The following is a 65,233-nucleotide window of genomic DNA, read 5'->3' on the forward strand; positions in this document are numbered from 1 at the left end:
CACATGAAACGTCCCATATATAGATATCAAAAGTGACATTCTAAGTATAAAATTCCACAATTTGACAAGTGATAAAAATAAATCAATATATATATGTATATATACCTGCAATTTTTCAGGTCCATCACGAATGATATTATTTATTTTTTTAATTACGGCATCTTTATCTCTATATCTCACATTTGATATTCTACTTAAAATCGGGAACTGAAAAAAATTAAACATGAGCGATTTTTGTTGTTGTTTTCGTTTTGTTTTTTTTTTTTTTTAATTAACAAATCGACACACGTCAAGATTCGAATACGCGCAAACTACTTACATCCTCCAAGGTCAATTTATTTGGCATTTTGCTAAAAAAATTGACTAATTTATAGATGATAGTGTATATATATATATATGAATATGAAAATAATGAGATCTTTATATATATATATTCTTAAAAAGAAATCAGAAAGGAACTGGATTTTTATAAGTTGGCTGGATGATGAACGAAAAAAAAATTATTTTTTTTTTACTTATTTAATACGAAAACGAAATCACGATATTTTGTTTGAGGGGTAAATGACAAACCGGTCCTTCTAGCAAGAATACATGAGAACGTATGTCTACATGTATATTTTTCACGATTGGCTTTTCATCTAATTCCAAAAGACTTGAAAGCAAATCCTTCTCTTTTTTTTTACACTAACTTTTTTTCTAACATGATTGAGAATATCGAATTGAAGATAATTGAATCTCGAAATACAAAGTTAGATTAAAAACAAGGTTGAAGAAGAATGAATTGCTTAGGAACGTTCGAATTGTGACACATGTAATTAAGGGTGTTTTCGAGATCCGTGCTGTCAGCACGCTGTGAGAACGAAGGGGTTCTCAACTGATTTTTAACGAATTTTTTTGAAAACTTCTTATGATTGGTCAATTACATATTAAAAGCGCGTGTATATGAAACAGGCTTTAATTTCTGGTGTTATTGAGAAAAAAGTTCTAGGAATTTTGTGAAAAATGTTGTGCCTACACTACGCTTGTGTGCTGATAGCACGCTTTGTCTTTTTACTCGCAGCATCGCAGCAGTAACACGTGACAGACAGTCCAGTATTTGAAATATGGAAGGCGACGAAGATTTTGCGGTTCCAAGGCATTAATCCTCAATTTAAAATTTTTAAAAACGTTAACAAATGTTTTATAATTGAGAGAAATAAAATACTCATTTGCAAAAATAACATATTTAAGAAATAATCATTTTTTCGCCTCCAAACTATTTTCACTTCTCCTGAATTATGAGAATATGAAAAAATTTCAAATAATATTATTTTAATTTAATGCAATTATAATTGAAACTTTAATTCATACACGACAATAATTACAAAAATTATTGAAAAAATTGTTTTAACTGTAAAACAGCGGTTGCCTCCAAAATATTTTCGTGAAATATTTTGGAGGGAAAAGCTGAAACTATAATTTATTGAAATAAAGTTTAATTAAAATATTGTTTAAAACTTATTTTTTCACATGTACATATTGAACAATTTTTATTTAAGAACAATATGGCCCAAATTCTTTTGCAAAAATAAAAAATTTAAGAAATAATCATTTTGTCGCCTCCAAAATATTTTCTCTTCTCCTGAATTATAAAAATATCGAAAAATTATGAATTATATTATTTTAATTTAATGCAATTATAATTAAAACTGTATTTCTTACACGATAATAATTACAAAATTTATTTAAAAAATTATTTGAACTGGAAAACAGCGGTTGCCTCCAAATTATTTTCGCGAAATATTTTGGAGGGATGTGCTAAAACTATAATTTATTGAAATAAAGTTTAGTTAAAAAATTATTTTCTTACATGTACATATTAAACAAATATTTTTTAAGAACAATATGGTTGAATATTAATTTGCAAGAATAACATTTTTAAGAAATAATCATTTTTTCGCCTCCAAACTATTTTCTCTTCTCCTGAATTGTGAGAATATCAAAAAATTTCAAATTATATTATTTTAATTTAATGCAATTATAATTGAAACTGTATTTCATACACGACAATAATTACAAAATTTATTTAAATAATTGTTTTAACTGGAAAACAGCGGTTGCCTCCAAATTATTTTCGAAAAATATTTTGGAGGGAAATGCTAAAACTATAATTTATTGAAATAAAAGTTTAATTAAAATATTGTTTAAAACTTATTTTTTCACATGTACATATTGAACAATTTTTATTTAAGAACAATATGGCCCAATATTTATTTGCAAAAATAACAAATTTAAGAAATAATCATTTTGTCGCCTCCAAAATATTTTCTCTTCTCCTGAATTATAAAAATATCAAAGAATTTCAAATTATATTATTTTAATTTAATGCAATTATAATTGAAACTATATTTCTTACACGATAATAATTACAAAATTTATTTAAAAAATTGTTTGAACTGGAAAACAGCGGTTGCCTCCAAAATATTTTCGTGAAATATTTTGGAGAGGGTAAAGCTGAAACTATAATTTAGTGAAATAAAAGTTTAATTAAAATATTGTTTAAAACTTATTTTTTCACATGTACATATTGAACAATTTTTATTTAAGAACAATATGGCCCAATATTCATTTGCAAAAATAACAAATTTAAGAAATACTCATTTTGTCGCCTCCAAAATATTTTCTCTTCTCCTGAATTATAAAAATATCGAAAAATGGCCGTCGAGGTTTGGTTAGGTGCATATTTTAAAGTGACATTCATAGGTGCGATTACAAAACTCAGTCAGAAAGTGGTTGAGAACCGTTTCATACTATCAGCACGCTGAGGCTGCAGTCCCATGGCAGCGTTTTGTCACTAGACCATGAGTGTAAAAGAGATGCAGATATATGTTTGCTATGTTTACACTCAGGGTCTAGTGACAAAACGTAACGCAAAACTACGGAAGCGCCTACAAGTCACCAGCGAACTATCTTGTTCGCGTCCCATTTTTTGCTGTGAAACCGAGGAACGCGTTCGATGGTTTCGCTGTTTCCTTGTTTTTGAGTGACGATAAAACACACTATACGGTTCGATGGTTCTCTGGTTTTACTTAGTTCTATCGTTATCGAAGTCTAAATTTTGTATTAAAAAAATAAATTTAAATTTAAAAACCGAAATATAATAATATATTTAAATTATATATTTGAGATATATCAGATATCTTATAATGTGTGCCTAAAAAATTATTTTATTTAAAAATAATAGTACAAAATATTATTTTGAAGTAAGTTGATTTGTTTGCATTTTATATTTGTACTATACTATTAATATTTTGTACTATTATTTTTAAATAAAATAATTTTTTAGGCACACATTATAAGATATCTGATATATCTCAAATATATAATTTAAATATATTATTATATTTCGGTTTTTAAATTTAAATTTATTTTTTTAATACAAAATTTAGACTTCGATAACGATAGAACTAAGTAAAACCAGAGAACCATCGAACCGTATAGTGTGTTTTATCGTCACTCAAAAACAAGGAAACAGCGAAACCATCGAACGCGTTCCTCGGTTTCACAGCTAAAAATGTGACGCGAACAAGATAGTTCGCTGGTGACTCGTAGGCGCTTCCGTACAAAACGCTGCCATGGGACTGCAGCCTGACAGCACGGATCTCGAAAACACCCTAAGGTTGTGTCAACAATTCATGGGCCGTTTCCGAATTGGGATTTGTAGAGCACTTTTGATAAAGAATATACTGCGCTAAAAATCTCAATTCGGAAACGGCCATGGAGTTCGGAGAAGCATTATGGAGCGGTCACACCTCGCCTGCAGGAGCAGTTGCCAATGGCAACCGTGTAAGAGTAAGAGAGATGGCAAATCTTCTATCTCTCTTACTCTTACACGGTTGCCATGGGCAACTGCTCCTGCAGCCGAGGTGTGACCGCTCCATTAGTATGTTGTCCAATTTTATAAAAAGTGTCCATTATGTTTCGAGAAAAGTGTATACTCGTGAAATATGCAGTGTCCTTGTTTTTCCGCGCGACAAAAATCCCAATTTGGAAACGGCCATTGTTTGCGCAGCATTGTGACGTCAGCACGTTCACGTTCGCCTTTTTGTAGCCAATGTAGATTCAGCTTTAGTGCGAAAAGTTCATCTTCGATTACCAATCTATATAGATTTCTTTAGTTCATTACATTTAAATGGATTTTAAGAATTCTTGATATCTAATATTTTTTTATTATTACAAAAATAAAAATTCAATTTACCCAACAAATTTGTGAATTATTTTTTTTTTTCGACAATTTAGTGAATGAAAAAATTTAAATTATTCATGGGTAAGTTCGTTAGTTTTGTTTTATAAATTGAAAATTTTCTTTTTATCATAAATAAAAATAATGTCAGATAATTTAAAAACTGAAGTGCGGTCTTTAAAACTATACAAAATAAAAAAGGTTAGGTTCTTCAATTTAAAAATAGTTTTAATTGGGTTAATGACAGAAGGTAGGTCAAAGGCCGTAAGAAAATTGTTTATATATTAAATCTACATCAGGTAAACATTTATAAATGTCATTTTTGTTTACAAAAACAATAGCAAATGTATTAATTATTGAAAAAAAAATTGTTTTCATTGAAATAGTAAGTTTTAAAAATTGATATTTAAAAAAAAGTTATTTTTAAAAATCATTTTAATTTAAATAGGATTTGCACTTTTAAGAAAAAAAAGAGTTTATATTTATAAATTTTTTATTTATTTTAATAAAATTTGTTTTTTTTTAATCAAATTAAAAAATTGTTATTAATATATTTAATTTATATTTTATAATTTTTTTTAAAATGTCATTTCTATTTTTCTGCGCTTAAATTAAATTATTTAATATTGGATTAAACTATTTTGAATATTTGATTATAATAATTGTATTTTTCTGTGTTGCTCTTTTATAATTTTGTTCATTTTTTATTTTTTTATTCATTTTTTGCGCCGTAATTGAGGAGCAATTTTTCAAAATCTGATAAATTTAAAAAAAAAATTTTTATTTATTAATATTAATAAATAATATGTTGAATTATGTATAAAAATTATGTTTGCAAAAAAATAGCAAGTTTTGAAAAATTGCACCTCTATTAAAGTGTAATAAAAATGAGAAAAAAAAATTTTTGTATAAAATTATTTCGAAAGTTTTTTTATAATTAAAAATTTTATTGTAAAAAAAAAGCAGAATATTAAAAATTTACAATGGGCCAAACTTTGAGTGAACCAGTGACGACAAAGAAGACGGCTTGTTGTAGAAATGATAATTTTCGAGTGGGAAGTTCAAGTATGCAAGGATGGCGTGTGAGCATGGAAGATAGTCACGTTCATATTCTTTCTCTACCTGATGATCCAGGAACTGCATTCTTTGGTGTTTACGATGGGCATGGGGGTAAAAATTTATTTATACAAACATTAAAATCAAAATATTTAATACCGTAAAATGGGGTAAAGTCGACGTTTGCGGGTAAAGTCGGCCGGCGCTTTAAACACTTAAATATTGTATTTTATTTATTAATTTACATTAATTCTAACTACATTTTTAATAAAACTCGGATTTCTTCTGGAAAAAAGTAATAGTTAAACTTTAAAATGATTTAAAGCGCCGGCCGACTTTACCCCCAAACGCCGACTTTACCCCATTTTACGGTATTGCTTAAAAATTTTCAATTTAACAGAATTTATTTAAGGAAATTTCTATTTAAAAGAAATTATACAAAAAAAAAAAAAAAAACAGTTTTTTTTTAAAGAAAATTTTTATTCCAACTACATTTTATTTAACAGACAATTTCTATTTAACCAAATCACTTAAACTAAATTTTTGTATTTAATCTAATTATATTAAAGATAAATTCAAGTCAACTAAATTTTTATAAGTAAGAAACTTTTACCGAAATTTCACTTGTCTGAATTTTTATTTTTTTAAAACTTTTAAAAAGACGAATTTTTATTTATCCGAATAAAAAAAAACTCGGCCGAAATATTTTAAGTGGAAATTTTTTAAATTAACCAATCAAACATTGTTAAAAAAAAAAAATTATGATTCGTTGATTTTAAAATTTCCACTTAAATTATTTCGGTCGAGTTTTTATTCGGATAAAAAAAATTCTGTCAAATAAAAAATAAAAATTCGGAAAAGTGAAAGTTCGGTCAAAATACAGTTTCGGTGAAATAGAAATTCTTTTACTTAAAAGGCATTTTTAGGTAAAAAAAAAAATGTTTATTTGACCGAATTTCTCTTTAACAAAATTTTTATTTTAAATTATCTTATTTAACTGAATATTATTTTATCAAGAATACCGATTTAGGAGAATGCCGGGCGTTTTTAAATTCATGAATTTTATTTTCATGTTTTTGTGTCTCATTTTTAGGAGCAGCAATTTCACAACACATAAGTAAACATCTTCACGAGTATATAACAAACAGAATTGAGTATCAAAATGGAAATATAAGTTTAGCGATACAAAAAGCTTTTTTGGAATTGGACAAAGATATGCAGCATGAGTCAATTTTAAGAGAGAAACAAGCCGGTTCAACTGCCATCACTTTACTTATTAAAGATAACATTCTTTACAGTGTAAGTTGATTTTTAATAGTTTTTTTTTTTTTTTAGATTACTGTTAAAAAATTTAATAAATATCCTGAGGACCAATTGGAATTTAACGACCAAAATTTCTCAAAATTCTTTGTACATTTTCAAGAATAAAAATTGTATACTTTCTGAAAACGTAAATCAGAATTAAAAATTTTAAGATGGCGGACACAAAATAGCATCAAATCCATTGTAAAATTTTAAAATTTTGGTATATATTGTTTAACCCTCTCCCTGTACTGGGTTATCCCCACTCCAGCGCTATAGAATGTATTTTCCATAGTCCCCACCTGGCGACCGAATTGTCGTTTTTTGTCGATAACGATCACTAGGACAGAGAGAGGGTTAAATTGCCAAAATTACGAATTCGATGTCAGTTTTTCAAAATTCAAAATGGCGGACAAGAAATTAAAAAACGCATTCAATTGGCATGAATTTTGTTACCCGGAGATTTTCGGGGTCGATAATTGCGAATTGGATGATTGTTTTCAAAAATTCATAATGACAGATCCAATATGGCGGACACAACAATTTAAAGTCATTAAATTGGCCTAAATCTTGTCTCTCGGGGCCTTTTGGGGTCACTGATGACAAATATGCAGTTACTTCTTCAGATGGAATAAAAGACAACTGCTAAACGACGCCGATTACTAAAAAAGTACCTATTTCAACTTTCTTTTTAGTAATCAACTCCGCTTAGCAGTTGTCTTTTATTCACAACTAAAGAAGTAACTGTATATTTGTCATCAGTGACCTCAAAAACCTTCGAGAGACAAGATTTAGGGCATTTAATGACTTTTAAAATTTTTCGTTCAAAATATTTGATACGCCATTTTGAATTTTTTAAAACGGACTTCAAATTCGTAATCAGCGACCCCGAAAACCCTCGGGTAACAAAATTTCAGACCAATTGAATGAATTTTTAAATTTATTCTCCGCCATATTGGATCCTCCATTTTGAATTTTAAAAAACTGACATCGAATTCGTAATCAGCGACCCTGAAAACATACAAGTTCTGATATTTTGGCAATTTGAAGGGGCGCATGATTATTCCATAATGTGAATCATTTAGAAATTTCATTTTATAGAATTTAATTTAATTAATTAAATTAAATTTAATTTAATTTTAATTTAATTTTTTTTTATTTAATTTTTAATTTAATTTTATTTAATTTTTATTCGAATTTAATGTTTAATAGAGCTGAAGTAGAATAGTAGAATTTAAACTCAACAGAATTTTTATATAATCAAATTTTTATTTAACATTTTCTGTTTGGTCAATTTTAAAATTGGCGCCGAAATATTTCTGCCGTTTGAATATTCGATCATTTGGAATGTAGAATAAATGAAAATTCTAAGTTTTCAGTTTTCTACTAAATTCTGGCATTTAAAAATTCGACTCAGGCGAAATTCTGTTTAATAACAATTCTGATAAATAAAAATTCATGTTAAGAAAAATTCTTTTAAAAAAAAGTGAGCTAAATGGAAATTATGTTGAAAGAATATTTTGTTAAGTATAAATTCTAGTTAATTTAAATTCTATTAAACATTAATTCGAAAAACACAAATTTGAATAAAGTAAAATTATATATAATAATAATAATAATAATAAAATGCTTGGTCTGTCCTTCTGTCCTAACTTGAAGTTGACCTTTTTTGATTTCACGTGTTTTTTTGAATAGTAATCTTATGACGTGTCAAATTTTGACAATTCTTTTTCTTATTTTTGCCAAAGTTGTATAATTGTGTTTCCAAATTTCGGAATAAGTTTCTTTAAAATTCCAAATTCGAAAATTCAATTCACGAAGCTGAAGTACACAACGTTTACCAACGAAAATTTTTTTAAAGTTGTATATTCATTCAAAAATTGTATACAAATACAAAAAATTTATGATGAGAAAAAAGATGCGCCAGGAAATTTCGTACAAGATAGTAATTTGAAAAAAATTAATTTTTAAAAATTAATTTTTAAGGTACCAGGGGCCAACAAATACCTATTAAATATTAATTATAAAAACACAGGCCACGAATCAACTTAAAGACACAAAAAAGTCGTTTTAGTCGATTTATATTCCAAAAAAAAGTGGATTTGTTTTTTATTTTAACAAAAATATTTTACAGATTTTTAAATAAAAATTTTTTTTTAAAATAATAATCCTTTTCGAAGGGTTAAAGTTGAAATTTTTAGAAATAATTAAATTTCAAAAGATATTGTTAATTTTCAAACAATTATTAAATTTTACAGAACTAAAAATAATTTATCAAATAATTTTTGGAAAACATTTTTTAAATTTAATTGAATTTTCAAAGATTTAAAATTGAGATTTTTGAAATTAATTGAAACTTTAAGTGATTTTTTTTAATTAAAATTTTAGATGATTTCACTAAAAATTTATTAGAAAATGCGGAAAAAATACAATAATTTGAAAATCATTTTTAATTGAAAAATGGTTTCAGATAGTTGAATTTTCAAAGAATATTATTAAAATAGTTAAAAATAATTAAATTTCCTTAGAGTTATAATTGAAATTATTAAATTTCAAAAAAAAAATTTCGATGGACAATTTTAGAAATAGGTAATTAAATTTTAGATGCTTTTAAATTCAAATTATTGAAAATTCAATTAATTTTGAATTCAAATTTTTGAGAATAATTAAATTTAATTTGATTTTAAATTAAACATTTTTGGAAAATAATTGAATTTTAATTGAAATTTTGGATAATAATTTAATTGAAGTTCATTTTTCATTGAAAATTTGGATAATTAATTTTGAATAGAAATTTTAGAAAATAATTGAATTTTATTTCATTTTAAATTGAAAACTTGGTAAATCATTCAATTTTAAATTGAAAATTTTTGATAATTATTGGTTTTTTAATTGATTTTGTATTAAAATTTCGGGTAATAATTGAATTTTAGTTTATTTTGAATTAAAATTTTTAAAAAATAATTCAATTTTATTGTGATAGATTTTTTTTTAAATTATAAACAATTGTTAAATTTCATAAAAATTTTAATTTAAAAATAATTTTGATATAATTGAATTTGTGATGTATTTAATTAAAATTATTAAAAATAATTAATTTAGTGAAGAATCATTTTAGTTCAAAATTTGTTAATTAATTGAATTGTAGAAGATCTGAAGAAGATCTACATTTTATACTAAAAAAATGTATTTTATTTACATTTTTTTTCAAATGTAAAAAAAAATGTCGCATTTTATTAAAATAAGTCGATAAAAGTCGTATTTTTGAAAAAAGTCGGAAAAAGTCGTATAATCCGAGGCTTGTAAACATATCATTTTCATTATTATTATTTAATATGTAATAATATTCTAATAAATTAAATTATTATTGATAATATTAATCTTTAATTTCTTTATAACAAATAATGAAGTATTCAATTTGGCGCGCTTGCGCGCGTTTAATTTTGCTAGTTCTATCTTATAAAATTCTATAAAATGAAATTTCTATATGATTCACATTATGAAATATAATCATGCGCTCCAATTTAAACAATATATACCAAACTTTTAAAATTTTACAATGGATTTGATGCCATATTGGGTCCGCCATCTGGAAATTTTTAATTCTGCTTTACGTTTCCAGAAAGTATACAATTTTTATGCATTCATAGTTGAAAGAAGAATTTTATTCTTACACTTTTTCTGAGTGAAAAAAAAATCTTGAATAAATGAAATTTTTTTTGTGTTTTTTGTTATTAAAACCGCCATATTTAGTTTTGGCTTTCTCGAAATTTATTTTTGACGCCGAAATCGAAAAAACACTCATACCTATAGAAAACGTAGAATAATAACCTTTTATTCATAATAACACAGCTTAAAAATGTACAAAGAATTTTAAGATTTCGGGCATTAATGGGTTTACAAAAATTTAAATTGGTAAAAAAAAAATTGTTTTTTTTTTCCTTTAAATAATTTAGGCGAACGCAGGCGATAGTAGAGCGGTCGCTTGTGTTCGTGGACATTCTGTTCCTTTGAGTCTAGATCACAAGCCAAATTTGGTACTTGAAAAAAAGCGTATCGAAGCTGCAGGTGGTTGGGTCGAATTGGGAAGAGTCAATCGACATTTGGCATTGTCACGTGCATTTGGGGATTTTATGTTTAAACAAAATAATCGTAAAACTCAAGAGGAACAAATAGTCACTGGTAATTGAATAAAATTTCAATAATAATAATAATTAATAAATAATTTAATGATTTTTCAAAATTTATTTTCTCGCATTTTAGTGCTTCCTGATGTAAAAGAATTTGAATTAACAGAAGATTGGGAATTTTTAATATTGGCTTGCGATGGAATTTGGGATGTAATGAAAAATCAAGATGTAGTGAAATTTGTGAGAAGTAGATTAGCTGCATGTCAGCAAAAAATTGATGGCGATCAAGAACAAAAATTTGTTGATCCCGAAGAAATATGTGAGGAATTATTGAAACATTGTTTAGCGCCTGATGTATTAATGGAAATTGGTTGCGACAATATGACCGTTGTTCTTGTATGTTTACTTCATGGAAAACCATATTCACATCTAGTCACTAAATGCCAACAACCACCAGCTGAATCAGTTTTCAATTCGATAGGCGATGCCTCAACAATTCTCGAGAGTTGCATATAACAATAAAAAAAAATAATTCGCGCGCTATTTACACATTATATTTATAGAAATTTTTTTTTTTTTAATTGCTCGTTGTTAACTAACTTGTTATTGTCCTATATATATTTTTTAAATCTCTATATCCTGTTTTTTTTTCTCTTTTACAAATCAAAAGATTCGATTATACATTGTTAAATCCGTCGTGCAAAATCTAGATACACGAGTAAAATTTGTGATATGTACTATATATATATAGTTAAGATAATCGAAAAGCTATGATCCAAGGAAAAATATTTCCAAAAAAAAAAATTCCTGTTAAATTATTCCTCGTTGATTTTAATAAAAAAAAAAGGTAAATTTTAATTAGATCTAAATTCATTTTTTTTGGAAAAAATAAAAAAATATAAATTTACAATTTTACAGAACTCTTTATTTATTATAACCCTAAAAACAGTTGAGAGATTTTTGTTTTCCTCTCGGAAGCTTTTATTTACAGTTCAATAGAATAACACGTATAAGAAATTTTTTTTTTTTTTTTTTAATTAACAATATTTTATGACAATTTTATTTTATTTTTATTTTTAAATATGTTTAGAGTCCATAACGGTCCTGAATTGAAGAAACTGCTGCATTAGCGAGAGAGCTTAATTTACCCGCTACTTTATTTACACCTTGTCGTACACTTTCGCGTACATCTTCAAGATCAACGCGACCTTCAAAATTCATTGACAATGATGATGATGACGATGTGGGCGATGTGGGATTCGATTGACCAGTGCCAAAATAATCTGCCGATGAAATACTTGACGATCCTTCGAAACGGCGTAAATTATTTTTTCTCTCCCACTATAATTGACAAATTTTGTTATTAACATCTCAACATAGCACCATTTCTTGCTGTGAGGTTACTGTAAGGATATCTGTAGGGTTTGTAAGGTTACCGTGTAAGCCTACAGTAAACTTGAGGTCATCTTAAAATTTCCGCCATTACAGAAGAGGGATTCCACGGGTAAAACGAACAGTTGTCGGTGACAAGTTATCGATTTGGCTCAAATTTTTTAGGCGTATTCTACCTCTAAAAATACTCAACTAGCCAAAATTTCAAGCCCCTATCTCATAAAGAACACTCACAATCGTAAATTTCGTGAAAAGTGACATCTTTCAAAATGAAGATTGAAAAATCCATTTCTTCTCGAAAAAATGTTAATTTTGGTCAAAAAAAAAATTGGAAAGATACTAGTCGATGGGAAATTTTCCAAAGAATCCAATGCCGTTGGAATTTTTGACCTATCTCTAAACGCATGCGCAGTAGATTAAAAAAACTGATTTTTTAAAAAAAATTCATAACTCAAAATGACCTATTTCGATTTGGCTCTAATTTTCAGGAAAGACAGCTGAAAAGCTATACTTTAAAATGGTTATACCTAAAATTTGCATATTTTGAGTTTTTAACCATTTTTATGCAAAATAGTGAGCTAATTCAAATTTTTTCAAGGTTTCCTTACAGTATTTGCTTTTTTGTGCGCGTGCGCAGTTATATAGACAAAAACTAAGCCCAAATTAAAAATCCTCGAAAAATTTCCAATCAGTTATCTATATTAACACTTCATTTTTATTTATTCTAAACAAATTTTAACAGAAAAAACAAATACAAGTTATAATTAAGAGCATTACAAATATGAGAGTATTTAAAAAAAATTTATTTTTTACGTTTGTTTTTTTAACTTAACATTTTTTTCAGTTTGGGAAATTATTAATTTTTGATGAACGATATTTTGTACAAAGAATTATAAACAAAGTACAAAATATCGTTCTTAATTATAACTTGTATTTGTTTTTTCTGTTAAAATTTGTTTAGAATAAATAAAAATGAAGTGTTAATATAGATAACTGATTGGAAATTTTTCGAGGATTTTTAATTTGAGCTTAGTTTTTGTCTATATAACTGCGCACGCGCACAAAAAAGCAAATACTGTAAGGAAACCTTGAAAAAATTTGAATTAGCTCACTATTTTGCATAAAAATGGTTAAAAACTCAAAATATGCAAATTTTAGGTATAACCATTTTAAAGTATAGCTTTTCAGCTGTCTTTCCTGAAAATTAGAGCCAAATCGAAATAGGTCATTTTGAGTTATGAATTTTTTTAAAAAAATCAGTTTTTTTAATCTACTGCGCATGCGTTTAGAGATAGGTCAAAAATTCCAACGGCATTGGATTCTTTGGAAAATTTCCCATCGACTAGTATCTTTCCAATTTTTTTTTTGACCAAAATTAACATTTTTTCGAGAAGAAATGGATTTTTCAATCTTCATTTTGAAAGATGTCACTTTTCACGAAATTTACGATTGTGAGTGTTCTTTATGAGATAGGGGCTTGAAATTTTGGCTAGTTGAGTATTTTTAGAGGTAGAATACGCCTAAAAAATTTGAGCCAAATCGATAACTTTTCACCGACAACTGTTCGTTTTACCCGTGGAATCCCTCAGAAACTTACACAGAAAAAGTAAATGTAAGCTTACACAGTAAGGTCGTGGTAAGTTTACATGGTAAGGTTGTAGTAAGCTTAAACGGTAAGGTTGTTGTAAGCTTCCCGTAAGGTTACTGTAAGATTGCTGTAAGGTTACTGTAAACATAGAATATTATTAATAAATAAATTTTATTAATATTTATGCGCAGTAGTTTTCTATGGCACATACGGCTGCGCAGTAAATTTCATTTAACAAATTCTATTGGGGTTCATGAAGTATTTTACCAAATATATAATTTTTTATAAAAAAAATTTATAATATAATTATTTTTAATATATTTTCATATTACTCTATGTTTACAGTAACCTTACAGCAACCTTACAGTAACCTTACGGGAAGCTTACAACAACCTTACCGTGTAAGCTTACCTTAGCTTTACTGTGTAAGCTTACTGTAATGGCGGAAGTTTTAAGATGACCTCAAGTTTACTGTAGGCTTACACGGTAACCTTACAAACCCTACAGATATCCTTACAATAACCTCACAGCAAGAAGTTGTGCTATGTGGGATGATTTAATACGGCAGTATTAAAAGCACTTATATAATACAGTAGAACCTTGATAATTCGAATTTCAAGGGAAATTAAAATTTCAATTTAACTTCGAGTTAACGAGTTTTCAACTTAACAAAGATTTCGAGATATTAAGGATTTATTGACCTTAACTATAGGGTTCATTTGTTTAGCAAATTACTCAGAATTTTATGCACTTTCTTTTTTATAATAACTATTTTTATGCTAAAATGTCATGAAAGGCCGCAATTCGCAAAGAAACTGATTTAATGCACCTATTTCTTAAAAAATTCTTAAATTCTGGTACGAGTTCGAAGTACTAAATTTAGGTACTTTATTTTTACCCCAAAATAAAGGGTTTAAGCCAAAAAAAAAAATTGAGCTCTTAAGTTAAAACATTAATTTGAAAATTAATTTGATACTTCTTAAAAGCTTACTTTAAAAGATCATATAGATTATATAGCCAAAAATTGAATTTAAGTATACTGAAAAATGTGTATAGCACTAAATTAAAATTACTGAGGACAATTTTTACAACAAAAAATTATTATTGAAAAATATTGATATAAAAAGATTTCCCTCACGTTTATAGATATTTAAAATTAAAACAAACAGACTGAGGTGTAATGTTGCAATTAAAGGGTTAAATAAAATTTTTTTTTAAATCTTTAGGAGGAATGGTACACGTTAATATAACCTCAAAACTGGAAATTGATTTTTAACCATTTAAAGCAAACGAAATAAATTATAATTAAAATTAATTGCAATAAAATTTAAAAGATCTTGTTGCAGAAAAACGATGTTAATTCAAAATCTTTTGTTAAATAATTATTTTTTAAACGCATTTAGTCCTAAATGTCCGTTTTTTTTTTGGCTCAAATTCGAGCTTTCCGTTGTACGAGTTGGGCTTTTTAAAAAATACGGCATCCAGTTTTTTTTTGTTTTTGAGTGTCCTCTTTCAGAATCTGTAAGAAAATTTCAATTTGGTATTCATGAAAAAAAGTTATAATTGTTTATACAAAAAAACAACCCGGTTTTTGAAGTGATTAAATAATTTTTTGTTTTTGTTATCATGCCTATCTGATTGTCCCAACACTGAAAAAAGGGTTTGGTATTGACAACCAAACGTTTGGTTGGTATTTAAGCTACCAAAATTTTTTTTGTTAAATCAACAAAATTTTAATTGTCTCAATCAAAATTTGTTTGACACAACCAAAATTAGAAAAAAAGTATTTTTGTTGTCCTAACTAAAATTTGATTGGGACAACTAAAATTTTTTTGATTCAACAAAAAAAATGTTGGTTGCTTAAATACCAACCAAATATTTGGTTGCTGATACCAAACCTTTTTTTCAGTGAACATTTTAGACGCGATTTTTTGGTGTTTTGGATTTCATCCGATTTCGATTAGAAAATCTAATTTTAAATTAAAAAAAAAACTGTTTTTTGAGTGTTTAAATAATTATAACTTTTTATCATGAAGACCAAAATGAAATTTTCTTACAGATTTTGAAAGAAGACACTCAAAAGCATAAAAAAAACTGAATGCCGAATTTTTTAAAAAGCCCATCTCGTAGAACCGAAAGTTCGAATTTGAATTTAAAAAATGGACATTTGGAACTAATTGAGTTAACATTTTAATATTTTCTAACAGCTATCAACCTAACACTTAATTGGCCTAAAAGTCGTATGGACTAATTATTACTTGACCTAATCTGTATATGACCTAATCTTCATTCAATCTAATACTTATTTGTACTAATCGTCATTTGGCCTAATCTTAATATAATCTAATTCTTATTTAACGTAATATTTATCTGCCCTAAATCTCACTTGACCTAAATTTTCTGTAACTGAATACTTTTTTAGCCTCATTTTTATCTGACCTAATTATTACTTAGCCTAAACACCGTTTACCATAATAATCATGTGAAATAATTTTCATTTGGTCTAATTATCATATGGAATAAACTCTGCTTAAACTAATTTTCATTTCATCCAATCTTTATAAAACCTAATTCTCATTTGGCCTAATCATACTATAACCTAATTATTATTTGTTCTTATATTTATATGACCTAATTCTCATTTTGCCTAATTTTACTATATTGTTAATTGTTCTACTATTAATCTAATCTAATTCTCAATTCGCCTAATCTTAATGTAATCTTATTTTTATTTGGCCTAATCCTCACTTGGTCTAATTCTTACGTGGACTAAATTTTATTTTGTTATGGTAAATGTTTTTAGTGTATAGTTCAGGCCAAGTGAGATTTAGGGCTGATAAATATTACGTTAAATAAGAATTAGGTTATATTTAGATTAGGATAAATGACGATTAGATTGAATGAAGATTAGGCCAAATAAGAATTAGGTCATATACAGAATAGGCCAAGTAATAATTAGTTCATACGAATTTTAGGCCAATTAAATTTAGATTAATTAAGTGTTAGACAATTTGAAATTTGTAGAAAATTCATGCGCCTCATTCTATCCCCGCATTTAACTCCCACTATCAAAACTCTCAAATTGCGGTCTGTAGTCGACTTTTATTAGAAGTACTCGCATTTTCCTGACCCTTTCTTGATCAGAGTAGAGGAAATCTACGGAAAATTTCTACTGAATACAGACGGTTTATTGACTGTCAAGTCATGAATATATATTTAGTCATCCAAAAGCACAAACATATCCGAACATTTCTTATGTATGTTGTTTGTAAATTTTATTGACATTATCATAGCCTTTGATTACTGTAATTTTGAATAACGTCTTCCATTCTTTAATAGCGGCCAGTACTTAATTATATTTTTTTTTCTGTGTTTCGAATTTATAATTTTGTATTCAACAGCCAAATTGTCAATTGTCTGTTAAATATTGTGAAATTGTTTTTTTTATTGTCTTTACGAATAATTTAGAATCATAATAGTTAAGAATTTAGAATGAATGACTTTTACTTTTGACACAAGAATTTTGACTGATGGTCTTGACAATATTTCTTTATAAATAAACAATTGAGTAACAGTCTTTTGTTCGAGTTCGAATTAAAAATTCTAAGTTTTTTTCTGCGTCTTACTGAAAAATTCGTCTTAACGAATTTCGAGTTATCGAGGTTCGACTGTATTAATAATAAATATTCAAAATCGTACATTATCATCTCCAATACTGTCGCGAAAATATTGATCGCTACTTATTGCTTTGGCGCAGCCAAATTTCTTTTGAGCATCACCCTCAGCAGTGACTTTATTCTCCTTTTGAGAATTATGACGTGGCGTCATTCTCTTGGGCGGTTCAGGTTCAGCAATAATAGTGACCTCATCATTTTGTGAACGTGCATTTAATGAAGGCGGTTTGAAAATGTGTTCAAATGCAAAATCATCAATATCTTTGAATGAAGCAAGTGTCGCAAGTGTTTCATCGAGTGATCGTAATTCTCTTTTTGGCTCTGAGGCAGTGAAAACTTTCGATGATGACTCTTGGGCAATTGTACTCATATCGCCAAAAGCCGAATGACTTGCACCTCTGGAAAAAGAAGAAGAAGAGAAACATTTTTTGTGTTGTTTTTTTTTCTACATGTAATAGTTTTAAAAATTGCAACTCACCTGCGATTATTGAATCCCATGCCAAGTCTCTCGGCCTGTCCGGCTTTAGATGGACTTAATTGTTTTATTGTTTCCTCAACTTTTTTTGCTTGTATACTTAAATTTTGTTCATATTGATAAGCCAAACGTGTTGCAATTTCTTCCTGTTCCTCTTTAGATTTTTCTTCAGTTTCTTTTTTCACAATTTCTCGTGATGCTTCGAGCATACTTTTTTCCAATTCATCGAAATTTGTTTTCACACGTTGAGCGCCAAAACCACTTTTCTTGCCCAACTTGAAAATAAATAAAATTTCATCATTTTTTTTTTTTTGTATAAATTAAAATATTTAAATAAATAAATAAATTTTTTACCCCAGTTTTTTTTGGTTGAACTTTTCTGGTTCCAATTGTTGATTTCCTTTCAGTGGTTAAAGCACCGGTATCTGATAATTTAACGGACGGACCTAAAGTATTATCAATTAATTCTGTTTTTGTTGATATTTTTGGTGTTGATTCGCTAGTAATAGTGTTTAGCGTGATTAGCGGCTTTTCCACTTTAGGCACTGTGAATTCGTTGTTACTTTCTAAATTCTCATGTTCTTTAAAAAAATCTATCTCATTTGATTCTTCTACTTCTGGTTGTGCTGGATTCTCTAAATGTAACTGTTAATAAAGTAAATAAATACTATTAAATTTTGTAAAATTTCTTTTTGCATAAATTTTTGCTCACATTTTTATTTTATTTTTTGAGACGTAATATTTGTCTTTTTAAAATCAATCAAAGCGGTGTTAATTATAATAATAATAATAATAATAATAATAATAATGTGTTACACGGGATTGATTTTTAAGCATAAAAAATTAATTTCTTAGAATATTTATTTCACACAATTTTTGTAGATATAATTTTTTAAAGCCAAATTTTTTATTAAATTATTTTTTTGACAGAATTTCACGATTTTCTATATTTGAGAATTTTTACTCAATCGAAAATTCATTTCACAGAATTTCTATTTGTTCGAATTTTTATTTTGACAGAACTTTAATATCGTTTGAATAAACATTTTGGCGCGAATTTTAGAATTAACCAATCAGAAATTATCCAGAATGTTTTGATTGGTTAATTCTAAAATTCGCGACAAAATATTTATTCCAACGAAATTAAAGTTCTGTCAAAATAAAAATTCGAACAAATAGAAATTTTGTTAAATGAATTTTCGATAGAGTAAAAATTCCCTAATATAGAAAATCGGGAAATTCTGTTGAAAAATAATTCGTAATAAAAAATTTGTCTTTAAAAAAATTATATGAAAAATTCTAAAAAATAAAAATTCTAATTTTTGCATTATTTATGCGTTTCGACTTTTTTTTTTATCATTGAGTGAGAAAGAAAAATTTATTACAATAATCATACTGTTAATGAGTTGAAATTTTTTCAAAAAATACACACAAACGGAGAGATGTGATAGCTCACCGACTTATATGAAAGTGGAGGAACAAACACCTATAAATTATACATTAAAATATTTGTACTACAAATAAATTGAATTAGAATATATTTTTTGGGGGGGGGGGCAAAAAGGAATAGTGAATAATCACCTTTGTTCCATAAAGACGCATTGCTTTTGATGAAGCTTGAGATAATTTTTCCTTATAAAGAAGTGCCGTTCTTGATGTGTATTTTTGTTGTGCATCATTACTCATACAATTGTGTTGAGCAAAAAATTTTCTCTAAAATTTACATTTTATTGTTAATTAAAAATTATTTGGTAATGTAATTTATTTTATTTTTTTTTGAATAATTTGTTATTCTCACAGCGTTTGCATTTCCACCTAGTTGCATGTTTCTTAGTTGAAGCCATGTCCAATTTGTGTCAAGTTGAGTTGAGCGCACAAATGTCAAGTGAACTCCTAAATTTCTGTGAACAGCTGAACAATCGATGCAAAGAAAAACTCCATATGTGACGCTGGACCACACTGGATTTTTTGCATTGCAATCGAAACATGTCTGGAAAATTTTAATTATTTTTCTTAAAGACATTTTTGTTATTAAGACGGTTCAAACTTTTGACATTGAAATTAAATTTGTTCTGACGTTTTTTAGGGGAGGCTTGATTATTCCATAATGTGAATCATTTAGAAATTTCATTTTATAGAATTTTATATAAGATAGAATTTTATTTTATTCGAATTTGTGTTTTTTGAATTAATATTTAATAGAATTCAAATTAAATTAAATTAATATTAAATTAAATTTATACTTAACAGAATTTCTTAGTAATCAAATTTTTATTTAACAAAATAATCTTTCAACATAATTTCCATTTAGCACACTTTTTATTTAAAAGAATTTTTATTTATCAGAATTCTTATTAAACTGAATTTCGCCAGAATTTGCATTAAAGAAAATCTTCATTTGTCCGAATTTTTATTAACACAAAATGTTATTTAGTAGAAAACTTAAAACTCAGAATTTTCATTTATTCTACATTGAAAATGGTCGAATAAACAAACGGCAGAAATATTTTGGCGCCAATTTTAAAATTGATCAATCACAATTTTGACAGTTTCTGATTGGTCAATTTTAAAATTGGCGCTAAAATATTTCTGCCGTTTGTTTATTCGATCAATTTCAATGTAGGATAAATGAAAATTCTGAGTTTTAAGATTTCTATTAAATGACATTTTTGTGTTAATAAAAATTCGGACAAATGTTAGATTTGATTTAATGCAAATTCTGGCGAAATTCAGTTTAATAAGAATTCTGATAAATAAAAATTCGTGTTAAGAAAAATTCTTTTGAATAAAAAATGTGCTAAATGGAAATTATGTTGAAAGATTATTTTGTTAATTAAAATTTTGATTACTTAGAAATTCTGTTAAGTATAAATTCTGGTTAATTTAAATTCTATTAAATATTAATTCGAAAAATACAAATTCGAATAAAGTAAAATTCTATCTTATAAAATTCTATAAAATGAAATTTCTAAATGATTCACATTATGGAATAATCATGCCCCCGCAGACGGTTCAATCTCTTGACATTAAAATTAAATTTGTGTGGCGTTTTTTTTTTCATTTGTATAGGGTTCTTAAATGCAGTAAAGAAAGTAGTTTTTTGGGTTTTTTTTTTAAAATAAGTTTTTAACTCTTGTTTGGGGCCTTCTAAAAATTAGATTTATTACCCCCCAAAAAAACTAATAATTGTGAATTATCAAAGTTAAAATTTTTAATTTTTATAACAATAATAATAAAAAATTTTAAATAGTTTAACGTCCGAGAAATATATGTATTAATTAGAAGGTTTCGTATGAATAAAACGATAACATTCGGACCATTGTTGTTTTAATAAAGGTTTACTCCAACGTTTCGAAATCTAAATGATTTCCTCTTCAGGGAGTCAAATAAGAAACATATGTCAAGTCATAGAAATAATGGTCAATTGAGCGTCTACATGCAATAATCGGTCGAGCACTCGGCTGAACGCTGTAATGCCAGTCAGACGGGTCAAAAAGTAAAAAAAAAAAAGAAAATGAAAATTTTGATTTTTAAAAAATAGTACCATGCAGAAAATGAAGAAACGCATCTTTTTTTCCTTTTGAGATTTTTTTATAGGACGAAAATTTAATTTAATAAATCCAAAAAACTGAAAATTTTTTTTTCACTATTTTCATTATATTTTTAAACATAAATCGTCGTAACTTCCACAAATATTAATGAAATCGATTAAAATTCGGTATACAAACGCATTAGGGTCTAGAGAACATTGCCGGACATGCTTGCTTATATACGAAAATAAATAAAAAATATGTACGAAAACAAAACACTATCGCCTATTATTCTAGCAGATGAAACTCTCCACGTGGCGACTCGCTAGCGCGCCACCCGCTTTTTCAAAAAACACTTATATTTTTGAAAGTTGTGAATGAATTGACTCGAAAATTTCCAAAAAACTTCTTTATATATTAATAAACAAATGTCTCACTGGAAGTTCTTTCAACTCGAAAGTTCCTCACAGACTTTTTCTCGGCGAAGGTAAGAAATCGTGATTATCGACACGTCATTAATAATAATAATAATTTATTGAATAATTAATGATTAAAAATTTTTTTATTAATTTATCGTATTCTCTAGACCCTAATGCGTTTGTATACCGAATTTTAATCGATTTCATTAATATTTGTGGAAGTTACGACGATTTATGTTTAAAAATATAATGAAAATAGTGAAAAAAAAATTTTCAGTTTTTTGGATTTATTAAATTAAATTTTCGTCCTATAAAAAAATCTCAAAAGAAAAAAAGATGCGTCTCTTCATTTTCTGCATGGTATTATTTTTTAAAAATCAAAATTTTCATTTTTTTTTTTTTACTTTTTGACCCGTCTGACTGGCATTACAGCGTTCAGCTGAGCGCTCGACCGATTATTGCATGTAGACGCTCAATTGCGGTGTCAAATTAATAAAAACAAAACCACCCTAACGTTGGAGAAAACATAGAGTTTGGAGTTCAAATCAATCAATCCATTTTTTAAAAACAAGTAATAACTGAACAGACACATTATAAATAAAACATATGATAAATAAATAAATAATAATATTAATTTTTCAAAATTTGATGAAAATTTATTGAAGAAAATAGTTTTTTCGGAAAAAAGGCCAGAGAATGTCGTTAAAAATGTTGAAAAATTTTAAGACTTATAAAAATTTTTTAAAATAAATAAGTTAAATAAATAAAACGCAAAAATCTAGTTTGTCATTTGTTTAGGTACTTTATTAACTAAAAAAAAAATTTATTAAAACAATAGATCCTTAATTTTTTTTTATCCGATTAATTAATTTAGGCCTCGAAATACCATCGGCACTAAAAATTACATACTTTACAGACCAAAAAATAAAACATTAAGGATCAATTTACGGAACAAAATTGATTGTTTTTTTTAATTTAAAATTTTCATTTTTAATATAAAAATGGAATGTTATAGCTATAAACAATGATTAATTTTGTTTTCTTTTGGGCCGTGAGCTTAATGATCGAGTTTTAGTCAAAAGTACATATTTTACGTGCCTTTAGTAAAAATTACGTACTTTATGTACTTTTAAATATTTACTTAATTTTTCTTTCACAATAAAAAAAATGAGTCTTTAGTTTTAATGAATTTTTATTTGCCAAAAAAAAAAATTTCGGTAAAGTTCACAATGTTTTTGATTAACATTTACGAACATCGATTTCAAAAAAAAATTAAATATTTTTCACACGAAAAATAATAAAAATTTTTTTTGCCTACAAATTATTTTTTTTTTTAAATTGTTGATCAAAAAACGTGGAAAAAAAGTTTTTTGTCAAAAAATTATAATTTATATAAAATAATATATTTTTTTTCTTCTAAATCGTTAATCATCGAAAAATTAATCCTTATTTTTTAAATTTGATCCATTTCGTCATTTTAAGGAAATTCTTTCTTTACTATCAGTCAAAAGCTGAGAATTTTTTCAATAAAATATATAAAAATAAATAAATTAAAATAAATTACATAAAAAAAAAACTTCCAAAAAAAAACCTATTTGAAAATTAAAATCCATAAAGTTTTATCGTAATTATACGTATTTAAAACTGATTGTCACCTGAAACGTCAAAACTTCAACCCCCACCACATTTTATATATTTTTTTTTTAAATTTGTCAATATTTAAGAGATTTTTTTATAATCCTATAGGACAAAAATTAACAAAAGTATCAAGTCAATCCAAAATCTTTTAATTGCTTACTGTGACAGTTGAGAAATAATTATACCAATATGTACATATTATATATATACATATGATGTTAAATATTGACAATTAGTTCGAAACATAACCTCCAAAATTGTAATTAAAAAAAAAAAAATTTCAATCTTTTCATATATAGTTAAAAATAATTTTCATTTACACTTGTATATATAATAAAATTAAAAAAATATTTTATATGGAAAGTTTTTCAATTAGCAAATTATGTGTCATTGAAAGGAAAAATTAGGTCTTATTCGAGGAAAGGTGGAAGCAATTTTTGAAAATAATAAAAAGAATTTTTTAAAAAACAATTGTTTTAGAAAATTATTTACATTGAATGAAAGTGATTAATTTAAAAATTTACTAACCTTATTCGTTGGAATTGAACGTAATCTTTTAAAAACTTCTTCAATATCACTTCTGCTCAAACCTGAATCTGCCATTTTTGACGTGTTGTCAACTAACTGGCGCACGAAACTATATATAAAGGCCTAAGCAGAATAGATTCTTGAACGGGAACGCAATCGTAAACGGAAACGTAAGAATGTGTAAGAGAAGGATAGCAAATATCTTTATTCTTCTCTCACCCATTCTTACGTTTCCGTTCACGATTGCGTTCCCGTTCAAGAATCTATTCTGCTTAGGCCTTAACGAATTTCCAAAACTTGTTCTTTATGCTGAATCCACAATTATCAATAGTAAAACATCTGAAATGTGACAGAAATGTGTTTGGCTGTTTCCGAATTAGAATTTTTAGCGCACTTTCAATAAAGTGTATGGCCGTTTACGAATTGGGATTTTTAGCGCACTTTTGATAAATTGTATACTCGGGAAGTATGTAGTGTCCTTTTTTACCCACTTAAAAACAAGGTGACTGCATACTTCCCGAGTATGAGACGCTTGCTATTTATCGAACGGTCAATACGTCGAACAGACGAAATGTCGAAAAGCCAAGACGTCGAACGGTCAAAATGTCGAAAAGCCAAGAAGTCGAACAGTCAATACATCGAATTGACAAAATGTCGAAAAATTTTATTGAAGTAACTATAATTATACTTAAGTCAATAAAATTTTTCGACATTTTGTCAGTTCGACGTATTGGCTTTTCGACATTTTGCCTGTTCGACGTATTGACCGTTCGGTGAATAGAAAGCGTCTCCCGAGTATACACTTTATCAAAGGTGCGACAAAAATCCCAATTCAGAAACAGCCCAAGAGCTTCATCCTTTTTGGTGCATAAATTCTTGCAACCTGCGTTTTGGCCAAGCCTGCCCTCCCTTTCCAACCATCGATATCGGTCAAAACCATAGAGTTATTATAAATAGAGTGGGGAAGGTATAGGAGCCACAGTAAGTGGCGATGAGACGCCCGAAGAGAGAGAAAGAAAACCGAAACCGTAGTTCTGTCCTTCTCTAAAAATGCTTCACTGCGCAAGCGCGGGCGAGTGACTGAAGGGGGCAGAAGAGGACAGATATACGGTTTCGGTTGTCTTTCTCTTTCTATGCAGCGGACGCTTAGGTACAGTCCTTCCCCACTCTATTTATAATAACTCTATGGTCAAAACGCAGGTTGCAAAGAATTTATGCACCAAAACGGATGAAGCCACAAAGTAATAATAAGGAGACACAACTCTGTATTTGCCATCTGTCAAGGTCACTGTACCATAAGTGACATGTTCGCTAAAGGGAATTAACTTTCGAATGAGAGCGCATGTGCAGTGTAATATACGTGTCTCTCTCTAACTAATAGGAAAAGTGCGACTGAGAAAGTTGCCAGCATTATGGAGCGGTCACACCTCGCCTGCAGGAGCAGTTGCCAATGGCAACCATGTAAGAGTAAGAGAGATGGAAAATCTTCTATCTCTCTTACTCTTACAACTGCTCTTGCAGCCGAGGTGTGACCGCTCCATTAGACTGATGACGGCGACTTTTTCACTCGCACTTTATACATTAGTTGGAGAGAGACACATATATGACACTGCACATGCGCTCTCGTTCGAGAGTCAATTCCATTTAGCGAACAGGTCACTTATGGCCCAGTCACCCTAGCCAGATTCCGATAATATAAATCATTATAGTTGGAGTCTCCTTATTATTACTTCGTGGATGAAGCTCTTGCTGTTTTAAGGCCAGGTCCAAGTGAGGCAGCGCCATCTACATTGAAACTAAAATTTTGAAAAATTTTCAACAGCCTTTTCTTGAAAACAAGAAGATAAAATGCTTCTTCCTTTATGGATAATTGATTATTATTGGCAAGATATACACCAGCTAAAACTTTTTTTGAGTTAAAATAATAAAAAAAATTTTATGTCAATTGGGATCGGCTAAACTGCAATACGCCATCTGGTGGGGACCCATTCTCTCCCTCCATTTTCTTTCTTTGTCTCTCTTCAATTAATAGGTTAGAAAGAGTAGAAAAAACAAAATGGAGGGTAGAGAATGGGTCAAAGTTACTAGATTGTTACTAGACCACCGTTCCCAATAAATTAAATATGAGCACTTTTTTCACAAAAACTGTAACAGTACTTTCTCAGAAATTACAATCAAAAATGCAATTTCTATTTGGAAAATTAATAAACGCTAAAAAATACACGACCTAAGATTTACCAATCACGAAAATAACAAAAAAAAGTATTTTAACATAACATATTTTACTCATTATGACAGCGGTTTAGCAGGTTATATATGTCACCAGACGTTTCGCAGTTTTGCCGAAAGGAGGAGATTGGCGCTGTTGCTAACCACCTGAAATACATAATCTACCAAAGGGCTGTTACAATCAGTAAAGCAGTATCAATATGTTAAATATTTAGTAAAATTTTTTTTTGTTATTTTCGTGATTAGTAAATCTTAGGTCGTGTATTTTTTAGCGTTTATTAATTTTCCAAATGGAAATTGCATTTTTGATTGTAATTTCTGAGAAAGTACTGTTACAGGTTTTGTGAAAAAAGTGCTCATATTTAATTTATCGACATGGAAATTTTTTTCATTATTTTAACTCAAAAAAAGTTTTAGCTGTTATATATCTTGCCAATAATCAATTATCCATAAAGGAAAAAGCATTTTACCATCTTGTTTTCAAGAAATGGCTGTTGAAAATTTTCCAAAATTTTAGTATCAATGTAGATGGCGCTGCCTCACTTGGAGCGTCTCCAATAGGAACCTAAGAGCATTCGTAAACGTAGACGTATGACGTCACCAACGCTAAACTACATGGGAACCAATGCGACGTGTCCTAACGCAAATATTTAGGAACCTATTGGAGAAAGGCCTTCAATAGGTTCCTAAATGTTTGCGTTGCGTGACTGATGCGTTGGTTCGCAAGCGCAGTGACAACATCAAAGCATTGATACCAATTGCGAACAAAAAAAATAAAATTTTGTTTGATTTTGCGTATTTCTCACCGTTTTTGTGATATTCATAAATTTTATTTTTAAAATTTCGACCCCATATGGGAACCTATATGGAATCATGTATGGACACTGATGAGATTCTTCTTACGAGGTGTCCTTATAAGATTTCGTATAAAATTTCATATACCTATATAAGAAACCATAAGCGATCTTATAAAAGATCTCATATGGGAATTAACATAGAAAGGAGTTCAACTTTAATTTTTTCGAAACCTCTCTGGGGAATTAAATATAATGGACAAAAAAGGAATTCACAGGAATTGAATAAATTTCAAAACTTTTTAATTCATGCCTTCTTACTAGGGAGATATGGAAAAAAACCATACCATCTAGCGGCTTAAGGAAGTTCTCCCCCTCCAACGTCAGTCAAATCAATGCCCATTTAAGTTTTCATTTGTATCACGTAGTACTAGCTCAACGCTTGGCAACGTTGGATTATATTTCCCCCGTTACGTTTCGTGTCGTCTGCTATTGTTTGATTTATTTTCGTTAAATAATAATAATAATAATTTATTATTTTAAAAATCTTAATTTTATAAGCAAATTCAAATTATTATTCATTATTATAAATCTTTGAAGAATATACTATTATATGTATATACTACTTATATTACTTTCAAATTTCGCGCTTTTTCTATACCTAACCTACAAGACGCAACGTTGCCAAGCGTTGTGCTAAGTAATTTCTGATTGTCAAAATACGGTGTTTTTTTAGACAAAATAATTAATTGTGAGTCTCCTAAGCCAGGTCTGATCAATTTTATTAAAAGTAAGTTAACATTGGCTATTAAACTTTATGTATATAAAGTTCCAGTAATATCTTTTCGTCAGATTTTTCACAATTTGAGATTTCAGACCAAAAAATTCAATTTCCCATAAGAACCCGTGTTAAATGTGAAAAGAGAAAATTATTTATATCTTTTGTCAAAATCCACCTAGACCCCTAAAAATTTAACTACATCTTCTTTAAACCATTATCTATCAGTTTATCAAGTTTGATAATTAACTCTTCGTCATTTCTGTTTGCGAGAGAACTTCCTTAAGTATGAAACTATAAAAATTTTTTGTAAAAATTATTAAAAAAATTTTAAACTCGTAAAAAAATATTATGTTTCAACACAATTTACGTTAAAATAAAAAAAATTTGTTTAACATAACAGTAAAATTATCAGTTTCTTCTTTCCTTTAATATCTATAAATTTAATGTCATGTTTTACGATGAACTCAAAAACGATAAAAATAAGAATACAATTTACATTCCAAGTCATTTCATTTGCTCCTCTGAACTTGTCTCCTTTTTCCTCAACAATTTGTTAAAAAGTTATAAAAATTATTATAAAATTATTAAATAATATATATATATATAAATATATATTTATTTCAGTTCGTTTAAAAATGAGTCGAAACATGTTATACCTATTGATTATAAAAATATTGTAAGTAACTTTTTGTATATATATTTTTAATTAATTATTAAAAGTTACCCTCACAACAAAAGGATATCCTGAGGATATCCTCAAGATATCCTAAACTAATGTAGGATATCCTGAAAATGTCCATAGGATATCCTAGGATATCCTCAGAACATCCAAACCGCCGTTACGTAGGGGATCGTTCACATATTACGTCACACGCTTAGAGGGGGGAGGGGTCTGTTGAATGTGTGACGACCTGTAGAAAAAATGGCGCTAATGTATAGAATAATGTGTGACGTGGGGAAGGGGGGGGTTAAAAAATAATGAAAAATAGCGTGACGTAATATGTGAACGATCCCTAGGATATTTTTGGGATATCCTGGGGATATCCTGAGGATATTTTAGGGATATCCTGAGGATATTCTAGGGATATCCCTGGGATATTCCAGGGATATCCTAGTGATTTCGTGGGGATATTCTTGGGATAAACTTGGTATATCGTTAAAATATTTTAGAAATATCGCTAAGATCTCCCTAGGATATCATTATGATTCAAGTTTTGACTATTTGAGATAGCGATTTTTTGATACAAATATAGTTAGCGCTTAAGTTGGTTTCAAGAGATTTTTTAAAGAAAAAGTAGAAAAAAGAATTCTTGTAGACAAGGTAAATCATTTTAGATATCTTGGAAATACATTATAAATACATCCAAAAAATATGTTTTCCATTTTTATTTAATCAATTTGTATGTTAGGATCGTTTTATGGATACCTTAGGGACATTTTTAGAACGACTCAAGGATATTCTAACCTATAAGATAATATAGACATACTGTGGATATCCTTAGGACGTCCTAAGGACATCCTTAATTATTCCAGGGATATCCATAGGATATCCTCAGGATGTTCTAAGGATACCCGGGGAAATGATTAGGATATCCCTGGGACGTCCTAGGGTTATCCTTAGAGATCCCTGGGATATCCTTAGGATATCCTAACCGCCGCTACTTTGGATATTCTTAAAGTATCCTTAGGATATCCCTAGGATATCCCTAGGATATCCAAGGGATGTTTTTGGAATATCCTAGGATATCTGGTGCTGTGAGGGTATATCTTATGAATATTTTAAATTTACATATATTTCTAGATATGCATTGACATTAGTTAATTGTATGTACGATGATATCGAAGAGATTTGTAAGTATAAATATAATATAGGAATCCGAAAATAGCATAACATATATGGCCACAATATTGTGTCAATATTGCATGCATTGCCAATATTTTCTGGCAATGTTAAGTCAACATTGATTATGCCCGCCCTAAGAGAATATTTAGGTATATTATTGTAACGTAATATTTAGGCAATATTCCCTCAAGACGCACGGAAAAAAAGAAAAAGTAATTTTTACTACTTTCATAGTAAAATGGGATCTGTCCGAAGTTTCTGCGCATCTATGGCAACTTTTACTCCAAAAATAGTAAAATTTGCTCCAGAAATAGTAAAATTTACTCCAGAAATAGTAAAAATTATTACAAAAATAGTAAATTTTACTATTTTTTGAGTAAAAGTTGCCAGAGATGCGCAGAAACTTCGGACAGGTCCAATTTTACTATGAAAGTAGTAAAAATTACTTTTTCTTTTTTTTCCGTGCGGACATAATCAATATTGCCAGGCAATTAATATTTAACCCTTTCCGTTGGGTCGTGAACATCTTATCAAAAAACATATGCAATTGTTATATAAATTGCAAAATTATATTTTTTACATCATCTTTGGCACACTACAGATATCACTGCGACTCTGTAGTTTTTACAAAATTCAAAATAGCGGATCCAATATTGGCGACGAGTTCTTTAAAACTCAATTCAAATGGCTTGAAATTTGTTACTCGGGGGTTTTTGAAGTCGCTGATTACGAATCTGAGCTTAGTTTTTCAAAATTAAAAATGGCGCATCCAATATGGCGGACGACTTTTTTAAAAATTGAATCCAAATGTCTTAAAACTTATTACTCGAGGGTTTTTGGATTTTAAATTTTGATATCAGATTTGAATTAAGCGACCCTAAAAACCCCCGAGTAATAAATTTTAAGCAAAATCCGGTTGATTTTTTTCATTTTTGTCCGCCATTTTGAATTCTTGAAAACTAACATCGAATTCGTAATCAGTGACCCCAAAATTCCCAAGAAACATAAATTTCAAGCAAATCCGGTTGATTTTCAATTTTTTTTGTCCGCCATCTTAAATCCGCCATTTTGAATTTTTTTTTAATGTCTATTGTACATTTTATTTCTTTTTTTTTATAAAAATAATTAGAAATTAGAAATAAAATTTTTCCCTATTTAAAAATGACTAACTTTCCCTATGGGAACCCATATTGGCGATTCCAACAGCTACACTAGCGCCACAGTTGAACTAATTTAGGTGTGACTCGCTCTAAAGCAGTCTCTGTTTTGACATTTTATTTCAAATTATTTAATTATTCTGATATTTTTATTGCGTTTGTAAAATTATTTTTAAGCGTTAAATAAAAAAAAATAATTTAAAACACATGGAGTGCTACAGAGCGAGTCACACCTAAATTAGTTCAACTGTGGCGCTAGTGTAGCTGTTTGAATCGCCAATATTGATGTTCATTAATCCGTATAAGTTCTGACAGGAACCTAAATAGGATTTTTCAATAGAGTGTATGATGGTTATTAAAATATTTAACATGTATATAGGATATATTTTTATTTTATCAGTAAATTTTTTTTTTTGCATATATATGTAGCCAATCTTGTAAAAAGCGGTTTAGATCGCAACCAACAACCTTGTAATAATTTTTATAAATATACTTGTGGTAATTGGGCTCAAAACAATCCTAGACCTGCGAATATTACAATTTGGAATAGTAAAATAATGACGAAGGACAATTTAATTTCTTTGATTAGAGGTAAAAACTAAAATCAAACACATTTTGTAACATGTATACACTCTCTAAATCTGAATAAGTAAAATTTCACTTAGAATTATGTTTCAAAAGTCTTCCACGTTGAAAAATAAATGTATATTATGCACTTAAAAATAAATGAAACTTGATTTATTTTTGAGTGAAAATCACTTATTTTTAAGTACATATACACTTATTTTTCTACGTGGAAGATTTTTAAAACATTGTAAGAGAAATTTTACTTATATTCAAATTTAGAGAGCACTTTTTTTAAACCAAATTTTAGATTCATGTTCCCGCCCTATAGGCGAAATTTATATACTAATATAATCCCTTAGTAGGGGCCAAGAATTTTAATATATATGCCCTTTTTTGATGGATAGGTTTAATTTTTCAACAATTATATTTTATGTTTAGATATTTTAGAAAATCAAAATATTGACGAAAATAACAGAGAACTTTATGTTGAAAAGAGATTGTATTATGCATGTATTGACCCAGGTAAGTGTAGTATAATTTTTTATATGCGCATATATGTATTTATATTAATTATATTAAATTTATTACAGATTTCTCGTTAAATGAAGGATTAAGATTGTATAAAGATATAGTAATTAAAAGAACAGAAGCTTCAGTACTTTTTCAGACAAATTGGCAACATGTGGCTAAATATTATTTCAATACAGTGGGTGAAAATTCTCTTTTTCATATTACATTAAACAAACAAAACATACTGCAAGTAAGAATAATATTTTTCTTTATATTAAATTGTTTAACTAAAATTAAATAATAAATAGACTAAAATAATCTTGCACAGCTCGGCGTATGCGCAACGTGAAAGAAAATCGACATAGAATATAATACTGAATCCTTTTGATTGCTTGCGTTCGAAAGTCAAATTCTCTATAATCGAACGGAATCCCACTGACTTCTACGGACTCCCTAGCGAATTAGTTTAATGCGTTTTAACCCATAACTGCCACCATAGGTCCAGTAGACCCGAGCATTTTATCGAGCTCAAATTTATTGAATGTGTTGCTTTTGAATTTTTTTTATATTTTAATATATTAGTTTGATATATTCTTAGTAATTTTGTAAGTTTTTTGATACAACTAATTTGATTCCAAAGAATAAATTAGCTTCAAACATTGATAATTATAAATTTTTACTTTTAACCTAAAATGTCCCTGGCGGATTCGATTTGCGTAATGTCTACTTAACTAAGCGGACTTTAGGTAGACATTAGGTAGACATGTAAAAAAACGTATAAAAAAGCTATTAATCGACTTATTATGATAAAAAAAAGTTGATAAAAGGGTAAATGAATGTTTATAGAGTAAATTCGTACAAAATTTGTAATTAATAAAGCAATAAATAATTAATAATGAATGGAAATGTGCGCGAGGTACCTGATCAGTTCAGCTGTACAATTATTTTCGTGCTATTTTCATGAAAAGAATATAAATTAACTGCAAAAACAATTGATATTTATAAAAAAGTGTAAAATTGATTTAATTTGAGTGTTTGCAATACGAATTATTAAATAATAATTAAGTTTTTATCAAATGTGAATAGTGTTGTGGAAACCTGTGAAAACTAATGAGTTACTACATTACCGATCGCATATGAGAGATGGCGCCACCAGTTTTTACAATACAGTGCGAGCATGTTTTCTTCCAAGCTTTTGCTTTGAAAGAAAATAAAAAGTGAATTTTAAAATGCAGAATAAAGTTATACAAATAATTATTGATTTCATAATTGTTTCTCGTCCAAAATTACGGACATGATTGCAGCTTTTTTGTTACACTCATAGAGAACTTTTTATTATCATATGCGATCGGTAATGTAGTAACTCATTAGTTTTCACAGGTTTTCACAACACTATTCACATTTGATAAAAACTTAATTATTATTTAATAATTCGTATTGCAAACAATAAAATTAAATCAATTTTACACTTTTTTATAAATATCAATTGTTTTTGCAGTTAATTTATATTCTTTTCATGAAAATAGCACGAAAATAATTGTACAGCTGAACTGATCAGGTACCTCGCGCACATTTCCATTCATTATTAATTATTTATTGCTTTATTAATTACAAATCTTGTACGAATTTACTCTATAAACATTCATTTACCCTTTTATCAACTTTTTTTTATCATAATAAGTCGATTAATAGCTTTTTTATACGTTTTTTTACATGTCTACCTAATGTCTACCTAAAGTCCGCTTAGTTAAGTAGACATTACGCAAATCGAATCCGCCAGGGGTCACATTTTATTCTGCAAAATATCGCTTTTTCGAACATTAATAAAAATGTATCATTTAACAAATGTGAACATAAAATTGTTATAAAATTTAGTTTGATAAACGGGACGCATGAAGAAGCTCTAAAATAAATTTTTTATAGAAATATCATTTGATAATGATAAATTGTGCCACGGTTGTCACTTGCGTTCAGGAGAAATATATAAAGAAAGTTCGAATTATTTTTCAAATCGTTATTGCATTGAATATTAATTTTTAAACAAACTTAGGCAATACAGATATAGAGATAGTATGATATTTATTAACTTCAGTTATGAAAAAATTAGAAGCTGGATTTTAGCTAATTTTAAAAGTTAATATTAATTACACTGTGTTGCAAAAAAAAAATATGACTTCAAAAACTTCTTATCGGACCTAATATAGCACAGAAAACTGAAAATAATGATGTATATTTAATTGCTTATACACCCTCAAAATTTGATTTTAGAGACGAAAAACCATTTTTTGTGAAAAAATCTTTGCAACTTCATAATTTTTTTTCCGATTTCATTTTTTTTTTTTTAATTTTTAAGCTGAAAAACAGATTTTTGCAATTGTATAAAGGATTTTTGTTGTATCTTCTTAATTGATGACAATAAAGACCAAATACTTTCAAAAATTTCGATTTTTTTATTGATTTTTCAACTTTTCGATCAATTTATAACTGTTATCTGATATAACATATGCCTACTTTCTTTTAACATATCGAAAGTATAGTCAATTCTGCTTCAAATGACTTCTAATCGATTAGAATTCGTTAAAATTTGTCTAAGTTAGCAGACTTTTCATTTTATAGTCATACATTAGGTTTCATGATTTATAGTTTTTTTTAATTTTCATAAAATTTAAGGTATTAGTCGCGTAAAATCATTTTCGTCAGATATTTTTTAAATTTTGCAAGAGTGTTTCTGACATAATTATCTACAAAATAAGACCAATCCCATCGATTTTGACCGTTCCTAAGCTTTAAAATATCATTTCAAAGTTGATACTTTTTACATGGACGGAGCACCTAATGCATGGAAGGAATTTGCTTTATAATTATTTAAATGAAAACCAGTCGTCAGATTTTAAAATAAAACTACCACATAATACATTCTCATGAAACGAATGCCTACAAAAAAACTGAAATTTTTTGACCGTACCAAACTATAAATATATTAGGAGAAAGTTAACAAAATTTTAAATTATATGAAGTACCACTGCTGGAAAGCAGTAAACTTGGCAACGCTGTAGCGCGCGAATGCATACAAAATTCAAAATCATGCAAAGTACACAGTTAGAAAGTAGGAATATCTCATAGAGTAGAATAAAAAAATAATATATTTAAAATTTCACAACATAGATTAGTATTAAATAATTCTCAATTTTTTAAATTAAATCATATATTTTAAGAAAAATAAGAATGAGAAACGTTAAATTGGTTGGTTATATTTCAACAGTTAAGAAATAAAAACATTTTTTGATGAAATATTTATTTTTTACTTTATAAACCAATTTATAATACATTATTGATGTAAATATTAATTATAAATAATTAAAAATTAGTTTTTAAAGAAGCATACTTGAATTTTTTTTAATAATATTCACATCTTTAATTATTAATTATTCTTAGTAAGTCTCATACTTTTAAAAAGTTTAAGCATTTATATACATAATTATTAATCATAAATAATTCAAAAATAGCTTTTAAAGAAGCATATTTGAATTTTTTTTAATAATATTCAGATTGCGACGTTGCCGCGATCAAAACTTTAGTTCTACACGTGCGAGAACGCGGCGCTCTGAGTGGAAGTTACCTGTACCCTTCAAAAAGTTTGACTCAGAACTATACCTCTTGCTAAGCACAGACTGAGTCAGACTCAAGACAAACTTTTGGTTAGAGCCGGCGCGCGACTAATACCTTAATAGATGCCCGTGTGGAAAAGTCGACTGGGCCCCAATCTGATCCAGACTGGGTTTCCCAATGTCCAAAGTGGGCAACCCAGACAACGCCCAAACTGGGCGCGTAACGCTGATCCCAAAGATTTCCCAAGGTTGGGAAATCCCAGCTGAGGCCAGATTGAGTTATTCCATTTTTATTTATAATTGTTAATTAATAATTATATAAATAATTTAACAACAAAAGAGTAAATTAAATGAATAAATATAATTTCCTTTCAAATGAAATTGTATTAAAGATGACGACTAACAAACAATGTATATAGTAAAAAAAGTAAAAAAATATTTATACAATTTAAAAATTAAATAATAGTGTATGTATTAGATTTTCAAGTTTTGGTACAACTTATAAATGAAAATCTAGAAATAACGCAAACCTATGAAATAAACAAAACTGCGCACAAGGGGAATCGAACCTACGACCTACGGACTTATAGATTAACGCTCTAACCACTATGCTAACGACGCGTACCTGCAGACAAGTTTTAATTTCTCAGTATCATTTATATCATACAATTATTGAATCAAAGATGTGAAAAATATCATTAGGTTAGACAATAAATTAAAATATAATTACTTACTTAATTTCATTTATTTTAATTTAACATTTTTACCAGTAACCCTAATAACACAAGATATCTTGGGATATATTGATAATATCCCGCAGATATCCTAGGGATGTCCTATGGATATCAAAAGGATCTCTTAAGGATATCCAAAAAATCGGCGGGTTGGATATCCCATGGATATCTGAGGATATCCACAGGATATCTTCTGGATATCTCTATAGACTTTCATAAATGTCCTCCAGATATCCCATAGATATCGTCAGGATATCCCACAGATATCATCAGGATATCCCATAGATATCGTCAGGATATTCTCAGTATATTTTCTGGATGTCAAGAAGATATTCTCAGGATACTGTTTTTAAAGTCATTATGAGACTACTATTAATATTAATTATACATTAAGTGCATGAGTTTATTTAAAAACTTTGAAAAATGCGTTTCAAATCTTCATTTAAAATAAATTAGAAGCTCATAAGATTTTTGTTTTTATTATATTATTATTCATTATATTAGCTTAACAATTTTAACCTTTAAAAATATATGTTGAGATATTAAATATCCCGTGAATATCCTAAGAATATCCCACGGACATCTTGAGGATATCCCATGGATATCCTGCGATATAATATCCAATAGATATTTTGTGGATGTCTAGGGATATCCTGTGGATATTCTATGGATGTCCTGTTGATGTCCCACATACCGGCGGTTTGGATATCCTAGGGATATCCCAAGATATCCTGGGATATCCTATGGATATCCTTTTGTTATGAGGGAATAATTTTGATTAATAAGTACCAAAGTATAGTTGTCGTTGATTGCAAAATTTTGTTTAAATAATTTATTAAATTAGAAAATTATGTTCAATTATTATTAATAAATTGAATAAAAATAGGAAATAAATTATTGAGAATGGGGTCAGAGTGGGAAAGCCCAAACTCAAAAAACGACTAAGTTATTATTATTAATTAGCCTAGTTCAATAAATTAAAAACTAAGAACTTGACATACATTTTATTTATTCAGGGAAGGTATTATTTAAGCATTAATATAATTAACTAAAGTTTTCAATTTTCTTATTTTTCCTTAAATGTTTTATATTAACAGACATATGAGAGAAATGAGTACTATCGAAAGGTATATATGACTTTGTGTTCTTTTTTATATGCTTTAGTAAATTTTTTTTATTCACTTTTGATAAGAAATTTGAATAATTTTTCAAATATATTGTTAGATCTAATCGTTGCATCAACAAACTCCCAATGAAAGAAGGAATTTATAATGAACTTGCAAATAATGATGAATTTTACAAAAGAGAAGAGTTTGTAAGTTATGAATATACATATGTATCGTTTTATTTATTATAATATAGCCCACATAGCACGACTTCTTGCTGTTAGGTTACTGTAAGGTAAGGTACATGGTACATGGTACATGGTAAGGTTGTGGTAAGCTTACACGGTAAGGTAGTTGTAAGCTTCCTTTAAGGTTACTGTAAGGTTGATGTAAGGTTACTGTAAACTTAGAATGTTGTTAATAAATAAAATTTATTAATATTTATGCGCAGTAGTATTCTATGGCACATACGGCTGCGCAGTAACTTTTATTTGACAAACCCTATTGGGGTTCATAAAGTACTTTACCAAATATATAATTTTTTATACAAAAAAATTTATAATATAATATATATTATAATATAATTATTTTTAATATATTTTCATATTACTTTATATTAACAGTAACCTTACATCAACCTTACAGTAACCTTAAAGAAAGCTTACAACTACATTACCGTGTAAGCTTACCACAACCTTACCATGTAAACTTACCACGACCTTACTGTGTAAGCTTACCTTAGCTTTACTGTGTAAGCTTACTGTAAGGCGGAAATTTTAAGATGACCTCAAGTTTACTGCAGGCTTACACAGTAACCTTACAAACCCTACAGATATCCTTACAGTAACCTCACAGCAAGAAGTCGTGCTATGTGGGAGAATTATTCTTTTAGATCAAATAATGTAATCTTTCAATTCGCAATATTTATAAAAGTTCCATTTATACATTATTGGCTATTTTTTAAAGTCTTAAATCAAAAATCAAATGAAAGGAGCTAAAGGCCTCATTTTCAACTAAGATTAATTTCTAAACAATAAGCGTTGAGAGTGGGTTCACATTGCATTCGATTCGTCAAATTAGATTTTAATGTCAATTAGTTTATATATATATATATGAATATTTATTATTATGCATTAGCTCAATAAAGTATTTTTAAGTCTGAAAAGAGAATTGAAAATTGAAATTGGAAACAGTTGGTTAGATGATGATGCAAAAGAAGAAGCTGAGAATGTGGTAGATGAATTAAAACTGAGTTTTACACGAATTGATTTTCCTGTATGGAAAAATGATATAGAAACATCACCGTACAATGTAAGAATCAATACCCAGTTGGCAATAAAACACCTAACTCTATTGAAAAGTACCACGTGGGATTCTACATATGGGATCCCACGTGGTAATTTTCAATATAGGGAATGTTCCAATGACGTTTCTAAATCGTTTTTAAGAACGTACATTTCTTTTAAAATAACACTTTAAGGATGTTTAATTTTCTGAAAATGTTTAGCGAAACATGAAACATTTTCAAAGCATTATTTGAGCAGACATGAATTGAACCGACGGATCGTAGAAGGCAATAAAGGCATTACAAAATAAATACATTACGTATATGCCCTTCTACGATCCGTTGGTTCAATTTTCTAAAAACGTTATATAACAACGCATTATTGGAACGTAGAACGTTTTGTGATCACTGGGAATTATATTTACAATTAGTTGAACATAGAAATATCATAATTATATATATATAGACAAAACACTTATTTATTCTTGATATTTTTACAGTTCAAAATCACTCTAGTTGCATTCAAAAATTTTTTGAATTTTAAAAAAGCTAAAGCTGAGTACAGAATGCTCATCAGTTTTCAATATGCATTAATGTCATTATATGATCTTGTTAGTGCATTAAATGCTTCAACGAATAACAGAAAAAAAAGAAATATTGAAATTGAAGCATCTTTCAATCGACTTACAAAATCAATAGGTATATATGTATATATGTAAATGTAAAACTAACAATTATCAATAATATCTATTATTATTTTGATCCAGAATATATTCGATTCCAATTTCTTTTTTTCAAAAAAAAAAAAATATATATATATTTTTTTTTTTCCTTATTTCAGAAATAACGCCAGGATTACTACTACCACCGTTCTTCCATCCAGAGGCACCAATGTTAGTTGTTTTATAATATTTATAAAATGAAAGTTAAAAAATATATATAATTTTATATTTTTATATATTAGGGCCTATAATTTTGGAAGATTGGCATTTATAATCGGTCATGAAATCTCTCATACGTTTGATTTCGAAAATATGAAACTTCATACAGGATGTAAGTATTAATATAATAATTAACAGCTAAATAAACCAATGCAGCTTTAGATTATGTTGAAAATATTTCATCCTCGATGTGGGCTTTCATCAGTGCGAATGTTTTTTGATATATTTTCAAAAATAAATTATTTATTTATTTACAGCTTTATTTTCAATTAATAATGAGATTAATTCTATATATTCAGCCAAAAAATATTGTTTAGAGAGACAATTTAATAATCTTAATGTAATTATTCAATTATTATAATTATCTTATTAAATTCTGTATGAATTTCCATCTATTTAAATAAAATAAGTAAAAAATTTTTGTTTCATTTTCTATATTTAGATAGACGGTGTGACAACTTTAGATGAAAATGTTGCTGATACACAAGGATTAAAATTGGCATTTAGAGCTATGAGACGATTGTTCCATGAAAATCCAGATGAAAGAAATAAAGTGCTACCACAATTTCAAGAATTTGATGCAAATCAATTGTTCTTTTTATCTTTTGCAAATGTAAATATTATAAACATACATCCAAAAAACAGTTTAATGGAATCAATTAACTATTTCCGGTTGTTATTACGTTCAACTCTAAAATTAGGTTGAATTGAGCATTATTTGTATAATTCGAGTCAAATAATTTTCTAGAATTAATACACTGAATTCAAATACGACCTTATTTTAGACGAATAACCCAAATTTTTGATTCCCTCAAATAAAATGTTTTCTACATGCCAAATAATAAAACCACATTCATAATAACTTTCATAGTTATCATATAAACAATAAGTATGAAGTTATAAATGAATATAAGATAATATTATAATAAAGTATTAATTTGAACTATTTTGCCAGCAATATTGTGAAAATCGTAATGAAGAATTTTTGGATTCAATTCATGCGCCATATGATATTAGAACCATTGGAACCATAATGAATAGTCATGAATTTGCAGAAGCATTTCAATGTGAAAAAGGTCAATTTATGAATCCAAAAGAAAAATGTGATTTGTGGACCAATCCTAATTTATAAACTACAAATTAGAAATAAGAGAAATAGATTAATTATTATCTCGACAAAAAATTATATATAAATGTGCAAGTAAATTAATTTGTTAATTATAAATCAATTTCCATAATATTCAATCATAGATGAAAAGAATATTCTATTAATATAAAGATTAATTTTTAAGTTAGCCTAATAATTATTTTTAAAAATTAATTTAATATGGGATATAAAAATTCAAATAAATTATATGTGAAGAATAATTTAGAAACTTTAAAATTGTAATTACATGATGATTTAATTCTTGTTTCTTGTATTTCCAAAGATGTTTTTATTAATATATATATATGCAATAATGTACACTTAATTTATCTAAGAATATATCTAGATCTAATTAATAGACATAACAGTAATTAATTCCCCACACAGTACATGAGATTTCCTAAATGTTTCTGAAATATTTCATTGAAATTTTGAAATATTCCAATGCGAAGTCCTTGAAATATTATGCTGAAATTAGGGAAATGTCCGCCTATAAGAAATATTGCCGTGTAATTTTGCTGAAATATTTCATTAAAATATTTATAGAAAAATTCCAATTTAAATGATGCGCACTGGTCGATCTCAGTTTCTATGGCCTGTACAGCTGCGCAGTAGTTTTTAATTTTCTAGGATCCTAAGAAAATAAAGATAAGAAAATAACGATTGATTACATATTTTAAAAAAGTTTCTAACTTTCTTTGAAATATTTCCTGAATATTGCAGAATCTTCATGTGTAATATTGCAGGAGTCTTAAAGTGTAATATTTCAGCAAAATTGTACGGCAATATTTCTTATAGGCAGACATTTTCCTATTTTCATAAACATTTCATGAACCTTGCATTGAAATATTTCAAATCTTTCAATGAAATATTCATGAAATGTTTAGGAAATATAATATGCTGTGTGGGATCTAGTACATAATTTCTACATATAGAAATTTAAATTCTGTATGTGGTATTATAAGCAAAATAAAAATTGATACAGACCTTTTTGTTTTTTAATTTATTATCTAAAAATTTTACATAATTTAATAATTCAATTAATAAATATAACTTTGTTACATATTCAAATAATAGAATATTGTTGTTCCTGCTTAAAAACAGTGGATTAAAGAAAATTTCGTAATCTCTATTTCTTTCAATAAGAAATGATTTTTCAAATTTCAAATATCTGAATTCATTTTTTCAACGAATAAGTAACGGAAAGTATAAGTATAAGTAATTTTTTTTTACGGTGAACGCATAATATTCTCACAACTTATAAATGCATATTGTAAAAGAAATGGCATATACTAAAAAGATCGCAGTCCAAAGCTCTAAAAGACAAAAAGTATTTTGCATTAAAGTCTTAAATCTCAAATACAATAAATATTCTAGATTTTTTCCAACAATTGTTGCATTTTTCAACCAAGCCTTGGTATTGGCAAAAAAGGAACTGGATTTTCTCTTCCTTTACGAAAGATCCACATTGGTTTTGGCCGGATTTCATCATAAAAATCTTGTCTATCAATTTGTTCAGGGAAATCCTCAAAATCGCCAAACAAAATTTCTTCAGCCAATTCTCGTCCTAATCGAGGAGTAAATTTTGCAGTCTCTTTGTCCTCTATCAAATATAGAAAAAAAAAGATATTATATATTGTGATAAAATAAAGAAGAAAGTAATAAAAAGTTAATTTTCTTTTTACTGTCAGTGCAACACTCTACTGTCGGTAAATATAATCTTCTTTACCGACTGACGATATTTATCAGTTGAAAATTTCTATATTTGGAAAATAAAACCGATAGACCTTTTCATGCTGATCATTCTGTCCTCTTCCAACTCATTCGTCATTGTATGCGCTAGATAAGGACAGCATGAAAAGGTCTATTAAATTAATGTTAATATAATGTGTTTTATTTCTTTTTTTTAAAAAATAGAAATTTTCAACTGCTAATTATAAAGAGTCGATAAAGTAGTTTACTATTACCAAAATTCGTATACGTACAGTGTTACACTGTACAAAAGTCGTCACAATTATTGCATAACACACCTGAAACAGCTTCAATTTGTCTAAAGTTCAAAGCTTTTTGACCAGATCTTCGCCGTCTGCCTAATCTGGGCCCAAACCACATTGCCCCTGGTGCACTATTGATGGTCCTTTTCATACAATTGTGAGTTACACAGTCGCTTCTTTCTTGTGGTGTTCTTTCGCCGACGCTTTCACTTAGAGAATCACTTCCTCTTGTTTCTAATTTAAATAATTTAAAAAAATTTAATATTTTTGTAATGAATTTTTTTTTACCAATATAGGGTAAGTGCAACAATTACGGCGAGTGCATCAATTACGGCGCGTTCATAAAAAATAACTATTATTACTATTATATTTAATATTGTAACCAATGATTTTTAATGATGATGCTGAATGTTGAAAAAAATCAAAGTTACAAAGGGAAGACTCGAATAAATTGTTTGTTGGGCGCAGTCCTTTCTTGGGACAAAAATATAAATAAATAATTAAGGGACGAGAATTAAATTGATTGAATAGATTAAATAAATTTTTCTTTAATCGTTGAATTAGTCTGGAAAAATACATAAGGCTACTAGGCAAACTATTTTAGAGACTGTCAAATTCGACAATTAAATCAAAATTATTTTTGATTGTCAAATTAGTCTGAAGAGTACACACGGCCACCAGGCTTTTACTCAAAGACTGTCAAATTCAATAATCAAGGGAAACTCAAAGCAAAGAAAATGATTCAAATTAAATTAAAATAGTCGTCCTGTTACTCGGCCTGCCGCAGTCCCAATTCTCGGTTAACAGTAGAGAGGGCGGTTCGGAAAAGCCATATATTCGAAAAGATTTAATTTTTAAATTAAATAAAACATCAGATTTTATAAACAAAAGGTTAATAAATTTCTTTATTTAAATTTTTAAACATTATAAAAATTTTAGTCAAGACTCGATATAATGCAAGAAAAATAATTTCTTATTCTTTCTTTTTAAAAGAATAAGGATTCTTTAATTCGAGAAATGGAAAAAGATGGAAAATGAAAATAGATACAATAATTATAAAATTAAATGAATGACATTTCAATCAATTTTTAAATAAAAATTATAAATTAAATTTAGAGAATTAAATTCATTCTTAAATAATTCCAAAATCAATTAAATTCAAAAGAAATCATTTTAAATTAAATTAAATTGAAATTCTAAATTACATTAAATTCAGATTTAAAGAAAATTCATTATTGAAAAATTCAAACAAATATGTAATTTTGAGATATTATTCATAAATGAGAAATAAAATTTTAACCAGAGAATTACAAAAATCAATGTGTTCAAAATGGCTGACGGCAACGAATATCTCCAAAATGATAAATTCAAACAATTCCTCTTTTTCGATTTATAGATATATTTTCTTATTTTTGATGTTTCCTTTATTTTTCCTTTATAATAAATGATTAAAACGTATTTTATATTAATTGAGATTTCCAAAATAAAAGTGACGAAAGAATATAATAAAAGCGTCTAGCTTATACGAAATCACATTAAAGAATGATAAAAAAAGACGTTGTTTGTTTTCTCCTAGGAGATTTTCGTTACCAACCAAAAAAAAAATGAATATCATAAAAGAAATAAAAAGATCGGGACAAAAAAAGAAAGTTCGACGGTCGGTAAAAAGGTTTTTTATCTATATCTTGACGCTGATTGGTCCAAACTGATCAAGTGCGAAATTCAAATTTGATAATAAATGTTGTTGACAAAAATTGTTTTCTTGAATAATAATAATAATACTTTTTCTTGATTAACGATTTTAATACGTTAATCCGACGCAAGATGGTAAATCCTTAATTCTTCTCCAATATAAATATTAATAAATTCGGAATTAATATTGAAATTTACAAAGATAATGCCACACTCAAGTAAAAATCTTCAAACTTCAAATTGAGATAAATCCATAACATCAAATATTTTATATGGGCTTTGGCTAACCGCAGTATTTCGCCAGGAAACGAAGTCAATGCTATTCTCAGGGTGATATTTGCATAAAACGTGAAAATACTTGGCATCTCTTAATTATCCAATTATAATGGGTACATAGGAAGTGAATATTCAAGAATCCAAATTTTAATAATAAAAATATATCCAAATAATCGATAATAAACTTCAAAAATATCCAATTATTGATGACATCAAAATTGGGGTTAGGTTGACAAATACAAAATATTCAATATAATCAATTTTTCTCAAAGTTTTTCTTAAATATTGATATTTTTCTTAATTTCTTGTTTCAGTTGAACATTGGCTCGAAAGTACATAAATAAAAAGAAAATTACAGACATTAATTCTTAATATTAAATTATATTATTAAATAAGATTTTTCCATTTCTCGAATCCATATAATGTGATTTCGTCTAGTAAATTTTTTTGATATTGAAATATCTTTTTCGGGAATAATAAACAAAGTGATTTAATATATTAAAAAATAAATAAACCTTTGTGATTTGTAAAATTGTAAATTTCACAACGTCACAATATAACTGTTGTAAAATGATTTAAAAAAATTATTTTTATCTCTTTTTGATATAATTACTAATAAAGATGCACATTTAAACAATTATTAATTCAATTATTTGAGATCAAATTTTTTCCCTCGCCGTAATTGAAACATTTTTAAGATTTCCACATTGGATCCAATTACGGTGGGCAAAGCATCATCAAAATACACGTAATTTTGGTCACCGTAATTGATACATTCGCATATTCGTTTAAATAATTGATTTTTTATGAAGTTTAAATTTTTTCTTAATATCTAAATAACATAAGCTTTTAGTTTAATAAGTTTTAAATTAACTTTATTCAATAGAAATGTCGAATTTTCTATTTCAAATGTGTTTTGACTCGAATCGCGCCGTAATTAGTGCATTAACCCTATATATAATTCTTGATGAAGTTAATGAAAAGTTTCTTATATTAAAATTATTTAAATAAATTTTATGCAAAACGGAGAACAACTTTTTTCCACATTTTTTTTCTATCATTATTTTAAAGAATATTATCAGCTATTAGAAAAAAATTAGTTAAATCTAAAATTATAAAAAAAATAAATTGTTTAAATAAATTAAAAAAATAATTTAAAAAAACATTACCATATTACAATGTATTAATTAAGAAAAATCTATAAAAAAAAGACAATGTAGAAAAATATTTTTTACTAAAAAAAAAAGGATTTAGATTTTTTAACTCCCCAACGGGACTCTAATTAAAATTCTATACGCAGAGAAAAGATTTCTTTGATTTAAAGAAACTAATTTCTTTGACATATTTTTCTTTTCTTTAAAATAAAATTTTCTTTTTTAGCTTTTCAGTTCCAAAAAAAATTTCTTTGAATCAAAGATAATTTGTTTGAATCAAATAAATCTTGTGTATCAAATGAAAATTTGTTCAAAGAAATCAATTTCTTTGAATCAAAGAAATCTTTTTTCTATACAATATCCTTTTGAAATTGATACTATAGGGAGTTAATTTTATGCCTAGTGTGCTAATTTAATCTAAAACAACTCACTTTGGGAGTTTTAGTTTTCCAAAATTTTCACCCTCAACTTTGGTTGACATTAATTTTCTTTTTTGGCAATTTAAATTCCCACATGGAAATAAAAAATTGATAATTTAATTATAAATAATTAACTCCCTTAGAAAACTCCACAAAGGGTGAGATTTTTAATGAGTCCCATTTAGGAGTTAAAATCATATCACCCTTTCAATTGATAACGAACATTTTGAAATATAAAAAGTAAAATCACCGAAAAACAAAATAATCATAATAATAATAATAATTTTCACAATTGTAATAAAACACATACCGTAATCGCCGGAAACACAAGCGATGAAAAATACGAGCACACTCACAAACGCGATTAAAAGACGATCGGACATTTTTACATTCAATTCGAGCTTAGTCAGTGGAATGATGTTTAGCTCGAGGGAATCTTTGGGTTTTATAGTCCCATGGATGTGATTGAATAAATAATGGTGTTGGGGAAAATCTTCTGTCGTTGTATTTTCTGGACTTTTCCAAGAGAAAAAGTAGTGGTGAGAAGAAAAAAGAGTGAGGGGAGTGAATTGTCAGTATATAGGGTTGAAAAAGAAGAGAGGGATGAAAAGGCAGCTGGAGTGATTGGCGAGGGCGTAAAGACGCAAAAGACGCGGCGACAAAATCGAGGTACAACTCCCCATGTGCAATCTCGACATCCTCACCGATTTGTCTTAATTACAATCGCGACATCGAGTCGCCCATTTTCAATGAGAATCGAGTGATTCTACTGATTCCTGAAATAGCACACCTACACAATTCTTTGCACACCCTCTCTCACTCTCTTTCTTTCTTTCTTTTTTTTTCATTCTTTTTGAAACAGCCTGTTAATTTCAAAAGGATAAAATGAATTTTTTAAAGACCTTATATTTAATTTAGATTTCGTGAGATAAGCACAAAAAAAAGAAGAAGAAGAAGAAGAAGAAGTAAGACTGAGGCTTTTTATTCGAATTACTTAATACATTTTACTCCCCGCATGCACAGGTTAAATTTATTCTTTGAAATCTTTCTCTCTACGCCTGGATAAATTGAATAAAAAAACAATTAGTATTCGTATTTATTAATTTACGAGTATAAAGTAAAGAAAAATACTCAATTTTGTTTTTTCATTTAAATTAAATAGTAAATTGAATTTAATCATGATGTATTTTTCATTTTCAAAGTATATATATCAATAATTGAATTTTAAGTTTTATAAGACTTTTGTTTTATGAATGAAAATTAGTTCTCAAAAAAAAAATTTTTGTCATTTTAAAGTATTTTTCAAATTAAAAACGATTCTAATCAGGCTGAGAAGATTTAAAAAATTTTTTGAGTGAATAAAGAAAAGGTTTAAAAAATTTTAATCATTAAAACTAAAATCTATTCATGCTTTCTGTAATCTAATTTATCTGTAAATAATCAGATATAAGGGCAAATCCACAGAACCGGTCGATTTCATGTTACTCACATATTTTTCTATTTTAGAAGTATTATATTAATTATTTTCATACTTCAACCATTTTGTAATATCTCTGAGAACCTATTGAAATAAGAAAATTGAATAAATGTGAACCTTCTAGTCTTTTATAAAAAATAAAATCGAATTAAGTAACTTAAAAAATGAAATTTACGGTGTTACTCCAGGTATAAATTTTAATTCTTATAGGTATAACTTGTTCGGCATAGATCCGAACAATTCCAAACTGTGGTGAATTATAGTTTACTTATTGAAGAATGTTTTGAAAGTAATAAAAAATATGTGCTCTTAAATAAAAAGAAATGATAGTCGTTGAAAGTAGCGTTACTCATTATTTTATAATAATGAAATGTCTATACATTTTTGTAAATATCTTTTGCGGCGATTATTCGATTTGAATTTTTCAAATTGGAGCTTATTGCTTGTGAACAGACGAACAAATGTATGTATCATAGAATAGAGTGCAATCAGAATTAAAGAAAATATTCCAATAATTATCACTCTATGTTTAAGCGTGAACCATTTTCAACTTAGCCTTTTTTCAGTAGCACAACTACAGGATAAAATATGATGAGTTGAAAACATGTGTGATTATATAAAGACATTATTATAATTCTTGTATGCAAACGCCAAATTATATTTTCAATTTATAACGTCTAAAAATTAAAAATAAAAAAAAATTTATCGAAATTTAACTAGTTAATCGTGAAAAATGAATTATCCTTTCATTTGTTTTATTTTCAAAGTTATATCAAAATCGATGTCAATAATGTCAGTTTGTTGGTTACAATAGTTAATATCAAAATTAGTAAGTAAACAATTTAATTTACAGAAATAAAAAATTAAATGCTAATAAATAAAATATATAATAAAATATGATAAAATATAAATAATTTATTTTTGATAATTAAAAAATTAATTATTTGTATTTTATCATATTTTATTATTCAAAATGTTTTGCACATATTTCAAATAATATATTAAAAAAAACAAAGAAATGCCATTTATAATTATAATTTCCAGAAGAAAAATAATATTTTCGTTTTTGGCTTTTAACTCAAACGGCATTAAAATAAAATGAATCACGCAAGAAGATAATTGTTCTTGAATATATTTTAAAGAAAGTAAACCATAAATAAAAGGTGTGCTTGCTATTTGGAAAATTTTCATCTTGATAAGTAAAAATCGGCCGGTTCTGTGGATTTGCCCATAAATCTTTATACGAGGAAGTTTGTCTTAATTCTTTATTAAAATTTAAAGATTTTTAAAAAAAGCTAATAATTAATAATAAACAATTTCAATATACTGTTATTTTTATTTTACATAATTCTTTACAATGTAAGGCGCTCTAAATATTTTGTTTACTATCAAAGATTTAAGAACTACTCAAATATCCATAGGTGTAAAATTCAGTAGAAGACATTTCATTTCATCCTCGTACAGAATTCAAAACAGTGAAATATGACATTGATGTTTGAATAACCTTTGAACAATTTTATAATAATTTAAAATAATTCTAATCAAACCGCATATAATTAGTAATTTTTATCATCTTGTAAAATTAGTACTGATATTTTTGAATTTTATCGAGATACAAATACAAATTATTAGCTATTTTTTTTTAATCAATTTTAACTTATTTCTATAAACTGTTATTAAATTCTTAACTCTGGCGAATCGCAATCTTTGATTGTGCGACGGATTCGTCGCACATTCATAGTAACTGGAAATAATGTGAAAAATAAATGAAAATTAAAGAAAATTACTGTTGAATTGAATAAATAGGTAAATGTACTAATTACGGCGTGATTCAAGTCAAAACACATTTGAAATAGAAAATTCGACATTTCTATTGTATAAAGTTAATTTAAGACTTATTAAACTAAAATCTTATGTTATATTTAGATACTAAGAAAAAATTTAAACTTTATAAAAAATCGATTATTTAAACAAATATGAGAAATTAAAACTAATATATCGTAATTTTCTATTATACGGCGCGTTGGCATCAGTTTCGGTGTATTAATTACGTTGACCAAAATTACGTGTATTTTGAAGATACTTTGCCCACTGTAATTGGAGCCAATGGGAATTTTAAAAATGTTTCAATTACGGCGAGGGAAAGAATTTTTGATCTCAAACAATTAAATTAATAATTGTTTAAAGGTGCATCTTTATTTGCAATTGTATTAAAAAGATATTAAAATAATTTTTTTTAATCATTTTGCAACAGTTATATTAAATATAATAGTAATAATTTCTATTTTTACGAACGCGCCGTAATTGGTGAACTTGCCCTACAGTGCTTTCTAATGGCGCACTCACACCTTTTTGGCTGCCTGTCTGCCTGCAGGTTACCATGGCAACGCACAAGTGTGAGTGAGACAGAAAATTTGAATATTCAAATTTTTAAATTTTCTGTCGTACTCGCTCTCATGCGTTGCCATGGTAACCTGCAGGCAGCCAAAAAGGTGTGAGTGCGCCTTAACTTAATCCAAAGGCCAAAAGAATAATTTTTAAATTAAATTTGAAATTTTTTTTTTGTGAGAAAATTATGTTCAGAAATTTATAGATCAGTAAAATAAAAATTTTCAATAAACAAATATTGTGCCCAATAGTGCTCATTTGTGCAAAAATTCGTTTTTTAAAAAACTCAAAAAGTACAGAAAAAAAATAAAAAAACAATTTTAAATATAAAGAGTAAAAATTTCCAAAAAATCAACAATTTTTCATTCATTTTTCACATTATTTCCATTCACTATATATGATGGAGCATTTACACCTTCGGCAAAAAATTTTCTTCACTTTGCATTTTCCGAAATACACTTACCTGATTGGTTGTCGACAATGAATTAGATTCTGGACAACCAATCAGGTAAATGTATTTCGGAAAATGCAAAGTGAAGAAAATTTTTTGCCGAAGGTGTAAATGCTCCATGAATGTGCGATGAATTCGTCGCACATTCAGTTTTTCTTTTCCTCTTTTAGATTATACGAAAAGCAGCCTTTATTTTTGCAATTTAATTTTAAAAATTTTTTTACCCTTCTAAAAAATTGTAATGAAAGTATGAATATTTTGCCAACGATAAATGTAGTAGGTTCAGATCCTTTTCTCATTATAATCAGTAATAATTTTGTTGATTCACTTGACAGATGATACCAATCTGCATTGTATCTACAGTAAAAACAATAATTAGTTTTATGTTCCTTCTCGCTGGCGAATTGGATATAAATTAACAGTTTACTTTCGATTAACTATTCGTGTCTTTAAAAAATATAAATGAAGGTTAGAATATAGTCAATTTATATGAGAAATGTGGAGGGATGCCATTGTTCCAACTAGCCATTTGTCATAATTCTCGTCAACTACCGCACTCTGCTCCAGTGAAAATTTAGTGATTTTTTAGTTAAAATTAAAAGGTACTATATAAAGTCACTAAATTTTCACTAGAGCAGGGTGCGGTAGTTGTCCGAGAATTATGACAAATGGCAAGTGGGGACAATGGCATCATTTCGTGTAATTAATGTAAAGCAGTAAATAATTAATAACTATAACATTAATTGTGCCGTAAGTACCTGTAAATTTGGTGTTGTATGGGATTCCGAAATATTATGATAAATTGATATAAATTGATGAAGAATTTAATTGTCATTCAAAAAGAAATACAAAATTCATAAAAGTCGTATTATTTTTACGTTTAGTTAATTAATAATAATTAAAAACAAATTTTATCATTATTAATTAGTATTATCAACATTAGAGTTTTTTTTAGAGGCTAAAGTATTAATTCTATTAGTTTACGCAGGCGTTTAGTGGCGCCATCTGAGAACAGAGTTGCGCAGAGCCAGTTTTATTAGAGGACGTGGGAGTTCTCTCTATATTATACTTTTTCTTAGTTCATTTGAGTGCAACGCATCTTTATCGTTTTGGCGAAACCAAACTTGATTTAATTAAATCCAAATTCATCAAAGTGTAATAACATTTTTTGACAATAAAATGTTAATCTAATTGTTCAGTGAAAATTAGTGATACTATTATTTGTAAACGTTCTAACCAAAAACACAGCATGATTTCGAAAATATCAATTCAATATATTATAATTATAAAACGTAAAAATAATAGAATTTCATTAATGCGAAAATTAAATTTCTCATCAAATTTATCCAAATATTTCGAATACAGAATGACAAATCTTATTGCAAAATTAATATTAGTTATGAAGGTAAATGTGTTTCCAATTTTTTTTTTTAAATTCAAAGAAATATTAAAAGTAAAAAAATAGTTTATACATCGAACTGGAAAGAAGAAAGCTGTTATCCAGTAAATTCTGAGTTGGTAGAGTTAAGAGGAAAATATGAACAACTTGAAATACTGCGTAACATCCATACCTTATTCCATCCCCAGAAGATTTCTCACTCATTACAAACTAAATCAATTAAATAAGATTAAAACCTAGGCTAATATTTTATTCTTCATATGTATAATTGTTTTTTTAGATACAAAAAACATTTTTTTTTTTATTTATGTAAATTATTTACTTGCACTCCAGTGATGCTTAATAAAATTACACTTAATCCAAATACAAAAAGATAGGGAGTTGAAAATACAGCTTGGATATCATCCATAAATCTCGAAAAGTAAAATTTTTAATTAAACATACATGAAGTAGTTTAGGTATTTTTATTGATAAAATTGATAAATAATGGTAATTTGTGTTATACAAACAATAGAACTCTTCTGTGCATTTCTACACAAAGTTTAACTTCCTGCTGAAACTTTTTTTGAGAATTCACTACATTACTAGAAAATGGATTTTCATTTATGGCAATAGTCAATTTATACCTGTAATCAATCAATATCAATACTGACGATTAAATGACGAATTCTGTTGATTTATATTATACAAAAAATGATTAATACATAATTAACAAAAAAAAAAAATTATGCCAATTTAAAACAAATCAAGCATATTTTATGTCAGAATAAAAGTGCTCATATACAATGATAATTTTTACCTAAAGTGTAATCTAAATACAATTTTTAGTGTTTAACAAATTATTTTAATAATTTAAAAAATTTTAAAAATTAACGTTTACCCTATAATTTCAAATATTCCACAAGCATGCTCAAGAAACGTTCCAAGAATTGTACCTCCAATTACAATTCCATATGTACAAACGTAACAAGTTAAATAACTATAAAATATTACCCAACCGTAGTTTTCTTGTAAATCTAATCCACACTCAATAAGAAAAAGAAGCGGTTTAGGTCCATCGCTCTTTTTCAAAATGTGAATAATCATTGGAATGCCATGTGATGAATAATAGAGCATAAGCATTCCAAGGAATCCAACTGAAAGTAAAAATAATAAAAAAAGAAAATGGTTTATTATAAATAAAAACGGTTATATTTTACTAGAAAATTAGAAAAAAAATTTTTTGTTTAAATTTTCGAATAATTTTTAATATTTAAATTATTATATTGAATAAAAAAAAATATCTACAAGTGTATAATATAGTATAAGTTCTGGATTTTCTGGCATATTTGTGTAGAATATTAACTTCTTTTTCTGATGTTATTGTATCCCAGTCATTTTGCATTTTCCAGAAAACAACGTTTATCTATAAGAAAAAGTTGTAATTTATTTAATTATTATTCACAGATAATTTTAGCGACAATAAAAAAATAATTCAACAGTTTCATGCGTTAAAGAGATATTTGCATATCGAAATTTGAGTGTCTAACCACAAAGTCAAATTTAAAAAATTAGGGTTTCGTGGCTTTTTAAATTCAGATCAAAAGTTATTTGTATATAATAAATAATTTATAATTACATTATTTGTGAATTGCTATAGTTGCTATGCTAATGGTTGTAAGAAACGGTTGCCATGGTAACGGTTGCTATGGAAACGGTTGCCATTGTAATGGTTACTATGGAAATGGTTGCCGTAGTAACGGTTGCCATGGAAACCATACGAGTGTACGACAGACAGACGGACGGACGCCAAAGCGAAACTATAAGGCTTTCGGTTCTGGGCCACGAAACCCTAAAAACCATATAGGCCCAAAATTTTGTGTAACAGAAGGCAAAATGGCCTTTTCAAAAATTTCAAAATGACGGCCCTATATACAATTAGATAAAATGCCCAAAAATAAAGAATCATTTAAGTCGATAAAAATTTTAAAAACCCAAAAATTATTTCTCAGCCTACAAATTATATGAAAATTATATATCAGCGACTCCAAAAACCCCCGAGTAAAAAGTTACAAACGAATTTGACAAATTTCTTAAATTTTTAGTCGCCATATTGAATCCACCATTTTGGATTTTTCAAATCTGACTCCAAATTCGTAATCAGCAACCCCAAAAACTCCCGAGTAACAATTTTCAAGGAAATCTTAATGATTTAACCGATGTTTTAAAAAATCATCCGCCATATTGAATCCGCCATTTTGAAAATTGTAAATCTAACATTTGATGCTTCTTATTTGTAATCAACGATCATAAATATATATAAAAAATTTTTAGAAATAATTTATGGCTTTTAAAAATTTTTATCGACTATTATTCTGTTGCGCTCAATTTTGGGCCTATAAAAGTGATACAATTGACATGAAATAGTATAACTATTTCTTAATAATTACTTGTTTTACTTGCAGATTATTATTTATATAAAGAATTGTACCCATTGAAGAATAGCATATTGGTGGAATACACACCAATACCAAATCAATATTACTTAAATATTTTATCATTCCTGCAATCTAATTTTATAAGTGTTGATATTTAACTAAAAAATAAATTGTAAAGAAATATAATAATACTACCTGAACACCCATAAAAGAGAAGAGAACAAAAAAAATAAATAATTTTGTCAAGAAATTAAACCACGTAGGATAATTTCTACTTAATCCGGTGAAAATAATAACATATCTTGTAATATTGTAGTATGGTTTCTTTACTATGTCCATGTCTTCGGTGTATGCAAAATATTGAAAAAGTATATATAATCCTTCCTCTAAAAACACCCTAACTCTGTATATGAATCAATACCGTGAGTATTTAAATATTTACACGAATTTAAAGAGTTTCCAATTATCTGTTAAAAATGAAAGCTGTAATTATAAATAATTGTCGTTTCTTGTTTTTTAATTTGAAAAGTTATCTATGTCTATAATTTGAATTTTTAGATTTAATTATAATTGCCATATTTCAAGATTTCAACTCGAATAGAGAACAGTGACTGTAATTATAATAATAACAGGTTAAAAAGGGTTATAATTTTTTATATTAAAAATTTAATCAATATAGTTTGCTTTACAGTGTCTATAGATTCTGTGGATGGAGATAGAGAAGAATTCATTTATCTTGTAGTTTTTATAGACACAACACCTAGGAGTATCTCTCATATATACCTTTGCTTAAAGACTTTAGTTAGATTTTATAATTGCAATAAATACTTAGTTGAAATGGAATAACGAATCGTAAAAGCAGTAACATTTTTAAATTATATATTTCTATTATACCCCTTCAATAAGGCATATTTTATTATTTCACTTTCAATACACAACGAAATTTAATATTACTCAAGTATTTCTCTGATTAAAATATTTCATATATATATACTTAAAATTGAGGAAATGGAATCATATATCATAAATTTCCTCTGAATTATATTATATCGTTAAGCTATAAATATATATCAATTTTTTAATTTTTATACATTGACAACTTTATTTACATTGCCTTGTTTCATAAAAAAGATATTATAAATAAATAATTGCTTCCACAGTATAGAATTGGTTAATTGTGATTTTCATGCATCAATTTTTAACTTTTAGAAATGGTGATTTATTGTCAAGTTCATCACATCCAAGATTTTTACTAATAAACTCAAATCCTACAAATGAGACAATTAGCAGATGTTTGATGTTATTTTGGAAATTAAATTTTTTTGATATTACAGTATTAACGTATAATAAATCCCAAATAATGCTCAAATCAAGTTTGGAAATATTATCTATTATAAGTAATATGAATGGTTTTTTCAATAATTACTCCAGTCCAAGGGGCTATTCACTGAGATCCAAGAGATCCAGTGACAATTAGATGACAAGAAATCAAAAGAGATCTTGATTTTATTTCAATTGATTATTTATTTAATTTATTGTTTATTACATTAAATTCACTTTAAAGTATTAATTATAAAATGAGTTATTTAATTACCATGTTATTTAATACTTACTTTTTTTACTAATATAAATTAACTCGAAATTAATATAATTATAGTTAATGTGGAAATTTTAAACTATTGGTATATTTTTTACTTTATCAATAAATTATGTTAATTAAACTATTTATTTGAAATTTTGAATGAACATAATAAAACTGAAAAATTATTTGTTTATTATAATTATTAATTATTACAATATAATACAGAGATAAATAATAATAAATGATAAAAAACTTAGGAATCGTATGCCTCTTAAATCATTTTGTACCATTTGCCAATTTTGAATTAAAAAATATTTCATGTAAATAACCTCGGAAGTAATCTTAAAAAATAAAGAATTTAATGTTAATTAAATTTAATTTAAATAACCATCTTGCAATTAACTTTGTTTTTCCCTAAAAAATTTTAATAATTTAAATATTTAACTGTTTTAAAAGTTAATATAATTGTGTTTATGTTTAAGTATAAATAATAAAATATTTAACCCTTACACAAATATAAACAATAAACGACATTTGTAAATTATACGTCTTGAAGGAAGTCGAGAAGCCAATAGTCGAATTAACAAAACAATGCAATCAATGCGAGATCCAAGAGACGGCTTGGGACGACCAAAGATGAAAATTGACAAAAAAAAGGAGTACGTCGTCCCTGGATCTTTTGGATCTCAGTAAATAGCCCCTCGCTCCAGTCAAATCCAAGAAATTTTTATTAGTTTGAAGTAAATTTTCTTGGATCAAGAAAATATTGGTAAAGTACATATAGGTTTTCTTGATTCAATACTATTTTTTTCAGTGTAGTAAATGGTTTCCAAATAAATTGCTGGATCTAAATATATATACATTAAATTTTTTCCTTATTTATTTCCTAATGAGTCATCCGTAGACTTATATATGAAAAAAGTGAAATTTTTTAATATTCTTGCACAAAAAATGCATTTTAATTATAAAGAACATTCGTACAAAAAATTTCAAGAAGATTTCAATAGTGATTATGGCTATTACAATGAGCATGGTATAAGAAACAAATGTGATAATAGCATTGATGAACCGCCGATACTTTTGCTAATAGATAAAGGAAAACTTTATTACGAAAACGATTTAAGCTCTAAAAGAAATAATAAAATACTACAAATTAATACTGCTAAAGCTATTATTCCACTGAGGGGTAAATTCACTGAAGACATTGATCATTCACCAGAATTGTGGTACATGATTTTGATAACAATTGGTACGATTGCAGTTATACGATTTATAGCATTTTTGTTGAAATTCGAAAGTAATACATGGCAAACTTTTAACATCAGTCAAATTATAATAGAAATGGGTACCCTATTGAAAAAAACCACGTATAATAATACCTATTATTATACGTATTATTATACGTATAATAAGACATACGAATTTGAAACAAGAATTATACGTATAATTACGTATATACGTATATCTGCGGGATATTATCAATATATCCCAAGATATCTTGTGTCATTAGGATTACGTCTTTTTATTTTTTTTAATTAATTTATAATTAATTATTTATCAATAATAATTTTATTATTTAATTAATATTAAATAAATTAAAATAAAAAATAATACGCTACCTCACAGCACCAAAACTTTCCAAAAGATTTATTTGAAATGTTCGGAGGAATATTTCAAATAAATCTTTAGGAAATCTTTAGGAAAGTTTCGGTGCTGTTTTTTTTTGCAAAATCAAAGTTGTAAATCTGTTATTACAAAACTTTTTCTTTGCTTTGGAAAAATTAATAAAACTTAAAAGACTTTAATATTTTTCTTTCTATTATTTTAAAAAGTAATTCCACAATAAATAAAATAAATGCAATTCCAAGACCGACAGCAAGAATTATATATGGCGAAATGGGAAATGAATCTTCTTTATTAGAGAATTCAAATCGATTTTTCATTTTCATGTTAATAGTTGTAATATAATCATTATTCCATTTGTAACTAAGTCCAGCTTGTAAAATTCTATTAAAATGACGTTCAAATTCAAAAATATACGGAGAATTAGCTTCAAAATCCAATGCCAATATATTCTCACCAATTGTTTTATCGCCAATCGTAAAAGTGGAAATCTTATTATTCTTTAAATCTGTTAAAAATAATTGTCGAGCAATTTCACGATTCACCTGACAAGCAACTGCTTTATTATCCAAAAGATCTTTTAAACAATCATTAATCTCAGTATAGTCACTTGTTCTTTTTTGCAATAATAAAGGACCCTTTATTCCAATTAAATCCGATGCAAATGATTTGTTTAGCATTTTAAATGACAATTCATTGCCAGCTTCATATATGTCTTCATAAACTATGTTGAATTCAATGGTTGTTAAAATTGTATGTAATGTTGATGAAAATAAAAGAAAACCAAAGCAAATTGAAATCAACGCAATTCTATTCGACAGTTTCTTCACGTCTTGATCAACTGACATTCCCAATAATAGCTGAAACAAATTCAAAAATTTCCAAAAGCTTTTATCAAAGTTTAAGAATCGAAGAATCAACCAAAGGAAAAGTAGTAACACAGAACTTAAAATCACTGTGTAAATGGTATATGCAATCAAGAGGGTTTCTCGTTTTAATTTAGGTAGTAATGTTTTTATAATTTCTTTATCACAAAAGAAAACACTGTTGCCCATATCGACTCCTACCGACATACGTTCTGGTATTACTAGATTACAGGTGTTATTGGTAAGACAGACATTCATGAACATAAAACATTTAAAATTAAAACCATTTTCATCTTTCTTATTGCATTCTGCAGGAAATAATTCCACAAGTGTGAAGTTCATGATTTTTGAAATAGTTTTAGATCTTTCATAAGAGATTTTATTTTCAATGTTAAATTTCTTATCATAGATGAAACCCATCATTTTAAAACCATTCAGATCTTTTAATTTTTGTGGAAAAATTACAAAACCTTTTTTATAATTCACTTTTGTATAATTCCCAGTAAAATTATTAAAGTAATGGATTATTAAATTTGTTCGTCTCTCTTGAAACATTGAATTTTTAATTTCTTCAACATCGAGAATTGTAAGATGAATAAAATTTCTTGACCATGCTAATCGAAGTATATCTTCACGACTGATACTTTTTTCCCTCATTGAAATTATCATCAAACATCTTGGATAAGCGTGTATGCCTGTCACATTTTGCACAAAATGAAAAAACTTTTCTATTGCTGTTGCATCGTCTTGTAGAATTCCAATTAGAAGTGTTGTTTTGTAAAAACTTTTCGATAATATTGATGATAGCTCTTCTCGATCCTGATGAAGAAAATTTATCACACGACTTGGATTAGTACTGAATGTTGCTAATACAATTTCATTTAGTACATCAAGACTTTTTTTATTATCGTCATGCATTAATACCGTTTGATGTACTTCAAATTCATTTTCTCTTATTTGTTGAATAATTTCTTTAATATGCACACAATTTACGGATGGATATATTAGTAACAACACTGCAATAAAAGTAATTTTTTTAAATCTTGATTTGTATTTAATCATTTTGACAAATTCAGAAATTTGTTTCTGATCTGTTTACACTTGAAAGGACTATATGAAACTAGCTTATTCTTATTTCTTTTCAAAATCATTTTTAGCCATTTGTTTTTTTGATATTAATTTAGATAATGTTTTTTTCATTTGTTTCTTATATTTTTCGTTTATTTAATATATTGTCAAATAACTTCCTTATTAAAAATATATATGGGTTCCTTTACTACAGATATAGATATATTGAAATTTAATTTGCTAGTTTTCTTTTAGAGAAATTGATATTAAAATTGAGCAATTTCAGAAATTTTGTTTCTTTTACATTTACAATATATCAATAAAATTATGATAAATTACAAACATATAGGGTAGGTATAAAATTCTACTAATAAATTGCTAATTATAATAATAATTATACGTATTGTTATACGTATAATTATACTTGTCTATATTTTATAATATTTAGGTATATATTAATAAACAAAAATATATTCCATATTTATATATTCCTAAATATTAAAAATTATAGATACGTATAATTATACGTATAATTCTTGTTAAAATTCGTATTTAATATACGTATTATTCTACGAATAATTAGGGTGATTTGGGGAAAATGTAAACAAGGGGTAAATGTAAACAGCAGATATTGCAGCTTAATTTACAGATTTAAAATTAAGTTCGACCCCAATATTTTAACCTCAGCTCACCTGCAACAGGTTCTGAGTATTGCCAATTTTTTTTTTCGACAATTGTCAAAGCCAAACTCCAATTTTTCGCTTAATGCATGAAAGATTGAAAATCAAAGTTTTACTGTTTCAGTATTTTGTCTCGCATTTGAATAAAAATGAACTAAAAATTCAAACTAAAATTTCTAATTATTCCTTATGAATCCCTTAACAAAAGCTGACTTTGATTTTTTAATTTCGTCAATTCAGTTAATAGATAATTAAGTGTTTACATTTACCCCGAGAATTCGAAAACTCGGGGTAAATGTAAACAGAATTTCTGCTGCATTTTAAAAGAAAATAATTGAATAAATTTGCTTCTATTTCACAATTACATTATTTTGGCCCTGTAAAATTACATAAAAAACGAAATTGGATCTTCTTTTATATCTCCTTCGTGTTAGTCAGTTGCAGGTATAGACCTGCATAGTATTGCATAGTGCATTTACGTGTTTAAAATATAGGAAAGCGATTCTTCACGATTGGTGAATAAAACTCAGGTACGTAGGAATCCTATAGAATAAGAGTGAGTGATTGATTGATAGATTGATTGATGGATTGATTGATGGATTGATTGGTTGATTGATTGGACGATTGATTTATGGATTGGTTGATTGAGTAATTGGTGGATTGATTGGTTGATTGGATAATTGATTTATAGATTGGTTGATTGAGTGGTTGATTGGTGGATTGCTTGATTGATTGACTGATTGATTGATTGATTGGTGGATTGATTGGATGATTGGTTGATTGAGTGATTGATTGGTGCATAGATTGGTTGCTTGGATGATTGATTTATAGATTGGTTGATTGAGTGATTGATTGGTGGATTGATTGGTTGATTGATCCGCCATTTTGAAAATTTTAAATTTGTCTTCAAATTCGTATTCAGTGACCTCAAAAACCCCCCGAGTAGCGAGATTCAAGCAAATTTGATCAATTTTTAACAATATTTTTATGTTTGTCCGCCATTTTGGATCCGCCATTTTGAAATTTAAAAATTCGATTTTAGAATCTTATTCAGCAACCTTAAAAACTTATTTTCACCAAGTTGAATGAAAATCTATTAAAATTCATTGAAGTTATTCAAGTTTTTACATTACTAGTTTTGTTATGATAATGATTGCTTATTTTATATGTTGCATATCAATCAATTGGTTCAATTATTTTACATCTACCAAGAATTTTTTTTCAGTTTTTACATCCCTTTACACAGTAGTATACTTGGGATAATTTTTTTCTTAAACCTCTTTAAACTACAGGGGTGTTTACATTTACCCCGAATTTTGGGAAAATTTCAAAATCTCGGGGTAAATGTAAACAGTCAGTTTTAAGCGATTCAAGTTGATCAATATTTTTTTGTACCTCATAAAATGTTTCTAGGGAAGTGAAGTAACAAGTTCATGCAGTAGAAAACCGGAAGTATTGCTTTTTAAAATAAAAAAATTACGTTATTGTCGAAACTAAGCAAATCCGTTTACATTTACCCCAAATGACCCTATACGTGTTTTTTTTCAATAGGGTAGTAATGCAGAACCTATGAATTGGTTGGAAAAAATAGTTTTTGGCTCCCTACTAATTGTATGCATTGTTTACGCAAGTTATATTTACACGGTAATTCTTGATATCAATTTTCAATCGGTTCGTGAAATTTCAACTCCCGCAGAATTTGCTAAATCACATTTGACACCATGTATGGCAAATAGTTTAAAACGTTCATTATTAAAGGATCAAAATTCTGATAAAATATATTGAAAAATATATTGAACTATTCTAATATTTATTATTGCTTTTTGAAAATATGAATTCAATCGATATAAAAAATAAAGAAAAACATAGTAGCAATTCAAGTTTAATAAATTAAAAAAATAATTTTTTAACCATTTTGTTTTTAGTGAGGTAAAATTAAATTGAATTTCTTTATTATCATCCGCAGAAACACAGTTATCCTCTGTTTTAGTCTAGAACGTAGAACGTTACCTTCTGATGTAGTATAGAAAATAAAATGATTTTCTGTAGATATATAAAATATTGGCGATTCAAACAGCTACACTAGCGCCACAGTTGAACTAATTTAGGTGTGACTCGCTCTAAAGCAGTCTCTGTTTTGACAGTTTATTTCAAATTATTTAATTATTCTGATATTTTTATTGCGTTTGTAAAATTATTTTTAAGCGTTAAATAAAAAAAAATAATTTAAAACACATGGAGTGCTACAGAGCGAGTCACGCCTAAATTAGTTCAACTGTGGCGCTAGTGTAGCTGTTTGAATCGCCAATAGTGAAAGCGAAGATAAAATTAATTCCTGATATATTTCATTTCTGTTTAAACCTCAAAAACAAATCAATCAAATGCCGCTTTAAAATATTTAAAACAAATGTCTGTAACTTGATCATGATAATAATATTTATAGCTTTAGAAAAAGATTCGTTAAAATGCAAAGAAAAATTAAAAAAATTAAAAGTTGGTATTTTTTTTCAATTTGACTGTTTTCTTAAGTAAAATTTTTAATTTTATTTATTAATTTTAATTATTATAATTTATTATTGATTTTATGGATAAAAAATTGTAAATTGTATATTATTAGGCAATTTATTAGTAGAATTTTATACCTACCCTATATTTTGTAATTAATCATAATTTTATTGATATATTGTCAAATTTGTAAATGTAAAAGAAACAAAATTTCTGAAATTGCTCAATTTTAATATCAATTGAGGGGCCGGAAACAATAACAACCAGTACGCTCGGCCGGTCGCTTTGAAGCCAATCAACACCTCAAAATTGAAACTCAAAATTCGGATTTTTCAGAAGCACTACTTTATAGAAGATAAAAAAACATATCTTTTTTCTCTTAGAAACTTTTTTTTAAATCTAATATTTTTGATAATAAAAGCAAAAAGCCCAAAAAAAATTTTATCAAATGTAATGAAATTTTAAAATGTAAACGATTATTTCTTTCACAAATAGTAATAAATTTGTTTACAACTTGGTATACATACTAAATTAGGTCTAATAAAGCCATTAAAACATTAGAAAAGGCAAAAAAAATTATTGTTTTATTATTTTTAATTAAAAATTGAAAGAGGTCGATATTCACATTTTCTAACTTTTGACGATAAAATGTCTGCAGGGAATTTCAAAACTGTAAGAACTTCTCTTATAATATTTATTCACTACTATTTCAGGAAGTTTTCTGCAAAATTCCAAATCAATTCCTGTTATAGTTTTTAAAAAAATTAATTTTCAAGAAAAAGCGGATAGCCCATCGCGTTCACTTAACCCGCTGGAGACTCTTTCTTGAAGTATGTGAAATTATTTCGGCTCGAATAATAAGAAATTAGTGAAATAAGAAGAAAGTTATGTTTATTTTTTGTGATCAGTATCTTATATGTATGTACATTAGTATTAGAATTGTTAACAATATTAATATTAGTAACATTTATAATTCATACTTGATATTTTGTAAATATTTAAAATACGCATATTATAAATATAATATAAATAAATATAAATAATATAAATATTATAAGAGAAGTTCTTACAGTTTTGAAATTCCCTGCAGACATTTTATCGTCAAAAGTTAAAAAATGTGAATATCGACCTCTTTCAATTTTTAATTAAAAATAATAAAACAATAATTTTTTTTGCCTTTTCTAATGTTTTAATGGCTTTATTAGACCTAATTTAGTATGTATACCAAGTTGTAAACAAATTTATTACTATTTGTGAAAGAAATGATCGTTTATATTTCAAAATTTTATTAAATTTGAGAAAATTTTTTTTTGGGTTTTTTGCTTTTATTATCAAAAATATTGGATTTAGAAAAAAATTTCTGAGAGAAAAAAGATATGTTTTTTTATCTTCTATAAAGTAGTGCTTCTGAAAAATCCGAATTTTGAGTTTCAATTTTTTCACCTTTTTGACGTGTTGACTGGCTTCAAAGCGACCGGCCGAGCGTACTGGTTGTTATTGTTTCCAGCCCCTCAATTTCTCTAAAAAAAAACTAGCAAATTAAAATTCAATATATTTATATCTGTAGTAAAGGAACCCATATATATTTTTCATAAGGAAGTTATTTTACAATATATTAAATAAACGAAAAATATAAGAAACAAATGAAAAAAACATTATCTAAATTAATTAATTTAGATAATGTTTATTATTGTTCGTTTATTTAATATATTGTCAAATCAAAAAAAAAATGGCTAAAAATGATTTTGAAAAGAAATAAGAATAAGCTAGTTTCATATCGTCCTTTTAAATGTAAACAGATCAGAAACAAATTTCTGAATTTGTCAAAATGATTAAATACAAATCAAGATTAAAAAAAATTATTTTTATTGCAGTGTTATTGTTACTAATATATCCATCCGTAAATTGTGTACATTTTAAAGAAATTATTCAACAAATAAGAGAAAATGAATTTGAAGCTCATCAAACGGTATTAATGCATGATGATAATAAAAAAAGTCTTGATGTACTAAATGAAATTGTATTAGCAACATTCAGTACTAATCCAAGTCGTGTGATAAATTTTCTTCATCAGGATCGAGAAGAGCTATCATCAATAGTATCGAAAAGTTTTTACAAAACAACACTTCTAATTGGAATTCTACAAGACGATGCAACAGCAATAGAAAAGTTTTTTCATTTTGTGCAAAATGTGACAGGCATACACGCTTATCCAAGATGTTTGATGATAATTTCAATGAGGGAAAAAAGTATCAGTCGTGAAGATATACTTCGATTAGCATGGTCAAGAAATTTTATTCATCTTACAATTCTCGATGTTGAAGAAATTAAAAATTCAATGTTTCAAGAGAGACGAACAAATTTAATAATCCATTACTTTAATAATTTTACTGGGAATTATACAAAAGTGAATTATAAAAAAGGTTTTGTAATTTTTCCACAAAAATTAAAAGATCTGAATGGTTTTAAAATGATGGGTTTCATCTATGATAAGAAATTTAACATTGAAAATAAAATCTCTAATGAAAGATCTAAAACTATTTCAAAAATCATGAACTTCACACTTGTGGAATTATTTCCTGCAGA

The 65,233-nt window shown here is 27.1% G+C and overlaps 7 protein-coding genes across 13 annotated transcripts in view; 3 read left to right on the forward strand and 4 right to left on the reverse strand.

Annotated features, from left to right (window-relative positions):
• The window catches only part of LOC127286736 (7-methylguanosine phosphate-specific 5'-nucleotidase-like), a 9,698-nt gene extending 8,977 nt beyond the window's left edge, over nucleotides 1-721 (reverse strand). The window contains exons 1-2 of the mRNA XM_051313306.1: nucleotides 320-721; nucleotides 106-207 (exon numbers count right to left, since the gene is read on the reverse strand). Of these exons, the coding sequence (XP_051169263.1) occupies nucleotides 106-207; nucleotides 320-346 (129 nt within the window). The 5' untranslated portion in view covers nucleotides 347-721. The remainder of the gene's footprint in view (nucleotides 1-105; nucleotides 208-319) is intronic.
• A 3,421-nt stretch (nucleotides 722-4,142) lies between these two features.
• On the forward strand, nucleotides 4,143-11,568 carry LOC127286735 (probable protein phosphatase 2C T23F11.1). Of its 3 annotated transcripts, none has more exons than XM_051313303.1 (5): nucleotides 4,143-4,306; nucleotides 5,186-5,392; nucleotides 6,372-6,577; nucleotides 10,537-10,762; nucleotides 10,844-11,568. In XM_051313303.1, exons 2-5 carry the CDS (start codon nucleotides 5,206-5,208, stop codon nucleotides 11,224-11,226), a joined length of 1,002 nt encoding a protein of 333 aa, XP_051169260.1. In that variant the 5' UTR covers nucleotides 4,143-4,306; nucleotides 5,186-5,205; the 3' UTR covers nucleotides 11,227-11,568. The 3 variants fall into 3 exon arrangements, with proteins under 3 accessions (XP_051169260.1, XP_051169261.1, XP_051169262.1); XM_051313304.1 differs by having other exon boundaries at nucleotides 4,144-4,306; nucleotides 5,189-5,392; XM_051313305.1 differs by lacking the exon at nucleotides 4,143-4,306 and adding an exon at nucleotides 4,438-4,521.
• Nucleotides 11,569-11,613: 45 nt separating this feature from the next.
• Nucleotides 11,614-24,110, reverse strand: LOC127286729 (ADP-ribosylation factor GTPase-activating protein 2). Of its 2 annotated transcripts, XM_051313293.1 has the most exons (8): nucleotides 23,955-24,110; nucleotides 19,638-19,829; nucleotides 19,421-19,552; nucleotides 19,296-19,325; nucleotides 18,194-18,484; nucleotides 17,843-18,114; nucleotides 17,390-17,762; nucleotides 11,614-12,051 (listed from the first exon to the last, which is right to left on the reverse strand). In XM_051313293.1, the coding sequence occupies exons 1-8, from the start codon at nucleotides 24,027-24,029 to the stop codon at nucleotides 11,797-11,799; spliced, it is 1,620 nt and encodes a 539-aa protein (XP_051169250.1). In that variant the 5' UTR covers nucleotides 24,030-24,110; the 3' UTR covers nucleotides 11,614-11,796. The 2 variants fall into 2 exon arrangements, with proteins under 2 accessions (XP_051169250.1, XP_051169251.1); XM_051313294.1 differs by lacking the exon at nucleotides 19,296-19,325.
• Nucleotides 24,111-27,418: 3,308 nt separating this feature from the next.
• On the forward strand, nucleotides 27,419-32,591 carry LOC127286741 (endothelin-converting enzyme 2-like). 2 transcript variants are annotated; one of them, XM_051313310.1, is made up of 7 exons: nucleotides 27,419-27,767; nucleotides 28,383-28,434; nucleotides 29,560-29,609; nucleotides 31,188-31,349; nucleotides 31,764-31,847; nucleotides 31,916-32,085; nucleotides 32,144-32,591. In XM_051313310.1, exons 2-7 carry the CDS (start codon nucleotides 28,394-28,396, stop codon nucleotides 32,198-32,200), a joined length of 564 nt encoding a protein of 187 aa, XP_051169267.1. In that variant the 5' UTR covers nucleotides 27,419-27,767; nucleotides 28,383-28,393; the 3' UTR covers nucleotides 32,201-32,591. The 2 variants fall into 2 exon arrangements, with proteins under 2 accessions (XP_051169267.1, XP_051169268.1); XM_051313311.1 differs by lacking the exon at nucleotides 27,419-27,767 and having other exon boundaries at nucleotides 28,256-28,434; nucleotides 32,164-32,591.
• Nucleotides 32,592-37,399: 4,808 nt separating this feature from the next.
• LOC127286734 (neprilysin-4-like) lies at nucleotides 37,400-41,643 on the forward strand. 2 transcript variants are annotated; one of them, XM_051313302.1, is made up of 8 exons: nucleotides 37,400-37,492; nucleotides 38,477-38,594; nucleotides 39,069-39,267; nucleotides 39,410-39,461; nucleotides 39,533-39,621; nucleotides 39,767-39,849; nucleotides 39,952-40,122; nucleotides 40,465-41,643. In XM_051313302.1, the coding sequence occupies exons 1-8, from the start codon at nucleotides 37,449-37,451 to the stop codon at nucleotides 40,639-40,641; spliced, it is 933 nt and encodes a 310-aa protein (XP_051169259.1). In that variant the 5' UTR covers nucleotides 37,400-37,448; the 3' UTR covers nucleotides 40,642-41,643. The 2 variants fall into 2 exon arrangements, with proteins under 2 accessions (XP_051169259.1, XP_051169258.1); XM_051313301.1 differs by having other exon boundaries at nucleotides 37,406-37,492; nucleotides 38,421-38,594.
• Nucleotides 41,644-41,758: 115 nt separating this feature from the next.
• Nucleotides 41,759-46,657, reverse strand: LOC127286742 (PBAN-type neuropeptides-like). Its single transcript, XM_051313313.1, has 3 exons — nucleotides 46,502-46,657; nucleotides 42,687-42,884; nucleotides 41,759-42,259 (listed from the first exon to the last, which is right to left on the reverse strand). The coding sequence occupies exons 1-3, from the start codon at nucleotides 46,572-46,574 to the stop codon at nucleotides 42,060-42,062; spliced, it is 471 nt and encodes a 156-aa protein (XP_051169270.1). The 5' UTR covers nucleotides 46,575-46,657; the 3' UTR covers nucleotides 41,759-42,059.
• Nucleotides 46,658-49,000: 2,343 nt separating this feature from the next.
• LOC127286731 (odorant receptor 22c-like) lies at nucleotides 49,001-54,712 on the reverse strand. 2 transcript variants are annotated; one of them, XM_051313297.1, is made up of 9 exons: nucleotides 54,519-54,712; nucleotides 54,336-54,455; nucleotides 53,194-53,311; nucleotides 52,787-53,042; nucleotides 52,416-52,532; nucleotides 52,229-52,319; nucleotides 52,079-52,116; nucleotides 50,732-50,864; nucleotides 49,001-49,172 (listed from the first exon to the last, which is right to left on the reverse strand). In XM_051313297.1, the coding sequence occupies exons 1-9, from the start codon at nucleotides 54,660-54,662 to the stop codon at nucleotides 49,119-49,121; spliced, it is 1,071 nt and encodes a 356-aa protein (XP_051169254.1). In that variant the 5' UTR covers nucleotides 54,663-54,712; the 3' UTR covers nucleotides 49,001-49,118. The 2 variants fall into 2 exon arrangements, with proteins under 2 accessions (XP_051169254.1, XP_051169253.1); XM_051313296.1 differs by having other exon boundaries at nucleotides 51,980-52,116.
• Between the last annotated feature and the right edge of the window lie 10,521 nt (nucleotides 54,713-65,233).

Source organism: Leptopilina boulardi, unplaced genomic scaffold, assembly GCF_019393585.1.
Source record: "Leptopilina boulardi isolate dan_hultmark-lab unplaced genomic scaffold, ZJU_Lbou_2.1 LbouV2_362, whole genome shotgun sequence".
NCBI classification, from domain to species: domain Eukaryota; kingdom Metazoa; phylum Arthropoda; class Insecta; order Hymenoptera; family Figitidae; genus Leptopilina; species Leptopilina boulardi.

Coding starts and splice junctions, on each gene's coding strand:
- LOC127286731 (XM_051313296.1), bottom strand. CDS start 54,662: ATGGACATAGTAAAGAAACCATACTACAATATTACAAGATATGTTATT. Junction 53,043..53,193: donor TTATACTATATTATACACTT/GTAGATATTTTT, acceptor TTTTACTTTCAG/TTGGATTCCTTGGAATGCTT. Junction 52,533..52,786: donor GGAATATTTGAAATTATAGG/GTAAACGTTAAT, acceptor GATTGATTACAG/GTATAAATTGACTATTGCCA.
- LOC127286735 (XM_051313303.1), top strand. CDS start 5,206: ATGGGCCAAACTTTGAGTGAACCAGTGACGACAAAGAAGACGGCTTGT. Junction 5,393..6,371: donor TGTTTACGATGGGCATGGGG/GTAAAAATTTAT, acceptor TCTCATTTTTAG/GAGCAGCAATTTCACAACAC. Junction 6,578..10,536: donor AAGATAACATTCTTTACAGT/GTAAGTTGATTT, acceptor TAAATAATTTAG/GCGAACGCAGGCGATAGTAG.
- LOC127286741 (XM_051313310.1), top strand. CDS start 28,394: ATGAGTCGAAACATGTTATACCTATTGATTATAAAAATATT. Junction 28,435..29,559: donor CTATTGATTATAAAAATATT/GTAAGTAACTTT, acceptor ATATATTTCTAG/ATATGCATTGACATTAGTTA. Junction 31,350..31,763: donor TTTAATTTCTTTGATTAGAG/GTAAAAACTAAA, acceptor TTTTATGTTTAG/ATATTTTAGAAAATCAAAAT.
- LOC127286734 (XM_051313301.1), top strand. CDS start 37,430: ATGAAAGAAGGAATTTATAATGAACTTGCAAATAATGATGAATTTTAC. Junction 37,493..38,420: donor TTTACAAAAGAGAAGAGTTT/GTAAGTTATGAA, acceptor ATTATGCATTAG/CTCAATAAAGTATTTTTAAG. Junction 39,622..39,766: donor TATGAAACTTCATACAGGAT/GTAAGTATTAAT, acceptor ATTTATTTACAG/CTTTATTTTCAATTAATAAT.
- LOC127286742 (XM_051313313.1), bottom strand. CDS start 46,574: ATGTCCGATCGTCTTTTAATCGCGTTTGTGAGTGTGCTCGTATTTTTC. Junction 42,885..46,501: donor TTGTGTTTCCGGCGATTACG/GTATGTGTTTTA, acceptor TATTTAAATTAG/AAACAAGAGGAAGTGATTCT. Junction 42,260..42,686: donor ACAAATTGAAGCTGTTTCAG/GTGTGTTATGCA, acceptor TATATTTGATAG/AGGACAAAGAGACTGCAAAA.
- LOC127286729 (XM_051313293.1), bottom strand. CDS start 24,029: ATGGCAGATTCAGGTTTGAGCAGAAGTGATATTGAAGAAGTTTTTAAA. Junction 19,830..23,954: donor GTTCAATTCCAACGAATAAG/GTTAGTAAATTT, acceptor AAAATTTTCCAG/ACATGTTTCGATTGCAATGC. Junction 18,115..18,193: donor TTCAACCAAAAAAAACTGGG/GTAAAAAATTTA, acceptor TTTATTTTCAAG/TTGGGCAAGAAAAGTGGTTT.